The sequence below is a fragment of the Rhamphochromis sp. 'chilingali' genome, assembly GCF_963969265.1.
Source record: "Rhamphochromis sp. 'chilingali' genome assembly, chromosome: 18".
NCBI lineage: Eukaryota > Metazoa > Chordata > Actinopteri > Cichliformes > Cichlidae > Rhamphochromis > Rhamphochromis sp. 'chilingali'.
Genome location: NC_137945.1, coordinates 30203550 through 30275638, shown reverse-complemented (window position 1 = coordinate 30275638; position 72089 = coordinate 30203550). Strand labels below are relative to the sequence as shown.

The 72089-nt window shown below is 39.0% G+C and overlaps 2 protein-coding genes across 3 annotated transcripts in view; both read left to right on the top strand.

Moving 5' to 3' along the window:
- The window catches only part of rsu1 (Ras suppressor protein 1), a 39427-nt gene extending 21842 nt beyond the window's left edge, over nucleotides 1-17585 (top strand). Inside the window, exon 9 of the mRNA XM_080864187.1 lies at nucleotides 16250-17585. Within this exon, the coding sequence (XP_080720313.1) occupies nucleotides 16250-16352 (103 nt within the window). The 3' untranslated portion in view covers nucleotides 16353-17585. The remainder of the gene's footprint in view (nucleotides 1-16249) is intronic.
- Nucleotides 17586-30396: 12811 nt separating this feature from the next.
- Nucleotides 30397-52663, top strand: c1ql3a (complement component 1, q subcomponent-like 3a). 2 transcript variants are annotated; one of them, XM_080864510.1, is made up of 3 exons: nucleotides 30397-30591; nucleotides 30684-31389; nucleotides 49580-52663. In XM_080864510.1, the coding sequence occupies exons 2-3, from the start codon at nucleotides 30799-30801 to the stop codon at nucleotides 49757-49759; spliced, it is 771 nt and encodes a 256-aa protein (XP_080720636.1). In that variant the 5' UTR covers nucleotides 30397-30591; nucleotides 30684-30798; the 3' UTR covers nucleotides 49760-52663. The 2 variants fall into 2 exon arrangements, with proteins under 2 accessions (XP_080720636.1, XP_080720635.1); XM_080864509.1 differs by having other exon boundaries at nucleotides 30397-31389.
- Nucleotides 52664-72089: the final 19426 nt, after the last annotated feature.

Below are 72089 nucleotides of genomic sequence, written 5' to 3'. Positions count from 1 at the left end.
GAATACATGCCCCAAAATGTATTTTGTAACGTATTCCGTTACGTTACTCAATGGGAGTAAAGTACTCTGAATACTTTGGATTACTTAATATATTATCATGCTGTTTACAACTACATGAATGTGATTTATTACTATTACTTAAGGTCCTCTGGCTAATACGTTGGGTTCCATGTCGGGCTCGTAGCCGAAAAATAGCTTTACTTTGTTCTCTGGGTCAAGTTTGCTAGCGAGAGACAGAGAGAGGCGTTGAAAGGTTGCTCCAACGGAACTTATTGTTTCGGAGGAAAACAAAAACACAGTGTACAGTCGAGTCTTAATAGCGTACTTACAACTGGGCTCGTCAGGCACTCTTCTTGGCTGCAGTGGTTATTATTATATTTACATGCTTCCAGCTCCTGTTTCTGCTCGATGACAACTCGTACTTTTCCACTCTCCTTTTTCTCCCTCCTCGCGCTCACAGACACATAACGGGTATGGCGGTCCATTCTCCCTGCAGCACGGACTACACTGCCCATGATGCTACATTCTTTAGAGCTATGCCTGTAGCATTCTGCCTATTAGCTTAGCACAACAACAAAACGGCGCTCTCTCACCCAGGAAACACACAGTCGCAGAGAGAGCGCGCATCACCCTGTAAGCATGGCAACCATAACGCTGCCGCTTGGAACAACAGAACATAGCTGTCAAACAAAACCCAAACAGTCCTGACCCGCGACAATATGAAACAGAAAAATACCGCCGTGTAATCCATTTATTTCAACAAAGTAACTGTATTCTAAATACCACCTTTTTAAATGGTAACTGTAACGGAATACAGTTACTCATATTTTGTATTTTAAATACATAACGGCGGTACGTGTTTTCCGTTACTCCCCAACACTGCTCATAGGGTATTGTTTGATTGTTTGTGAAGGTCTGCAGTGTAAATTGGGCCTTATAAAAAAGATATGTCCATCAAGCCAACTTTTAAAAACATCTCAAGCATTAATAACAGAGCACAGCTTGCGGTTCAATACAGCAACAAAATATTCATACATTTCAGTTTTTTAAAATATCCACCATAAAACATTTGTGGTGGATTGCATTGTTGCAATTTTTCCTGGACTATAACTAAAATGTGTGCCGTTATAATTCAGCTCTGCCAGCCAAGAACGCTCGGGTTGTATTTTAGGATAAACAGTTGCACATCATGATTATTTGTATCGGTCAGGGTGGATGATGGAGCATTTACCTGCACTATATAGTCGACTCCAACTCTGTCTATGCAATCAATCACTGTCACTGCTGAAGTCAGCATTCATAAAAGCATAATCACTCCCATCTGTACACCTGCAGACAAACCAAAAGCTTATCCACAACAAAAAATTTCTTCTTTAAAAAAGCTTAAGCAAGGAACTGGGAGCCTTGCATAAGGCGTGCAAGTTGTGCCTTGTAATTAATCCAGACCAACGCAATTCGGCTTGAGTTGTGTCCCTTTCAATTGAAGTCAAGGTGAAAAAATACGTCAATTAGACGGCTTTATGTTTGTGAAGATGTTTCACCTCTCGTGATTTATCCCAAGTGAAAAATCACATTTTTGATACTCTGTAACAGATCCAGTTGGCATCACAGAGTTGCAACTACTGGCGCATGTATAGGACTTGCAGAAAGTGATTTTAAAAAAGCCATCTTCACTGAAAATGGTTCTTAGATACATAATATGATGACCTTTAATAGGAGGGGGGAAAATAGACAAATTTAATTAATGTAAGGATTTTTAATTTTATTGGATCATTTTCATAATTTTTTGATCACTTTTAATACAGCAAATATTGCACTAACACTACAGCCACACTAAGGAAAACAGTGGTTCGATGTCACAGTACAGTCAACATTTTTGCAACCTTTTGCTATAAATCTTTGTCTTTGAAATGGTTGCTTGACTAACAGGGATCATTTCTTTGACAACTTGCAGTCAGTTGCTTTTCTTCAAAGAGATTTCGTTACCTAAAGACCGTGAAATAACTGACAGTCATTCTGCTGTAAGTTTGACGTCAGTTAAACAGAAATTCATAAGAACTACTTACATTTGAGTTCAGCTATCACCTCAAAGATTTGAAACAGAATTTCTTTCACAGACCACTTTGCTTTTGTATATGAATAAAAGCAATATACAATTAGTCCCTTATTGCAAAAACACAAAGTATGTATTGTCGTTATTGTCGTGAGTCGTTCAACATCCTAACCACATGCTGCTGGAAGCAGATAAAGTATGCATGAAAACTGTGAGGAAAAAAAAAGATAAAACTTCAAAGATCAAAAACTACAGTATAAAAAAACACAGACTGTTGCTGCAGTAGAAACCTTTTGTTGTTTTTAATGGTCTTTTGTTATAACTTCAATCTTATGTGTGGTTGGCTGGCGGATATACAGCAAAGCAAGAGTGACCCACAGACCAGTTATACCATATACTTTGTACAGTGACAATAAATTCTGCTCAAGCCGTAACTTATGTTAGTTTTGGTAAGTGGTGTTTATGTCAGAGGTCATTGTGTTAACATAAGGATTTTATGAGCGTGATTGTTAACTAATCCTTCCATTGGTCTGATAGCAAAAACAGAGAAAAATGTATGAAAATAGATTTATTGGGGATTAAAATATAATAAAAAATGCTGAACATTTAGCTCATTTCATATAACATGCTGATCCAGTATCCACATTCAGAGGCTAAGTGACTAAACTTTGAAAAAATACCACATTATGGATAACTGTTTATTTTCATTTAAGTCTTCAGTTACTCCTTATGTGATGAACAAGGTTTACGCTGGTCTCAGCATCTGGACAAGCTTAACTCCACTCATGGCTGGTTTTCAGTTTGCTGTCCCAAACTGTGAAAGACACAATATGAATAGACTGTGAAAATAAGTAAATAAGAAATATGTATTACTGTAAAACAGCACAACAGGGAAAGAGAAGGACACACATACACACACATTCACATCTAGCAGCAGTCTTTCTTTTGACAGGTGTTAATTTCTTCACAGCTTTATTTACACCTGACTAAATGTCCTTCCTCTTCAAATCGTGTCAACACACTCACACATACACACACACGCACGCACACACGCACACATACACACACATCTGTCCACACCCCCAGTTTCTGTCTAATGAAAATAGAATGAATATCTGGCTGTTATCATCTTATTGCTGTGGTGGGAAAAAGTCATTTTAAATATTTTTCAGAATATCTTTCTTTCTGTCATTCTCAAAAATAATGTTTTCTTGAAAGTTGAATCTCTGAAATATTTTTAAAAATGCAGACTATACATAGATTAATTTAAATAAAGTACAGTTGTGGTCAAAAGTTTACATACACTTGTAAAGAATATAATATGGCTCTCTTGAGTGTCTCGTTATTTCTACAACTCTGATTTTTCTCTGATAGAGTGATTTGGAAAAGACTCAAAGTTTGGTTCTTTTATGACTTTTGACCACAACTCTATATGTATACCTGTTTAGATGTATTCTCTTCTTCTGTGTCAGATGCGTTTGTCCTACTCCACATGTAGTAGCTGGCTTAGCAGAAATTGGGACCTAAGCTTTAGTATCATTAGTAACAAATTAAATTCCCATTAGGGTTGTTACCGTGTCCAAACAGACCTCATTCTATGCTCTCTTACGCTGTTATTTCATCCCTCAATAGATGCATTTAACCACAACAGTCTAAACAGTTTTCAGTCCTTTGTCTCATATTTGTTCTGGAAACTGGTTGATCCATAAAAGTCACCCTGTACAGCCGCCTATGTCTGCTTATCCATCAAGCTCCCAAAGGCATATTGAAATGACCAATGCAGTCATATTCCATCTGGCCGAAGATGTGTATCGAATGGCTTCAGGAAAATGGTAAACATATTCAACAAAAGATATGTTATTGCCTAGTGCAATCAATTTTACCTAAAGTTCCAAAAATTGCACTTCTGGACTTGAGCTCTTTGAATAAACACTGGTCCTTCGTTGTTACGTTAAACAGATTAATTTTAAATATATATATATGTAAAGATTGTTTTACATAATTGTAGCACAGAGTAAAGTAGTACAATGTTGATTTCATTTTTGTGTTAAGTTTTGGTACATTTTTGAATTTTTTTCTAAGAGAGCCACTGAATTTGGGTGAATAAAGATGAGCAGTTTTATTTTGATGCAAATATTTGAACTCTAATGTGGTACAATGATAGGATGCCACTTTGCAACAAGTCCAGTCCTGAAATCAGTCAGAGCTTCAAAACTTCAAAGTGAAAGAAATTTAAAAGCAGCAGAAATAAAGGTTATACCCATTGCTTTCTGTAGAACAGAACACTTACAGAGTAGTCACAGTATGTCTGTAGCAGAAGTAGTATAGGTGAATGTAAAGTCAGTACTGTCACCAAACACTTTTTCATGGAAAAAGAAGTTGCTGAACAAGTTTCTAAGTTTGTCGGATTAAAGAAAACCGACATATTTGTAATAAATGCTGCTAAGAGTGAAGGGGTGAGCTCATATATATTTTTCATTTTAGAAAAAGATGTATTCAAATATCCAAATTAACCTGCAAAATGTATAAATATGAATAGATGCACATTTTTATGTAGTTCTATTTCATTTCATTCCTAATTTTGTAAATTCCACATTTTGTACATGTGAGGAATTTAGTAGAAATGGGCCCATGCCCAATCTGGTTAAAAACTGATGAGTGTAGGGTAGCAGAAGATATCCACTATGATTGTGTAACGAAGGTAAAAGATTTGTTACTTATTTAATTTATGGTTATTAAAGTAGTACTCACATGCACTACATATCTGTCAGAAGACTGGTGGGTCAGCAGGAAATGTAACTAATGATAAAGGCAAAGAACTTTTCCACCATTGGCTAAAAACCTTAGTTGTTTCTCATGAATCTTAGTTAGGAACTTTCTACTCCTTTCCTCTGCCTTTAGTCCCTCTCTGCATTTCCCTTTTCTTATTTTCACTGCAGCTCCTCCTTTCTACAAACATTACTTGACTGTAAATGATACTACGTAATTGCTCGGCAACTCTGTTGAAGATGAGGAGGCTGCAAGAGGAACGCCTCCATCAGATCAATGGCCTTTGGCCTTCATGCACATTTATCATACACGCATATATTCACATAGATATTTTTAACTTTTTAACACACACACACGTACGAAAAAGAAAATCAAATACCAACTTTTATTCTCTTTGCACACGCAGACACACATACAGAACTTTGCTGTGATTAATTAAGCCGTGTGGAATAGCAGAACTCTATAAAGACATCATCAGGAAACTGAATCCATTCGCCTCTTTTCTTCTGATTTTAATTGGCCCTAACAGTTCATCACTGGAGCTATACATGAAAACACACGCACGCACACACAGAAATACACACACTTAAAATAAATAGGAAATCTTTATCTTGACCTCTAGCTAGAACTGTTTTGCTCTTGATTGCTTGCATTGGTCATGTGCCTTTACAACTGGTTTAATATCTGGTTCCAGCCTGCTCAGCACAAGAGCAAGAGAGATAGGAAAGGAATAGGTGGGAGCTGAGACTACATGTCTGCCGCTTGTATTTACATGTCATAGATTTTAATATTTAAAAAAAAAAAAAACAACGGGAAGAAGTTCTTGTAACTCTGCAAATATCAGATGGCATAGTAATAAGAATGATATAGGGGTAACAATCTAAAACGACAAGCAAATGAATGTAGGGGCATGGGACACAACATGTGTATCCATTGTGCAAACACTGTCCCCAAGACATTATAGGTTGCACAGTGTCGCAAAAAAATTGAAAGAATGAATCCATCCATTTTCTTCGCTTATGGCAGGGATAGCTCAGTAGGTAGCGCTGTGGCCCCATGATCGGAAGGTCAGGGGTTTGAATCCACTGAACGGCTACCCTCAGGTACCCCTGAGCAAGGTACCGTTCCTACATACTGCTCCCCAGGCGCCCAGTGGCTGCCCACTGCTTCACTGAGTGAATGGTTAAATGCAGAGAGGGATTTCCCCACAGAGATCAATAAAGTAGACATTATTTACATTATTATTATTTATTTACCCTGATCCGGGTTGCGGGGCCAGCAGCATAAGCAGAGAAGCCAAGAAATCCCCTCTTCCCAGCCATCTCCTCTAGCCTTTCCAGAGGAACACCAAGGAGTTCGTAGGCCAGCGGAGAGATTTAATCTCTCCAGTGTGTGCTGGGTCTGCCCCCGTACTCATCCCTGATCTGGAGTGGGCACGCCACCCTTTTCCGGCTGAGGACCATGGCCTCAGATTTGGAGGTGCTGATTCTCATTCCCACCACTTTACACTCAGCTGCGAATGCCTCCAGTGCGAACTGTAGGCCGTCACCTGATGAAGCCAACAGAGCCACATCATCTGTGAAAAGCAGAGATGAGATTCTCAGACCACCCAAGTGGAAGCCTTCCACCACTTGGCTACACCTAGAAATTCTCTCCATGAAAATTATGAACAGAATCGCTGACAAAATTCCTTTTAATGGAATTGAACTACAGTGGTCCCTCGTTGTTACGTTCTAAAAATAACCCGCGATAGGTGAAATCCGTAAAGTAGCCAACTACAAACTTTATACACTTTTCTCAGACAGGCATGAATGTTTTCACATTTTTCTCTCTTGTTTAAACGCTTTCAAAGTTCAAACCTTCGTAGAAAAATAAGTCCAGTATTATAGATTGAAACCAAAGGCACCCGCAGTTGCCTTTGATGGTGCAAAACATTTAATCGACATTGTTGTATTTGTTGGGGAGAAAACTTACAAACATACAGTACAGCACTTCAGAGTCACACTGCTAGCGATCGAAGATTTATGTAAATTTGACAAGCTTGAACACATTCTGTACCGTACAAGACCGCAGCACGAGGTTGATTGATAATCGTCTACAGCCGATCAGGACGCAGAAAACAATGCGCTGTAGAAAACAAAAAACATGTAAAATTGCACACAAAAAATCAGCGAAACAGCGAGGCCGCGAAAGGTGAACCGCGTTATAGCGAGGGACCACTGTACTAGTTGAGCACTTTGCTCTCAGATTGCAGTCTTACTTGTGAATTTGTTTTCTTTATAAAAGTTGAATGGGAGGCAGAGCCTTCAGCTGTCATGCCCCTGTCCTGTGGAACCATGTCCCAGTTTGTTTTGATGTATGCGCAATCATCCAGGTACGGAAATCCCCCCCAAAAAGTTGATTCCCTTCATCTGAACGTAGCATTTTCAGTGGGAGAAATGTTATGCCACTCATTTCTTCAATAATTAATGAAGAAACTCACATCACAGGCTATTGATTGACAGTGGTGTTCATTTCAGTCATTGTGCAAATGTCTTCTCTATAAGGTTGGCGAAACCTGCAGTCAGCTGAGAATCAATCAGCTGACTGAAGATGCTACGTCCAGATGAACAGAATCAACTTTTTGGGGGCATGTCCCAGTTTGAATTTGTGAGACAGTCTTTCTGTCTGATTTGAAGATTAGGTATTAAACCTCACCAACATGGGTTTAGGAATGGATCAGGTGAACTTAAACCATTGTATAGTTATGCTGCAAGGTAGCGATAGCCAGCTCTGCATCCCTGTTTTTGTTTCCTCTCTCTCTCTGCCATCTGCATCACTTGCTGTTCCAGACAATAACCCACAAAGCACCCAGTTGGGTAGGATACTGTCAGTCCAATCCCAAGTCAGGGTTCAGGCTGATGTGTATTAGTTCGACGACTGTATGTGATCAGCGCGTTAGGTGCACAGTAGTTGGGGACGCTGTGCTGCTGCATACATCTGTATGTGCTGCTATCTTGTTTCCATCAAGATTGCAGCAATAAATGCTTAATTTACTGCTGGGCTGCATATGAGAGAATTTACTTTTAAAAACCGTTAAAATGTGAAAGTTGTCTTTGAGCTTCCTGGGAGTTTCCAGGTTCAGGACAGAGAAAATAAAAGGGCCAAAACATAAAAGAGATTACGCCCATGGCCTTCATCCCACACTAAAACACGATCTGAAAGAACTGTGATGACAGGGAATAAATGCACAAAATTAAATTACACATGCAGAATGCAGAATTAATTTTGACCATTTTTTTGTAATAAAACAAATATCGCATCACTCCACACAGGATGAACAGCAGCATTGTCAAATGCAAATTAGCAAATGACTTGTACTAGTTGCTGTTGTCTGCTGTGTTTCAGGTATCATACACACACCACAGCATGTATGCTACACTATGTGGAGAATTTTAACTGTGATCTCACCATTTTGTGAGGACTGCAGTTCCCCTCAGTGTGATTGTCACTTCAGATGTCTGCTAGTCTGTGTGATCCTTAGACATGTAGAGAAGTCATGACCCCTGCAGGTCCACATGGATATGGAGGTAGAACTGAAGAAGGTTCTGCAACCTCCACGTGGTGGAGATGTTATTTAGTATCTGTGATAGTGACAGTAAAAGTTAAAGCTGTTCTGAGTTTGTGCTACACTCTGCATAGCATAAAATGTAGTAAAAATAAATAAATAAAAAAGTGTTGCTATATTTAGCAAAGGCAAACTGCATATCAAAAAAGATAATCAGAACAGATTATCTAGCATGTTAATTTTGGTTGGTGTAGTTAGATATTTGGTTTCTGATTGTCAAGTATTGTTAATAAAATTATAGACCATTTAAACACTCTTCATTTTAGAACAAGCACAGATTACCTTTATATAGGTTTTTTTTCCTATAGGTTAAATCTTCATTAATAAATCCTACACATTTTTGTATTATCATGCTAATTGGTGTGCCTTAATAGTAAGTTTTTATTCCAGTTGCAGAAAACGCAGATCAGTCTTTGTGGCTGTTTTCTGTCGTTTTTGGTTTTGTTTTTATATGTAGATTTTAGATCATTTTCTGGCTGCTACAGGATATTCAGCAGTAGCAGCATGCTTGATGCTGACAACCTCAAGACATGCGATGGACTTTTTTTGTTATTATTTTTGCATGATTCAAAACAATACAGTAAAGTGATTTGCATTTGAAATTGTATTTTATTTAATGGCATGGATAATGCTTTTCAGATATGCATCAGAGGGAAGCATTATTAAAGTAATTAGCGTTAATTAATTGCATTTAATACTGTCAGGGTGGGTGTGCCAGTAGCGCCATGAAAATTAGATTAACTGTTTGTTCTAATATGACAGCATATTTGGAGCAATGCACATTTTTATTTGAGGTGGTATCTCATTGGCAGTATTGTCACTACAGCCGCTCACACTACTTCTATTTAACTTAACATAGGTGTGACTTAAAATTGAAATTAAAAAGCATTAATGAACTGGATCCTAGCATCAATAAGGCTGCATTATTATTCTGTCTTAACACTCATTTAATTTTTCCTTTATGACATACTGATCATTTCTCTCTACTCCCGCTCCCCCTCTTCCATTTTATCCATGAGCCTCTCATCCATCAATGCTTGGTACCCATAATTATGCGAATACTGCTTGTTTTGACAACACCAAGTGTGCTGCATTGGCTGTCCACATATTGACTTAATGAATAATCACTTTTGTTGAAAGGAGCATATTCAATCAGTTACCACAGTCCTGAGCTCTTTCAAGCAGCTCTATTGTGTTCATTACAATAGCTGTTTCCACTTTCTTTTTTCACATACTGACAAAATTGTAATCATCTTTGTAAAGGATTTAGATCTTTTTAAAACATTATACAATTTAATTTTATGAAATAGATACACACCTTTTTTTACATTAAGACATAAAAGCACAAAACTTAAAATCAGTTTAGAAGAGACATCTATTTGAGATAACACAACTAGGTGTGAATGTGCGAGTGAGTGTGAATGGTTGTCTGTCCCTATGTGTTAGCCCTGCGACAGACTGGCGACCTGTCCAGGGTGTACCCCGCCTTTCACCCTATGACAGCTGGGATAGGCTCCAGCGCCCCCCGCGACCCTGAAAAGGATAAGCGGAAGCGAATGGATGGATGGATGGACAAAAATATTCACGTTTTCTTAATTGTTATGAAATATTCATAGTTCTTCTGATCTCCTGACTTATTAACATTATTGCAATGCTTAAGAGCAAAGGAGGCCTATTAACAGCACCTTTCCACACCAGTTAGAGGTCGTCCTATGTTGGGGGTATGGGCAAATCAATTACTCAAAGAGCCTTACAAAACAACATTACAAAAGACAACCAAGATATTCGTCCCAGTGATGAGTGAAATGAAAGTGTATTTGATGGACCGGCAACCTGTCCGGCTTGCACCTAGCCTCTTACCCAGTCTCTCCCTGACCCTGATGGGTGGGGGGTGGGGGTACCATCAGATGCAGATGGGCAGCTAAAGAATTGCCTGAATTACTACACTATTTTAAAATAGTAGCCTTTGTACTTCATTTTCCTTTTTGGCCATAACGATAAACTCTGTCAACAACCACGTCAAAGTGTACCATACCTTTCTCCAACTAAGAGCTTGGATAGCCTAAAGCCGCCCACATCGAACAAGTGGTTAAGAGGATTGATGGACAGACAAAGTAGCAATTAGAGTGGTTAACAAGGAAATTTTGTTGATGTTACTATAAAACGTCTTCTTTTTTAATGATGTCCAATTGATTTCACATTGCCAGTGTAAACCCGAGGTATTTTGGTATACTTTTATTCTGCGCTCCTAAGTAGTATCTGTAACCTGCATCAACACCTATCACCAGTTTAGAATCAGTAGTTAACCAAAGCATGCTATCGAACTATGGAAGGAAGCCAGGGCACACATTGGAAACACAGATCAGAGATTTACATCCGGAACCTTCTTTCTGTGATGCAGCAGCACTAAGTATTATCCCATAGTTCACCTTGTTTCCACTGAAAGGTAGAACTATGTCCACAATTCCATGAATTCTGTTAAAGCAACAAAATCGTTATTGCTTTAATCCCCATGCTTTTGACTTGATGACCTTGACCTTTTGAGCTGTTGGTCACAACATATATTTGTTTTTTGTTTTTTTGCCATATAAATGAAGAGTCATGAAACTTTGAGATCACGCCTCATATTTGGTCATAATCCAGAGAGTATACACAATATATAGCTGTGTTTACAGACTAGATTACAATTATTAAAGGATCATAGAGGGATTAGAATTCATCCTGAGGTTAACATGAGTGGACCATGTTTAACAGTAATCCATCCTGTTGATGTTGACATAATTCAGCCTGGACAAAACTGAGGACCAATAGTGAGACAGTACCATCCCTAGAGCTCTGTTTACATGGTAAAAACTGTCAACTGCCCCTATGCCTGGCTGATTCCAGACACTCCCAGGAGGTTCCTGGCACCTGCCCCTGCCCCATTGTCTCCTCTGGGATGGCCCTAGTGGGCAAAAGCTCTGCAAAGCACAAGGATCCTACTTTGTCTCAACTTGTCTCTCTGTCTGATATGTATCCCTGCAGACCCTAAATGGTGATGTGGTTTCTCCAAACAGACAGGCTTTTTAAAGCAGGGAAATGTTAAATAGGTATCTCTTTAGCCTTACACCGCACTTTATTGATCAAAAATACTCGCACTCACAACTGTGTGCGTCTGAGATACTTAAGGGTAAATATACTGACCTTCCAATTAGTGAGCAACTCACTCCTTTTGAGCTGTTGCTGCACATGGCTAAAACCCAGCTGATTTTGTAATACTACATCTAGCTAGAGAGTTGCTGTTGTACTGTTTCCAAACGTAAATGGGTTTTGCGTGAGTTAAGGCAAAATGCCCATGGAAAGCAAACACTGATGTTAAAATGAAAAAGAGTTGCCTACTGCTATTCCTCCACTGGGTGTATCTCTGTCTGTCCCACTCCTCTCTGTTCTGGCCTGTGTGTCTCTCTGCCCTGGGCTACAGTTGCTTTGATGGGCAGCATGGGAGGGGGTTGGCATATTTAATTCCCAGATGAGAGGTTTGACATGGGATGGAGGCAGGGTGAAGAAAACGAGACACTTCAATCATAGACTGACAGTTTTCACTATTGTGGATTTGTGTACGCACATTCTTAGGGTGTGTATGTGTGTGCGTGTGCATGTGCAGCATTAGCTGTAGAAATTCAGTGACATGCTTAAGCTTTTCTAGTATCTTCAGTGTCTTGTTTTGAAAGCGATGTTTTGAAGTATGTATTTTAGTTTTCTGCGTGCATTGTCTTTTTAGGGCCATAAATAACAGCTATCTGTTCTAGCAATCTGTTCTTAAAAAATATAATAATAATAATAATTATAATAATGATGGGGCCCTTGCACCCCAGGGTTCAGGGCTTTATGTACCCATTCACATGGGTGTCAATTAGAAAATGTATGCGTGACACCTAATTTAAAATTTTATGATTTGAATTTTTAAAGTTTGCTGTGGTGCACTACAACAAAAGCTACACAATTTAGCATGGCTGAGGTCTGTAGTTCAGCCTGACCAAATTTAAAGTTGAACCCTTTAAAGTTGAACTTTAAAGGGTTCACCACTAGATCACTTCACTAGATCAGTAGATTGCAGCCTAGTGAGAGGAAAAACAGTGTAATCAACATTGTACCACTGTGCCCCACAATGGCTGCAGCCACCAGGTTTCCATTACTGTTTGGATCCTCCTGGAGTTTTTCCCCTATCCGTAGAAAGCTGTTTACTCACTGTTTACCTCAGCTATCAATGCCGGGTGAGAAGCACCAAGTTCTGTTTAGGCTATAAGACTTCTGACCGATGACAGCAATATTGCGATATCAATACAATGATAGAAAATTGCTCCCAGCATGACCTGGAAACACCTTCAAACACACCATTCCTGTTCTTCAAATTAAGTCTTGCCACAAGAACTCTGTATTGCTTGGTAGACCACAATAAATTGCTTGTTGGCACAATACCAGCCTTAATTTAGCTGAAATTCTGAATGTTATCTAATAACCAAATAAAAATGGTGAAATTTAGCTTTGATGACTTCCTAGTCCCAGTCTTGTTACATTCTTGCGTGCAGGTATTCCCCCATGCTCCATTTCTATGTAATCTGATTTTAGAAACATTAACTTTGTGGTTAATTTACAAGTTTTGTATCAGGACTTATGGTGAGGCCATATTACAGAAGACCATGGGTGGGCCCTTAATGTCTATTGACATGGTCCCTGGGATGATTAACGGACAAAAACAGTGGATAGCGGTGCCTAGCCCATTAAGCTTGATCTTAAATCATTCACAGAGAACTTTGGCTAAAAGAGGATTACAAATGTCCGTTATTTAACTATGATTATTCTAGGTAATTTCTTGTGGTGTGAGTTTTTAATTAGTATTCAGGGATTTGTATTTAAAATGACTTGCATTTATACGTATAGAAGGAAATCATGGGTGGCTCCTTTTAAATGTTCAGGTCATCTGCTTTCATAACCGCATCTCAGTGTATGCAAGCAAACACTTCAGCATTGACCCTCCAGTTTATGAAGTTTGAATGCCTACAGTCACCCCGTCCACGGACCACTCAAGAGAAAAGCCTGACAGTTGCATAGACTCATCTCATTCAAACCAAACTAACAAATGAAGGGATCTCTGTATGTCTGTCTGACATCTGTCTAGCCTATCTGTGTAGCCTATCACTACAACCGTTCATTCAATTCTATTCAGACTTCAAAGGTGTGTTACTAAAGACGAAAGAAGTGTGTGGATATTGCGCTCCTCTGTGACCTCATTAAAATCTCAGCAGTTTGGAAGTTTTTATATAAACCTCAGATGACGGTGACATCTCCCTTTGTCGATGCCAACAAAGGACAGTGTAAATAATGGCTATTGCAGAAACTGTTGGGAAATGCGATCTGATAGTGAGACAAGCTCTTATAGATACACAATTTATGTTTCTGCTGTCTAAAAATGGCATTTGGCCATATTTGTAACACATTATTGTTTTATTACGCTTTTTCTGGTATATCCATGCATGATAGAAATTGTTCACTTTTGGAAACACATTATTGTTAAAATATATTTTGTACTAAATGTACTAATTCAATTTAGAGATACAAAACAGTTTAAAAGAAACCAGATTTATGTGCACTACACTGTACATCGCTTTAATTGTTTATCCAAAATAACAACAGCTAAGGAAAGAAACTGTTGTCTTGATATCAATCGCAGAGAGAACAGACACACTGTGACTTTGGTGGCACTTTGACCTGGTGCATCTAGAAATTCCATTACATCCCATAAGTCACTCCAGGTCCTCTTAACTAAAGCTATTCATCTATTTGGCAGTGTTGAAATGCACATGTGTGCAAGGTTGCCTTGGGTCAGGAGATACAAGTAGAAGAGCATTAGATACCAGTTGGCTGGAAAAGGGAGAAATTTACTGAGGCATCGTAACAGCTACAGCTGGAATAAAACAACTGACACCAGATAAAGGAAAATAGAAATAGTTGATATTTAGCATAGGACAGTTACTAGTTGGAATACTAACGCATTTTTAAGAAGTCCTTTGCATAATTCATTTTTCCACAAAGGGATATACTCATTATGTACACCCTTCACCCCAATTTCCATGCCCCATACCCGATTCAATTGTACATGGTTCCCTAATCTAAGCATTGTCTAATCATAGAAGAGGATAAAGGGTGAATTCCTTGTCTCATTTCAGAAGGAATGAGGCAATGAACAGTTTATACTCTTACCTGAAACAATGTCTAAACACAGATAATTGAATAATTACAACATTTTTGTTTGGCTGTAGCTTTATAGCCATTGCTGGCCTGTGTGCACATGATTATCTCTGCTGTTGAAGGCAGAATTTCAACCCTGGATTCCTTTTCCTACTTGTACTGTTATTTACAATAAAATATAACCATGGTTGCCACAGAGCCAAGCTCATCTGTAACCGGAAGGTTGCCGGTTCGATTCCCCTGCTCTCTGTCCTGGTTGTTGTGTCCTTGGGCTAGACACTTTACCCTACCCCCTACTGGTGTTGGCAGCGATATGGCAGCCTCTATCATTATTATTATATTTTGAATACTATTTAAAATGTTAAGCCTAGAAGAGAGAAAAACAACACGTTTATCTGTGGAAACATCCTGCAGTGAGGAGCAGAGAACTCTTTTCCAGTCCGATGAGCTCTCTTGCTTCTGTGCAAAGATGAGACCCATGGGACGGCAAAGGTGGCAGTGGGGTGAGAGGAGCATGTATGTGGTGGTGTGTGTAACTTACACTAAAAGGTATACTGTAATAATATGGACAATCAATACTGAACACAACAACTGTGTGTTCACTGTTGATGATTTTCTTGATTTTCGTGTTACACTTAAATTGTCGGGCTGGGTGTGGTTCAGATCTACCACTCAGGCAATTTGTTGTTTGACCCCTGACCCCTCCTCTTTATGTATCAAAGTATCCTTAGGCAAGATACTGAACCCTGAGTTTCCCTGATCCATCTGTCAGAGTATGAGAGATGAGATGAGATGGCCTTTATTTGTCAGTTGCAGGTCTTTTGCAGGTCCTAACCCTAGAGTATGTTTGAATGTTAGATAAAAAGGCTTAAAAGGTACAGATAAATGCACCACCTGAATGTTTGTATGATTGGGTGAATCTCAAATTCAGTAGAAAGGCAGTATATCAGTACGAGTTTTCATACCTTTTCTTTTGTGCATACCCCTCTCGTGTTTGTAAGCAAAGACTTTAAAACACACAGGTTATTAGGGTTCTTGGCAGAGAGAGTACTCGTATCTCATGTGAATTAGTTAAAATTAATTCAGTTCACCATATCACTGGATATTTCCACTGATCCACTCATAGCTTGTTTTTGGCCTTGCTAAAAAGGGTGTAACGGCCGTACATCTATTTTAGTTTGCTTCATCATTTCCCCTTTTTTATAAGTAAACATCCACCTGTGTCTGGAGACTTGTTTTACACCATGTAGCATTTTGAGAAGTCATTTTCACAGAGCTTTCATAGTACAGATGTCTTTGAGTTATTGCTCAGCTTAGTCAAATTATCTCTAATTGTATTTGTAGGAAGACAAGGCTACTTTTTAATGGAAGTTAATTCACAAGTCCTAGTGATGCATAAAAAATTTCCTTGTACCTGTAATTTATTCTGACTCATGTGTAACAGAGCACTATCCGGGGCCAGTAAAATTCAAATTTTTTGGTTGAGTTTTACATGATCTTTTCTGAAAAACATTTGTGCAGTTTTTTGTATGTAATCATAAACATGTACGTTGATATTGAATGTGTCTTCCTTCCTCTTTTCCTCTCCTCAGTCTTTATGGCAGACACATGCAGGCCAACCCAGAACCACCCAAAAAGAACAACGATAAGAGTAAGAAAATCAGCCGCAAACCACTGGCTGCCAAAAACAAGTGAAGAAGAAATAAGAGGATGGAAAATCAACACTTATTTAGCAGCCAGATTCACTGCATGTGCCTTTTGTGCTCCTTTTTTGTTAAAACCCTGTATTGCAGTTAAATATATGAAGAGTGTTTCTGCCTACAATGTGTCATTTGGGCTTGTTAACTCTCAGTCTCTGTATTTATGATTTGTTACTTACAGGAACTTGACATGTTACAATTGATAAAGATTGCAAAAAAGCGCAAATTGATTTAAGTACAAAACAAATTACTGTAATGTTATCTTTTAGGAAAAAAGGATTTTCTATATACCAAAGGAAAAAACTGAATTAGGATGATTCTACTTTTGTGTGAAAAGAGCTTTTAGGTATTTCAGAAACATTGTTAGGAGAGTTCAGATACACATGTTCTGTTACTTTCAAACTTTCCTATTTAATTATTATAATCTAGCGTAATATTATGGTGCATATAAAAAAATGCATTAACAGCTTATTTAGATGTTGTCATACATTTCGATACATTTGTTTTTATTCGTGCCTAAACTACGGAAACCGGTTAAGCCATTGTCAGTATATCTATCATGTTGCCTGTTGTTTACCAATGCCTTGTAATGAAGCATCAATTTTTTTTCTGTAGCCATCTTAATCTTTGGAAAAATTACACAACCTGCAAAGGAGATCTAACTATGAAACTGAGAGACACTGCAATCATGCATGCCAGCCCAAAATCACCCCCTGATTTATCATGCTTTTTACAGTATTAGGGACCATAATGTACAAAATTAACACCATGTTATAAGACTTGAAATTAACAATTATTAGTGTTAAAGGAAATGTTGGCTGAGGATATCTATCAAGTGATCAGAATGATCATGTTTATGATCTGGCTGCAATCTGAGGACCTGATGTCCATTAGAAGGAATACAGATTTAAGGTATACACTAGCTTTAGCCTTGGAATTATCGTCCGTCCACCTATGGTGAAATCTGCCATTAACTGTATTCATTCCACTAATGAGAAGAATTTCAAATGAACATGAAATATTATGTTTGAATCCCTCTGTGCTTTCCGTTTCACGTTTTCTCTCACATTCTGTTTTTCAATGCCAAATATTTCACGATCTTTCTGAATGTGTGAATGTAATCCATGTTAAGCTTTTATGCCAGTTCAAAACATGCTGGTCATTAATTGTACTCACTGCATTTCAGCATTTGCAAATAAAAAAGGGTACTTTTGTATTTTTCATTTTAGATTTGAGTACTCTACTTCCTACAAAATACAGTGGAGGTGCAGATTTCTTTGCATGTATTTCTTTCTAGAAACAGCAACGGCAATTGAGATAAAGGAAACCAGCTGAAAAAGAATCAGTGTTTTTGATGCAAAAGTAAAATCTTTTTGCCTGTCTTCTGAATGTGATCTTTTGAATTGTTTTCATTTAATTTCATTTATTTATATAGCGCCAAATCACAACAGCAGTTGCCTCAAAATGCTTTATATTGAAAGGTAAAGACCCTACTATAATAGAGAGCTACAGAGCTACAGTCTAGGAGCTACAGTGGGAAGTAAAAACACCCTTTTAACAGGAAGAATTCTGTTAAAAACTTTGGGACTCCAGCAAATCAGGCCGAGACCTGAAATCTCGCCGGCTACTCCGGCTTCCTCCCACACTCCAAAGACATGCGGTTTAGTGGGGAAAGGTTAATTGGAAACTCTAAATTGCCCATAGGTGTGAATGTGAGTGCAAATGGTTATCTGTTTCTATATGTTAGCCCTGCGACAGACTGGCAACCTGTCCAAGGTGTACCCTGCCTCTAAAGTAAAGGTAAGTAAAGAAGAAATGCTGGGTGGGAATCCCCCAGCAGCCTAGGCTTATTGCAGCCTAAGGGTTCAGCATCATCATATCCAGCCCTAACTTAAGGAAATTTTCAGCCTAATCTAAAGGTAGAAATAGTGTCTGTCTCCCAAATCCAAACAGCGACCTGGTTCCACAGAAAAGGGCCTTGAAAGCTGAAGGTTCTGCTTCTCATTCTACTTTTAAATACTGTAGGAACCTCAAGTAATCCTGCAGTCTGAGAGTGAAATGCTCTATTGAGGTGATATGGTAACTTGAGGCCTTTAAGGTAAAGTGGTGCCTAATTACTGAAGACTTTGTATGTGAGGAGATTTTAAATTTGATTCTGGAATGAACAGAAATCCAATAAAAAGAAGCCAGTATGAGACAAATGTGCCATTTCTTTACTCTTGTTGCAGAATTTTGGATCAACTGAAGGCTTTTCATGGAGTTTTTAGAACAACCTGATAACAATAATAATGAATTACACTAGTCATGCCAAGAGGTAATAACTGCATGAAGTAGTTTTTTAGCATGACTCTGAGACAGAAGTTTGTAAATTTAGACATCTTGCAGCTGGTCATGGAAGTCACCTAGGCATGAAGACAGCTTCTACAAACATTTGTCAAAAAATGGCTCACTCTGAGGAGCTCAGGGAGTTCGAACTTGGTACTTTGATAGGATGCCACTTGTGCAAGAAGTCCAGTCGTGAAGTTTCCTCACTATTATAGATTCTACAGTCACCTGTTAGTAATAAAACAAAGTGGAAGCAATGTTGCCTTAAGATAAGCTCAGCAACAGCTTCCAAGGCGAAGTAGTTGCATCCAAGCCTTACTTCACCGAGTGCAATTCAAAGCATCAGATGCAGTGCTGTAGAGCACACTGTGTCTGAACGTTAAAGCAGTGGAGATGTGTTCTCCAGAGTTACACTCTTCTGTCCAGCAATCTGATGAGCTAGTCTGGGTTTAGAGGTTGCAGTAACTGCAAGCATGTTAGACAGCTTTAAATTGGTAAATTGGAAATTGGTATAGGTGCAAACCCCTATGTATTAAGAATGGGGACTGCAAGATTCTTCACACTGTTACTGGAGGGGAAGGTAATGCCATCCACACTAAGTATCTAAATAGACAACATGTTTCTAACTACAATAACCCAAAAATTTTTTTATCTAACTTTAGAAGCATGGAAATTAGAGGTAATCCAAGCATTAAGGCATTCATTATTGACGTGTCACCTGATTTTCATGGGTATCATCTGCACAATAATGAAAATGCATACTACGGCTTATAATAATACCGCCTAAGGAAGCATGTATATATATGTATATATGTATGTGTGTATGTATGTAAATAGAATTGGCCCTAGCATGGAAGCCAGTGGAATTTTATAGGTCAGTGTAAAAGTTTTTATGTTTCAGTGGGTAGCTTTAAATTACAGAAGCTAGAATTTAGGGGTTCCTCCTGAATCTGTCCTTGGTTCACTACTCTTTAACTTTAAATGCTCTTCCTGGGTGGGATAATAAAATTACCGTTTTGTTCTCACAGCCTTACAATTAATAAGTGTGCATTCATGATCATTTGTGTTTTACCTTTTTTTGTTTTCATTCTAAACCTACACAGGTTGTTTCTGTTTTTATCTTGTCTTTGAAGTACAATGAAATGTGCTATATAAAAACCGCGGGGACTGTCCAAAAATCTGATGACTCAGGTGGGCCCAAGGACTCAACCTAAGAAGGGAAGTATTGTCATAAAGTACTTTGTCAGTACAAGAGAAAGTTTGCATGTGTGTCCTCACTAGAATAGGGATTTGTGCTGGTGCGTGTAACTGTAGCCTATGATTTAAATTTGTTAACTGGTAATTATTTGACAATGCATTTCAGGTCAGTTTATGAAGTAAAGAAAAAGTAATGTATTGAATGGTCTAATGCAGCGGTCCCCAAACCCCGGGCCTCGGACCGTTACCGGTCCGTGAGTCGTTTGGTACCGGGCTGCGAGAGTTGAGGTTCAGGTGTGAAATGTGTGGTTTTCAGGGTTTTTATCGGTTTTTAGCGTTATTTTGTTATCGTTTTTATCGTTAACTCTGCAGAGTTAACGATAAAAACGTTTTCCTGGGCCTTTCCACGTGTGTTATGAATAAATCTTCTTTTTTTCGGTACCGGTACTAGTTTTATTTTGTTCTATTTATCCGCGACACCTTAAAGGCCGGTCCGTGAAAATATTGTCGGGCATAAACCGGTCCGTGGCGCAAAAAAGTTTGGGGACCGCTCTAATGATCTACTTTCTACAGGAAGTTTGGGGACCGAAGTAATTTAGTATTACTTTGAAAGTAATGTATTTCTTTTGTTGATTAATGACCACAACACTGTACATGTATGACATCCAGCTGTATGAGTAGGAATGAGCAATGTGATTTACATATATATAACACCCAGCACGCCCCTGCAGGCGGTTTATCCTTCAAGCTCGGGTCCTCTACCAGAGGCCTGGGAGCTTGAGGGTCCTGCGCAGTATCTTAGCTGTTCCCAGGACTGCGCTCTTCTGGACAGAGATCTCCGATGTTGTTCCCGGGATCTGCTGGAGCCACTCGCCTAGCTTGGGAGTCACCGCACCTAGTGCTCCGATTACTACGGGGACCACCGTTACCTTCACCCTCCACATCCTCTCGAGCTCTTCTCTGAGCCCTTGGTATTTCTCCAGCTTCTCGTGTTCCTTCTTCCTGATATTGCTGTCATTCGGAACCGCTACATCGATCACTAGTCATATATATATATATATATATATATATATATATATATATATAAATAATTTGTAAAACTGAAGATTTGTTACTAAGGATGTGTTACAAACATATATCCTTAAGCCCACTCTATTTACAGTCATTTCTCCTGCATCTCATTTGGTGGATGTTGTACCAGTTTTGCCCTTACTTCATCTCAATTCATCTCACACTTCCAAGGATACAATAGTCCCAGGCTTACTAAAGCCCATTGATTTTCACAAGGTGATTTATAGGTGGCGTGCACGTTAGGGCAGACTTGATTGTATAAGGGAGGCTGCAGAGTGCCACTTTAATGAGGATGGTGACACAGGGTTGAGAAGTAAGCACCCAGCTTACCACAGGATGAACCACGATTATATAGCTGCTGTTTTTCTTTAGCTTAACAACCAAAGGTACAAAGCATGTTCTAACACAGTTAGGTTCATAAATATTTGGACAGTGACACACTTTTTGCATTGCTTCCTCTGTACATCATCGCAGCGCACAAAAAAAAAAAAAAATCGAACCTAAATTAAAATTAAAATGAATACTTCAACAATTCTGTTTTGCAGTGTTAGTCAGTAAGTGACTGGCTGCTCCCGTATGGGATTAGAACAATGCCACCTTATCCCATGGTCCAGCCAGTGATGCGATTCACATTCGTATATACGTCCTTATTCGTCCTTATGTGCCGACACCAGTGTTTTAGCTAGCAAAGCGGCGTGACTGATGTGGAGTGAAGCCACGTTAATGACAACGTGTACAACCATTAATAGCAGGAGCAGGACAGACGGAACAATTGACGGAAAAAGTGTGGACTTTACACCAGTTTTTAAATTGTGTTGATCGGCCACGTGAAACCAGAGTTATGATAAAAATATCTGCAATGTTTGGTTTTCTTCCAGAATACTGACGTTGTTTATATTTAAACAGTAAAAACGGTGTTTTATAAGGAAAGTGCTCGACAGCACTCTCCACCTGTGAGCAAAAACAAAACCAAAAAATACCCCACCCTTTCCTATTGGTCGAAAAATGTAACATGTCACCAATCAAAAAATGATATGGCAAAATGGCATTTAGTTGTTTAGGAAGGGGGAGGTTTTAGGAGTGACGGTGGTGTTTTGAGATGTGAGAGATTTGCGACGTTTAGCGCAAATCTTGTGTAGTTGTGCCACAAATAATTTGTGTGACATCAGATTTGATGCAGAACACCTGATTGTTCTGTAAATAGTTTGAAATGTTTATTTTTTAAAAATGGCTTGGATGCATTTTTAGGTAAACAGCTGCAAAAAACTTTGTCGTTTGCAAAACTCGGTTTCTTTTTTGAAGAAGTAACTATATAATTAATTGCCCAACATTGGTCATTATATACTGTATTTTGCAAACAGAGAGTTACAGGACTCTCTCCCAGACCACAGACTCATAATACAAGTCAGAGCTTTATACAAAAAAAGAAAAGAAAAGAAATTTGTGTTTTCAAAATTGGAGTTCAAGTTATTTTTTACTTCCAGTAGTGTTAACATACTACACAGGTCATGAACAAGATTTTTTAAAATTGTCATTGTAAGTGGGCTAAAGCAGTTAATTAAAAGTAGTCTAACATAAATGCTGTAATTTGATTATTTTAATAAACCATGTAACTTGGATGATTCGATGCTGGCGTGACCACAGTGCACACGTCTGATGTCGCTCACAGTGGTCCAAGGGACGCTCAGGGAGTTTGTGTGTTCGCTCAGACACATGAAAAATTAGAGGTGTGACAAAGGGGATGAGCAGTTGCAATACTCTCCATTTGTCCCATATGTGTTGACCTTTTTTTTGCACATTATGCACATTATTCTGTTTCTATTTATTTGCTATGATTTGCTATTTGTCAAGTAACATTGCTGCACTCACTATCCCGGGTTTGTTTGTGTAAGCGTTCTGTTGCCGGCAAATCAAACATTCTGCAAATTAAGGCAAATACTCAGGTAGATGTTTCTTTATATTTTATTATGTTACAGATTAAGTCATTTGTTCATACTTACTTTGTTCTGTCTTTTCATTTTTCATGAGGGTCAGGTGTGGGGAAACGCCTGCCTAGCATTTCCTCCTTTTAAAGTCCTGATCATGTCACACATGACATCATCAGGTCAAACCAAGTGGAGGGGTTTCTTTGTCAATAGAAACGCTTCCTTTTGTTTGTGTTAAGGTTTAAAGGGATTTGTTGAATGTTTTTCTTTTCATTAATACTGCTATTTAGTTGTGTAAATGTGCATATTAAAAGTGTGAAGAGATTTTGTGTCTTTTTAATCATCTTTGTAGAGCTTTAGATCCCTCAGTTTGAGAGAGTGGTACTGGCTGGGCTAAGTGAAGGGAAATTGATGGCCCTATTTAAAGCCAGTCTCTACCAGATTCAAGAGAGAGGAGAGGTGAGCTGTGTTACCAGAGCCATGGTCTGTTGAGTTTTGTTAACTGAGTTAATTTGGGGGAAGTTTTGTTAAGTTACACATTAAATTAAGTTCACTGTAAATAAATTGCTCACCTCTTGAAACCTGAAATGTTTGCGTAGTCTGCTTCCCTACCACCTTCCTTGACGTTCGAATCTGACTACTTCACAAGAGGGAACACTGATCAAGACGTGATTGAATTGCAGACTTAATGAGCTTTAACAAAAGGATTGCAATTGTTTTGAAATTACAGACATTTTCTGAATTATATGGTCCCCAGTTTATAGGGAGTGAAAAATAATTGGACAATTGACTAAGAAGACATATCATGGCCAGGTGAGGTGTTTCACCTTGCTATGCCATTCCACATTAAACAGATAAAAGACTTAGAACTGTCCCTTTGCTCACTGGAACTTTCAATATAAGATCCAAAACGAATGTCATTATAAAGCAAAAAAACCTATCAAAGAAAAACGAAAAATTATAATGGTCAAATCAACAACCTGGTGGATTTTTAAAAAGGAAAAATACACTGACCAGTGTAACCAAGTGGTTACAGTAAAGATTCCTGAAAAGTTAATTCAATTTTTTTATTACCCCCCCCCCTTAAATTAAAGCTGAAACTTGGGACTTCAATTAAATTTTCATTATACCAATGTTTACATGTCAGCAATTTGCCATATTAAAGAAGACTTGGAACTCTCAACTAATGATCATTAGGTCATTTATTCTTAATGTAGGAGCCATATGAGTGGTTCCCGTCTGACTAAGTGGGTTGGTTTAAATGGACTCACTATATTGGTGCATGGGTGTTGGGCGTGTCTCATGGGTGTGGTAGATAATAAATGTGGTTGCACTCACCTGTTCACTTCACCTGATGTTGATGAGCAGAAAGGTAGGGTGAGCAGGAGGCAAAACTTTCTGTTGATCGCAGCTTGAGCGCAGCTTGAATGATTTGATGTATTTTAACTGTAACTTGATGGTTTTGTATATTTGTGCACTAATTGATACCATAGACCAAGTTGTAATTTGATTTAGTAGTTAGTGCAGTTATTATTGAGTTGCAGTTATTTGTTTGTGCAGTCTGTGCATTTGTTAATCCCATGTCCTCGATTTGTATAGTGGACAGTTGCATGTGGAATAAAAGGAGCAAATGATACAGAAGTGTATTTTATGCGTTTATTGTTGCGCGTCATCTGTGTCCTCATGTTTAGCCTGCCGCGGCCATTGGTTGGTTGAGCCGCAACACTTAAGACACTTCAACTTAATTCAATTCAACAATCATATTCACAAACTTGGACATGTCCATTTTATAAAATATTAGCTCATTTTGAATTTGATACCAGCAACATTTCTCCAAAAGTTGGGATAGAGGCAACAAGCCTGAAAAAGTAAGTGATACTTAAAAGAAACAGCTGGAGGAACATTTGGCAACTAATCAGGCTAACTGAAAACTGGTCGGCATAACTGGTATAAAAAGAGCATCTTAGGGAGACTGTGTTTCTTAGAAATAAATTTGAGTAGAGATTCGTTAATTTGCAAAAAGCTGTCTACAGATTGTGGAACAATTTAAAATGAACGTTCAGCATAAGATTGTATCGTCAAAAGATTTTGAGAATCTGCTGAAATCTGTGTTCAAGGGACAAGGCAGAAAATCGGTGTTGGATGGCTGTCATCTTCAGGCCCTTAAAAACAGGCATGACTCTGTCAAAGAAATCACTGCAAGGGCCCAGGAGCACTGTCTGAAAACAGTTTGTCAACTCAAGTGATGACCTGTAACAGTCACAGCCATCAGGTAATGAGACAATGGTATAATGAGTTGCCTGGAAAATTATTCCTGACAGCTCTTTGGAACCAACAGCTGGGTGTTTTCTTCCCCATTGGAAGTGTCACAACTCAATTGAAAAATTCTGTCCCACTCATTGCAAAATACCATTTGGCCATCATCTCAATGTCAACATTTGCTTGAGGGCAAACTCCAGTGAAAAATTTCTCGTCTGTTTCCACGGGCCTCACGTACCTTGAGCCTTGCATCCATGGGAAGAGGAGCCAGTTAAATATTGCCTTCAGTGTGCTGCTAGCCTGAGGCTGCAATAGGTCCTGCTGCCTCAAGTCCGCCACTGCCTGCTTCTGATGCATAGCTGCCAGATCTTCCATCATTTAAACCAAGGTTGGCACCAGCTGTACAGGCTGTGGGTCTGACAGCCTTGTGGGAGGCATTTAGCACCAGTGTAGCAAGTTACGATGCCATCTCTAAAACTTTGGGACTTCAGCAAACCAGGCCGAGACCTATTATCTACAAATAGAGGAAACCTGAAACTGTGGAGAACCTTTTCAGGAGTGGTACCAAATCTTATTCAGAGTGCATTAACAACTCGTTCAGGACGTCACAAAAGAACCCAGAACAACATTTACACAACTACTGGCCTCACTTTTTTTCTGTTTAGGTCAATGTTCAACATTCAACAGTAAGAAAGACACTGGGCAAAAAGGGCATCCATGGAAAAGTTCTAAGGCAAAAACCACTGGTGACCAAAATAACACAAAGGTTTTTCCCATATTCGCAAGTGAATGATGAATCACAATTTCAATCACTATCAGAATACTTCATTAATCCCTAAGTTAATTATTATGCTCTCTACCAAAAAATCCTGAATGTTCTGGCTCTGAAGCTCAAGTGCACTTCAGTTATGCAGGAAGACAATGGTCAGAAACATACCAGCAAATCCATCTTTGTATGTTTCTGTCAACAGATGTATTCTAAACTAAGAAATAAGATCTAATAATGTGGTAATTTAAATATATTTATATAATGTACAAGTTATTAGAACTCAATTACCAAAGTAATAACTTATCAATATCAAAGTAATATCATATTAACAAAAAAGAAAAAAGTTGGCAGTTGACGCCCAACTTCTCCTTTGTCTTTATCCAGGAATAGAAATAGAAATTGCAGAATCCCAGTAGGTAGTAGTCTGCCACCTATCTATTATAACAGAGGCTAACAGCTGAAAATTGAGCCTATCCTATTTGAAACTTCACATTGTTTTCTGTGGTACTTTCTCAACACATCTCCATCACACAAAAGGACAGTAAGTTATGCCCTTACTCCAGTATCCCAAGATTCTTGTTTATATGTTGGCCAGAAATAACTCTTCTTTTTGCTTAAGGAATGGTGTCCACAAATGCAAGCCCTTAACTCGGTTAAACTTTCTGCCTTGAAGGCTTCATATCTAGTAGCTAATACTATTACCAAGGGGTGGAAATGCCATTAGATATTGGAGAGAAATAAAGGACATATGCCTGGAAGCTGCAGCTGCTAAAGCTGGGCAAGGTGCAAACTGATAAGGCAGCTGAAAATGTTTTTACTAGGTCCATCCTTATGATATACAATTTATGTTTATGTGTTCACAGATGCGGAAATTAGGCTTCCTTGTCTATGTGTAGTGCATCAAGATGACTTGCAAGAAGATTTATTGTTTGCCTTAACATCACTATAGGGAAAATATTTAAAGCAACTGAAATTATGAACTAAAGCTTTGAATTTGGTTTTTGTGCTTAGACCAATGGCCTTCTGCAGTGAGAAGCCACTTATCTGGCTTGACTGCAGAGAAGCTGAACACAATACTGTGAGGCCACCACTTTTACATTCCTCATAAAATGGTGGCCAGTAAAAAAACAATCACTGGAACAAATTAAGGTTATTTTGAAGTTATTAAAGCAATAATTAATTTTAATACCCAAATCTGTCTCAAGGTGGAGAATGAAATCCTGGACTTGAAACAGAGCTTAGTCAAAGATTTGGTCTTGATGTGGTCATATCTTTGAACCACATTACCTGGACAGTTTTGTGGGCTGTGGAAATAAGCCAGGGATTTGAAACCAGTATCTTAATTATTGTGCCACTGTGCTGGCACACATACTGAGTGACCACTCTTCTGTACCAAGGACAGTGCTTGTGTTAACCACTGTTCATAATAGTATTATTTTTATCCATTCCAGATTGCCAATCTTGGTAGCTGAGGATTGGTCTGCCAGGAACTCCTCCTGCAGGAGGATGGGCCCATGTCACCTTTTCGGGCTGTGCCCGACCGGGCCCCATGGACAAAGGCCTAGCCACCAGACGCTTGCCCTTGGGCTCAGGCCTAGCTCCAGGGCGACTCAGACGCCAGCAAGGTGGAGGTGGAGTACTGGTTTGGGCTGGTATCATCAAAGATGAGCTTGTGGGGCCTTTTCGGGTTGAGGATGGAGTCAAGCTCAACTCCCAGTCCTACTGCCAGTTTCTGGAAGACACCTTCTTCAAGCAGTGGTACAGGAAGAAGTCTGCATCCTTCAAGAAAAACATGATTTTCATGCAGGACAATGCTCCATCACACGCGTCCAAGTACTCCACAGCGTGGCTGGCAAGAAAGGGTATAAAAGAAGAAAAACTAATGACATGGCCTCCTTGTTCACCTGATCTGAACCCCATTGAGAACCTGTGGTCCATCATCAAATGTGAGATTTACAAGGAGGGGAAACAGTACACCTCCCTGAACAGTGTCTGGGAGGCTGTGGTTGCTGCTGCACGCAATGTTGATGGTGAACAGATCAAAACACTGACAGAATCCATGGATGGCAGGCTTTTGAGTGTCCTTGCAAGGAAAGGTGGCTATATTGGTCGCTGATTTGTTTTTGTTTTGTTTTTGAATGTCAGAAATGTATATTTGTGAATGTGGAGATGTTATATTGGTTTCACTGGTAAAAATAAATAATTGAAATGGGTATATATTTGTTTTTTGTTAAGTTGCCTAATAATTATGCACAGTAATAGTCACCTGCACACACAGATATCCCCCTAAAATAGCTAAAACTAAAAACAAACTAAAAACTACTTCCAAAAACATTCAGCTTTGATATTAATGAGTTTTTTGGGTTCATTGAGAACATGGTTGTTGTTCAATAATAAAATTATTCCTCAAAAATACAACTTGCCTAATAATTCTGCACTCCCTGTACATTTGGGTGTGAATAGTAGAAACGTGTGAAGAGGCTGAAGCTTCTGAGTTGCTGCTGCAAATATCTGTAGATCTCTTGGCTGCACAGTTCTGTAATCAAGGGGAAGTTGAAAAGCTCAGTGGGCAAGACTGTTCAGAAGGAGGAATTGAGCAACAGAATCATTGGGGAAGGCAGTCCAGAAGTGAAAAAGAATTGAGAGGTGTGAGAAATGGCTAAAACTATGTGGAAGCAGAATTTACAGGAGGCAGGGCAGAGTGGCAAGGCAGTTCTGTAGGATTCACAAGCTGGCCTACAGACACTCAAAGCAACAGGCACAAATGGTGCAAATCATGGAAAACATCATTAGATTGTTTAATCATTTTACAATCAGTCCAGTTTCACTATTAATTTTTAAATGCCATTGCACATATTTATTTAATCTAACATTGCACTGCAGCAGATAACATACAGTGGTGTGAAAAAATATTTGCCCCCATCCTGATTTCTTATTTTTTGTATGTTTGTCACACCTTAAATGTTTTAAATCATCAAATAAATGCAAATATTCGGCAACGATAACACAGGTGAACACAAAGCGCAGTTTCTTTAATGAAGGTGTTCAGTATCTGGAGTTGACTCTGGACAGGTTGCCAGTCTGACGCAGCTAGAATCGCCATCTACCCAGAGGTAATTGGAGAGAGCATGATTTGAACCCAGGATCTCCTTGTGCTGTACCACTATGTTGGCTATAATCTACAAACCATGTTTTGCATTTTAGACTTTGATTGGAATGCTCACCAAGGCTAGTGCTTATTTACTCCAAATTTTGACCCTAGCGTCTAAATGTGGGACCAGCTTAATTAATGTGGTTTGTTGAGCCTGTCCAAATTGAAGTTCACTGTTCTTAGATGACTGAAGTGGCACCTAGTGTGGACTTTTATGACTCATCTGCTTAAAGGTTTGATGTGTTATGCATTCACAGATGCTTTTCTACATACCTTGGTTGTAACAAGTCATTATTTCAGTAACTTTTGCCTTCCCATCAGCTTGATGCAGTCTGTCCATTCTCCTCTGACCTCTTGCACCAACAAGGCATTTTCGCTCAGACTGCAGCCTGCTGGATATTTTCTCTTTTTCAGACCATTTTCTGTAAACCCTACAGATGACTGTGCGGGAAAATCCCAGTAGATCAACAATTTGTGAAATACTCAGCCCTCTGGCACCAACAACCATGCCATGTTCAAAGTCACTTAAATCCCCTTTCTTCCTCATTTTGATGCTCAGTTTGCACTTCAGCAGGTTGTCTCTAAATGCACTGAGTTGCTGCCATGTGATAGGCTGATTAGTTATTTGTGTTAACAAGCAGGTAAACAGACGTGGCTTGTGAGTGTATGTGATACACTTGATTCTGTATGTGACAACATGAGTGTAGAAAAAAAAATTCTACTGAATTATTGTTATAATAAATGTATCAATGCAATTATCAGTTTTACTTAAGAAGTTAATTTGTTTAAATTGCTTACATGTTTAAATGATTACATTATAGTTGACTACTAAATATCATAAACGTAAACGTATAAAAATATGAAAATGTACAAAATATTCACATGATATAAATCTGCTATAAGGTAGGTTAAATAAGTCTACAAAATAACTTCTTTTGATTTTAAATCATGATGAAATGTTTCTGACATTAAGATCTCCCCAAACTTCGATTTATTACATTCTGTTATCCATATGAAGGAATTTATATGAATTTTGTGTTCAGCAGCTTAAATTAAATGTTTATTAAGATGGCAAATATAGACTATTTCTTCTCAAGCTTGTACAGCTGCTGTTTCATTCTCTGGGTTATGGAGGACGATTAATGACTTGATAAAATTCATGAAATTTTCAGAGCAGACTAAACAGAAGGCAAATGACAAATCTCTGGATTACATTTGATCTAGAAAGAAAAAAAACGGACATTTCTTTTCTTTAAACAACCTTCCCTATTCCTATTGGATAACAGAACATCTCCCCCCCTCCCCGGCGCTTCTGCGTGGACTCTTGGAGCACCCTGCAGACGCTTTAACTGATCCTGATTCACCTTCAGTTTGAGGTCTGTGGATCAAAAAGGAGCAGACCGCGTATCTCTCTTGGACAGCGTGTCGGAGATGCTAAATCAAACGGTTTGGGAAATCGCAGACTTCTAAACGGACCAACTTTCTGAGAGACTTGAATAATCAGTGCATCAGCAGGAAAAGTGTGGAGAGGGGAGAGGTGAGGATACAGAGGGGAGGGGGGCTGTACTTTAAAAGTTAATTAACATTAGCAAAAAAGTGTAGCTGTGCTACATTTTTTTTCTTTATAAGGGTCTGCTACCTAGCCAGCAAAATTTCACCTAAAAGCAGACAACAGGATCGTCCTGCGCTGACGCGGCTGGTCGGCAGGAAGCGGCTGGTGGCGGCGGGGGTCCTGGGGGTCGTTATGGTACTGGTTTTGGTCATTCTCATCCCTGTTCTAGTCAGCTCAGCGGGGACAGCTGCACACTACGAGATGCTCGGTACTTGTAGGATGGTGTGTGACCCATACGGCACCAAATCTCCAACCAGCACTGCCACAGCCGATACCGTGCGCGACAACAGCTTAATGCAGTCTTTACCCACTTTTATCCAAGGTCCGAAAGGAGAACCGGGCCGTCCGGGTAAGGTAGGGCCAAAGGGATTGCCAGGTGAACAGGGACCACCCGGTCCAGCCGGCCCACCTGGTGAAAGAGGTGAACCCGGCAGACCCGGTTTACCGGGACCTCCGGGACCGAGCGGTGCTGCCAGTGCTATTAGCGCGGCCACCTACAGCACCGTACCCAAGATTGCGTTTTACGCAGGGCTGAAAAAACAGCACGAGGGTTACGAAGTACTCAAGTTTGACGACGTGGTGACCAACCTGGGAAACCACTATGACCCGACCACCGGAAAGTTCACGTGTTCCATCCCTGGGATTTATTTCTTCGCTTACCACGTCCTGATGCGCGGAGGGGACGGCACAAGCATGTGGGCTGATCTGTGCAAAAACAATCAGGTAAAACAAACGGCACGTAGAAGCAAAGATTTAAAGCAAACTCTGCAGTTCCACGAGGTTTCCATTGTTAGGCGTGCGTGTCCACAGTATCTGACTTTAATTTAACACGTCACATTTTGTTAGGTACATTTGATACATCTCTGGACTATCTACAAGTTAGCAGCCATATATATCCTAATATAAAAACATTTAAAAGTTCTCGACAGCAACTGAACTAATGTAAAAGCCTATTGATAGACCTGCAGTATGCAAATAAGAGGTGAACAAGCGTGCTGTCAGCCAATCTAACAGAGAAACAGTGGAACTAAACGAAGTGGAGTCTGTGGTTTTTGGTGAAACCGCAAGGCAGTGATGCTTAGACTGAGCAATGCATTTCTACGAGAGGCAAAATACAGTGTTGGCCACCTAATAGGACAGAAGAGAAGATGACACTAAGTAATATTTATACTAAGTGCAATGGTTAGAGAAACAATAAAGAATCCGACAGGATCTTTGTACAGCTTCTCTTTGAAATGCTTTTTGACTGATTAAATGAGAACAAGAGTGTTTTTTATCATCCAGTAGCCACATATATTTAGGAGTACAAACAAACCCACACAACTTTACCAGTGTACTTTATAATGATATTTAGACAAGTCTAATCTTCAAACTGGCTAGTGAGTTCTATTCCAAACAATAGAGTGCCATGGTATTTGTGCATTTGATTAATTTTAGCTGTTTAGGTAGTAAGATATGTAACCGTAGTTTGTTTAAACCTCTACATGTTAGCAAAATAAATCACTAAAGAATATACATAACAATAGATTTTGCACTCACTGTCCAACATCTCAAGTAATATGGATTCCAAATCCACGGCCTGAATAAAGGAAATAAGAAAGAAAAATGAAATATACGACAATAATTTACCCCAAAAGTACATCACATAAAGGTATTTTATGATACAACAACAATAATAATAAAAGTAAAAAACTAATAATGACGATAACAATAATAATAATTACAGACCGAGTGAACTACAGAAGCCATTTACTGCCTCTGTTTCATCTGGTATGTGTTTGTTCCATCACGGTGTCCTGCTCTCTGTGCGTCTCTGTAGTGATCAGGCTGTCAGCGATAGATCTAATCTGTGGGGCAAACCAGTGTTGCAGCACCGCTCCACCAAGCACATCTCTTCTGCCTGTCAGCCGACTACTGTAATACTGCTGCAAAGCACAAGGAATACAGCAAACATCTTTGGGATTAATGCAGTAGAACTGCACACCATGACAAATCAGATGCTGAAATACATATTTCAATTAGGGTTACTGGTATTGGGATTTTTGACCATATATTCAGAGTGTCATGGAGGAAAATAAGCAAGACCTGCTGAAGTGATTGTTACGATTATTCCTAAAATGTTGTCAAAAACAAATATACTTGTGAAAAAATTTAAATCAGCCTTATCAAGTAATTTTGTCTTTGGAAGGTACTACAACTCTTTGAGACATATTTTAGATTGAAAAGGAAATTCTGAGGAGACTGTTCAAAAACTCAAACATGATTTATCTTCAAAATGTAAAGTGGCCTTACATCTTACATATGTGTGTTAAATGTGGACTGCATAGTGTGACTGTCAAGTAAAGGTGAAGCTCTCCGGTTCTTGATTTTCTCAGATTCTGCAAAGAAAGATGCATCCGTCTTTGCCTCTTCCTCCATATGCAGGCTCTATCAGGCTATGAAAAAAATTCTTAGATATCATTTGCTAAATACTGATGAAACCACTCCATATTTTAAGCCAACTTATTAAAAAAAAAGATAGAGTTAAGATTTATCATATCCTAAGTTCTGTGGCATTCTGTGCACTAATCCTGGTCTGAGTTTCAAGTTTGTTCTTTTACATTTATGTTTTGAGACAATTTAAGTTCACTGCATATGTGTCATCCCACTAAGTCAGTTAATTTAGAAGAAAAGTAAGTAAGCACAGTTTATTTATATAGTACTTTTCACAGACATATGTCACAAAGTGCTTCACAAGAAAGGTAAAAAAACACAATACACAATACAATACAGTCATAAATACATCATAAAAACCCTGGTCTAATTAAATGCTTTTTGAAATAAAATTTCTTTAGCTGCTTTTTGAAGGTCTCCACCGAGTCCACCGTAGAAATAGTCCACAGTCTGGGTGCAACAGTATGAGAAGCAGAATTAAACTGTGAGTGCATTTCATTGTTGACTCTGTAAGATTAAATTATTATTTTTAAATTTTCTGTTGTTGCCTTTTCTCAATATGACTTTTATATGACCGAATAATAAAACAAGCTTTAAAAATGTAAATTGACACCTAACAGTAACCACAAATAAACAAGATGTTACAGTGATAGTCGTAAACCAATTATAAATATTTATGTACTTTTCTTTAATTCCATGCTGTTTTATAGTACATTAGGTATTCCATACAATAATAATCAGGCTCATCTTATCATAAAGACCTCATACGTATCACCCCAAAAGAACCCGCTTTCAGACTGCTGGTTTAATTGTGGTTCATAAGGTATTTAAAAGTAGGATGGGAGGCATCGAGCTTCCAGCTCTCAGACACCTTCTTTATTAGATTAGGCTTAAAACTTTCCTTTTTGCTAAAGCATATAGTTAGGGCCTGAATCCCCCCTTAGTTACACTGCAATAAGTCTATCCTACTGGGGGCTTCTCGTGAGGTACTGAGTGTTTCCTCTTCACTGAACTTTATCACTCACTATGTTTTTGTACACCTCTCTGCATTTAATCATAAGTTATTATTAATCTCTGGCTCTCTTCCACAGCATGTCTGTCCTGTCTCCCATCACCCCCAACTGGTTGTGGCAGATGGCCGCCCCTCCCTGAGCCTGGTTTTGCTGGAGGTTTCTTCCTGTTAAAAGGGAGTTTTTCTTCCCACTGTCACCAAAGTGCTTGCTCAAAGGGAGTCATATGATTGTTGGGTTCTTCTCTGTATGTATTATTGTAGGATCTTTACCTTATCCAATATAAAGCACCTTGAGGTGACTATTGTGTGATTTGGTACACAGATAAAATTGAACAGAATTATTCTATATTACAGATCTATCCATGTGTTTGGACTGTGTGAGAAAGGTGGAGTACCCAGAAAGAACATTTCGATCCCACAACCTTCGCAGTGCTAACCACTGTATCGCCTTCTGAGTTTAGATAGATATTTTAAATGTTCTAAACTTTTTACTTTATATGAACGCTCAAAGGGATTTTTTAAAAGTAATATTCAGACACACACCTTCAAACAGTTCTGTACTCTATGCATTTAAGGGATTAATTATTATGCGACAGCAGTGAATCCAGTGGGAGCAATTTGGGGCCCTGTGACAAGCAGAATAAACTAGCCAGCTGTCCACCAGCTTAGAATACAGGACCGTTTTGCCATAAGGTGATAAGCAATAACCACTGTAGCATCTTGCTGCCCACACTACTTGTAACGGTAACGCTGACGTTATGCAATATATATATACAAAACCTTTTATTCTTCTCAAATAACACAAACATACTTTACCTATTGTAATGCTGAACAGCCAACAAATACAGTAAACCTGTATGGTTAAGGTAATATCAAAGGAACTAAATCCACTCATTTTATATTCATAACAATAACAATAATGATTAAAGGAAACCACGCTGACTCATAGAAGACAGGATGTCAGCATTGAGTTCATATGCATGTGGAAATAATCTCATCTTCTAGTAGTTTTCTAGACTAACGCATACAAAATAAATAAATAAATAAAAATAAATACTTCTTGCTGGAACTGCACTACGCCATGCTGCGTTGAAGTTGAAATTTTTTGCTGTTTTCAAGTACATAAAAAATATGTTTCACTGAAGGGTTTTGTGATGCGCTTTCATACTATCTTAATACTATCTAAATCTGCTCTAACCACAGCCATCTCATAGAGATTAACATTTTAATGGATTCCTCCTTTAGCCACACTCCCTCGGTTTTCAAAGTTATGCAAAACAATAAAATTTCGATGTACACTCTACAACGACTCCACTAGTGTGGCCTTTTGCCCTTCACCATCCCGGTCTTTTGAAACTGTGACATATTTATTCAAATGAGAGATGTGAAGTCAGTAAGTTAATGCTAACAGGAGATAGCTGTGTTATTAAGGTGCATTCATTAATCTCTATGCAATTAATTAAAAATCTAGTCAAAGTTAGTGAAGAACATTTTGCATCTTGTAGTATAACTGCAGGCTAAACAAGCAGAGGTTTGACTAGCTGGTGGACTCTGCATTCATACTGTAATGAGTTGTCACTCACAAAGTTGCCTAAAGCACAATTTAATTGTAGTATTTTAATTTGATTGGAACCATAATTTACAAATTGTACTTTATTTTGTATTATTTTGTATTCAACAACAGATACTTCTTAATCAGGAATTTATCCACTTACCTCATTTTCTCTCAGATGCAATCAGAATTTTATTTTGAAATGAGAGGCGCGTTCCTCTGGGTATTCAAATGGACACAGCTTTTAATCACTCTCTGGTGGCTCCATGCATATGTTACATACTGCACACTCCAGCGGGACACGTTTGTTTGTCCAAAAATATGTCTAAAAGTAAGAGCTAAGAAGAAAAAACAAACTGGCCTAATATTGGTGACCACAACATATAAAGAGGATGCAAACAATTTGCAGAAAACACACCTCTGTCGTACTTCAGAAGTACTGTTTTAATATTAACTATTCACAAAACATTTGTGACTATTTGTTATGCTGAACCTCCACCACAGCTGAAAAAGCTTTAAGGAATGATTAAAGCAATATTGTTGGCATACTTGGACAAAATGTTAACTTTTGATCATTACTGTAGAATTTATCTCTAATGTGATTGCAATTCAAAGTAAGAGTCCAGTGAATTCAGCTGAAAAGCTGAGCTCCATGTTTTCAGCAAAAGGAACTTCTAATTGTGCATGTGGAGCCTCGAGAAATATTTAAATGTGACCTGCTCTATTCTGGATGGAAATAGCTGGACTATCTGCAAAATAGAATCAGCATGGACTAGACTAACTGTGTATATTAAAATTAGGGCTGTAAAGTTGTGGAATATTATTTTGGAACAATTAAAGTATATGCAGTGCATACAGACTTATATACATTTATTTACTGCTTTTTCTAGTATTACAATGTACACTGCACAGGTAACCCAGCATATTTGTAAAGCAGTAAGAGTGTTTAAGTGTCTAGTCACACATTTAAATATCACTTTATTTGGCAGCACTTTATAATAATGGCACACTATTAAGTAGGGATGGGTACCAGTATCCGGTGCCATGATGGCACCGGTTCTGACATAAACGGTAGTAACCAGACCGAAAAGCAGCGCACATTTCGGTGCTTTATTTCGGTGCTTTTTTTTCCTGAGCTGTGATACACTTTAGATTCTAGCCAATCATTTTACGTTTCCGAGGATAGTAGGCGGGCCAGGTACGTACGTTCTTTTAGAGCAGAGCTACAGATTAAAAATGCCCAAGGCGAAGCGGTCAAAGTCTGGCTGTACTTCAGAGCAAAATATGCAAACTCAGCAGCCTGCAACAAGTGCTTTAAGCTGATACTGTGATACTGTCAAAGGAGGTAACACCTCAAAATCCGATGAAACACCTGGCGACTCATAGCGTTTTTTTTTAAAGCCGAGAAATGCACTGTATTTGATAGCTTGCTGCGAGACCTCACACCGTGCACATCTACTGCGGGTGTGGTGCCTGTTATCGGACCCGGAGTTAGCAACATCCCCCAAAAACCCGAAGAGGAGAGTCCTGGCCCCTAGCCCTGCCAGTGTAGCAGAAATGATGAGGATGATGATGCAGCAGCAGCCGTTCTTCTCTGCGTGAGTAGCTTAATGTTGTTCGTGTGTAATTTACGTTGAGTAGGCTAACCACGTTATTAAATTAATGCATGTAAGGTGAACTAGCAAACATCATCGTAGCTACATGCAGCTGTCTTCTTGTTTGATGGCAGATACTCCCTTCACCCTGGCCAAAAAGGCTAAAATGACCAAAGAAAAAGTGGAAAACAGTTAAACATGAGAGATTTTTGGACAAAGTTTGTGTTTTTTCCATTGATTAAGCACTGCTTCCAGCCAAGAGTGATACCATATATGCTCTATAGCTGCAGAAAAGGCTAACATTGTTATCTTTTTACAAAAAAAACAGCTGAACATGAGAGGTTTTTGGACAAAGTTGGTGTTCTCCATTCTTTAAGCACCGGTTTGAGCACCGTTTAAGCACCGGCACCGGCACCGGTATCGGATAAAACCTAAACGATACCCATCCCTACTATTAAGTATTATTCAGGTATTAGCAAGTGCTTACTTCATTTATATAGCATTACTCCTCTGTAGTATGCCATTTATAAATACAGTTATATGAAATCTAACTATGATCATGTAGACGTGATGTAGTAGCAGTTATAGCAGTGGTTAAGAGTAACATATGTCTGTTTTTATAAATGACATACAGTGGGGCAAAAAAGTATTTAGTCAGCCACCGATTGTGCAAGTTCCCCCACTTAAAATGATGACAGAGGTCAGTAATTTGCACCAGAGGTACACTTCAACTGTGAGAGACAGAATGTGAAAAAAAAATCCATGAATCCACATGGTAGGATTTGTAAAGAATTTATTCGTAAATCAGGGTGGAAAATAAGTATTTGGTCAATAACAAAAATACAACTCAATACTTTGTAATATAACCTTTGTTGGCAATAACAGATGTCAAACGTTTACTATAGGTCTTTACCAGGTTTGCACACACAGTAGCTGGTATTTTGGCCCATTCCTCCATGCAGATCTTCTCGAGAGCAGTGATGTTTTGGGGCTGTCGCCGAGCAACACGGACTTTCAACTCCCGCCACAGCTTTTCTATGGGGTTGAGGTCTGGAGACTGGCTAGGCCACTCCAGGACTTTCAAATGCTTCTTACGGAGCCACTCCTTTGTTGCCCGGGCGGTGTGTTTTGGATCATTGTCATGTTGGAAGACCCAGCCTCGTTTCATCTTCAAAGTTCTCACTGATGGAAGGAGGTTTTGGCTCAAAATCTCACGATACATGGCCCCATTCATTCTGTCCTTAACACGGATCAGTCGTCCTGTCCCCTTGGCAGAAAAACAGCCCCATAGCATGATGTTTCCACCCCCATGCTTCACAGTAGGTATGGTGTTCTTGGGATGCAACTCAGTATTCTTCTTCCTCCAAACACGACGAGTTGAGTTTATACCAAAAAGTTCTACTTTGGTTTCATCTGACCACATGACATTCTCCCAATCCTCTGCTGTATCATCCATGTGCTCTCTGGCAAACTTCAGACGGGCCTGGACATGCACTGGCTTCAGCAGCGGAACACGTCTGGCACTGCGGGATTTGATTCCCTGCCGTTGTAGTGTGTTACTGATGGTGACCTTTGTTACTTTGGTCCCAGCTCTCTGCAGGTCATTCACCAGGTCCCCCCGTGTGGTTCTGGGATCTTTGCTCACCGTTCTCATGATCATTTTGACCCCACGGGATGAGATCTTGCGTGGAGCCCCAGATCGAGGGAGATTATCAGTGGTCTTGTATGTCTTCCATTTTCTGATGATTGCTTCCACAGTTGATTTTTTCACACCAAGCTGCTTGCCTATTGTAGATTCACTCTTCCCAGTCTGGTGCAGGTCTACAATACTTTTCCTGGTGTCCTTCGAAAGCTCTTTGGTCTTGGCCATGGCGGAGTTTGGAGTCTGACTGTTTGAGGCTGTGGACAGGTGTCTTTTATACAGATGATGAGTTCAAACAGGTGCCATTCATACAGGTAACGAGTGGGGGACAGAAAAGCTTCTTACAGAAGACGTTACAGGTCTGTGAGAGCCAGAGATTTTCCATGTTTGAGGTGACCAAATACTTATTTTCCACCCTGATTTACGAATAAATTCTTTACAAATCCTACCATGTGAATTCATGGATTTTATTTTTCACATTCTGTCTCTCACAGTTGAAGTGTACCTCTGGTGCAAATTACTGACCTCTGTCATCATTTTAAGTGGGGGAACTTGCACAATCGGTGGCTGACTAAATACTTTTTTGCCCCACTGTACTAGGGAGAAGAAATGATATATATAATTGATTGAGTACTTGCTAATATCTTACTAATGCTTAATAGTGTGACAATATTATATAATGTTATGTTATATAAAGTGTTACCCTTTATTCTACGCCCTTATATACTTTACTTTTCACTCTATAGCCATACAATATAACAACATCCACCACACACCATGAACGTCTGTTCTGTCATATCCTTCTCTGTTTTGTGCCATTGCTCACATTTTGGACTAAGAAGACAGGATCTTATATTGCGCTTTTCTACACTGAGGACTCAAAGCGGTTTTATACAACTTGCCTTAGTTGCCCATTGACACAAGCACTTCTTTTTTCTATGCTCTTTCTATGTAAGTGCTTTCTGTGTAACATTCACACACATTCTGATGGATTCATTGGAGAGGAACTTGGGTTAGCATCTTACCCAAGGATATTTGGCATGCAGACTGGAGGGATCAAACCAGAGAGGAGCAAAGGAGGCTATCTATGTCCACTGTGTATGACCATTGTTGAAGTGAGGTCATGGTTTACAGCACCAGCTGTCAGTCACCAACAATTGAATCCCGAGATCCCTTCCCAGGAATCTCAACTCTCACTTACTAGTAGCCTCAGGTGACCTCAATAGCTCAAACAATGGTGGGGTGGGGTAATGTCTCACAGAATATTAACCTGTTGGCTCAGGTGATGGGAATGACATCTTTTTTTCACACATGCCTCATGTGAGGACATGGTCAAGTTGTAGGTTACCAAGTAAATGGTTAACAACCCTCAGGAATACCTCGAATGGGACAGTCCAGACAAGTGGTTTACTACCTGGCGCTCTCCACCAGTTCTTCTATAACCAAAGAAGCTTCATGGAGAGGTGAGAGAGGTAGAAAGTGTTCAAAAAACCTAAAGAAAACCAGCTGCCTTCTTTTCAAGTTCTCAGGACTACCATGACCCAGATAACCAAGAACCACACAGACACAGAGAAAAGGAGTTTAACTAGAGTTACTCCTCTGTTTTTTGCTTCTCTATCAGTAAATCTTCTTGTACTGTCTTTGTGGATACCTATTTGAACAAGAGTAGTCAGTGACGATGGAGTTATGAATGGACAAAATTTATTTTGATTAAAAAATGCAGGCTAAAGGATCGAAATGAGCTTAGACACGAGCTGTGGCACAGGCAAATGTTCTATTATGCCATCTATTACCCACTGACTTAACTGCTTGTCCACAGGACAACACACCGGACAGGAGACTGCCAGACTAAAACAGGAAAAACACACTAAAGGGCAGACTGAATAAATACAGGGAACAGAGGGAAGAAACAGAGAGGACTAGAGAGCTAGGGATGAAGAGAGCAAGAGAGTGAGGGACAGAGAGGGTGAGAGAGTGAGGGACAGAGAGGGTGAGAGAGTGAGGGACGGAGAGGGTGACAGGCACACATTTCATAACAGTATGTCTTTCAGAAAGTGCTATAATTACTAATCAATTACTTACTGAGAAGACTTTCTCTTACTCTTGGTGGTCTGCGGATGGCCTGGAACTCCTAGATCCAGGATCCAGATCCACATAGACTGCGGCTTCCTATCCTCATTTTCAAGTACATTTTGTGACAAAGTCACATACACATATATTTATTTCAGAAACTCTTAAAAGAACAGTTTTCAAAAAGTTAACTAATCCAAGGAGCTTGGAAAGAAAAGCGACTTGACTTATTTAAGTTTCTTGAAAACGTTTCACCTCTCATTTCAGAAGCTTCAGTTCTAAGACCAAATCGGGGATTCCCAGATATTTAAGCCCTAGTGGGAGTTGTCCCTTAAGAGGGTTGTTGATCATGTGCCTCATCAGATAAGCCAAGGTGTGAAAAAGCTTCTCGGACAAGAGGTAGTCTTCGAGAAACTTAAATCTTAAATCTTTCGAAGCTCCTTAGATTACAATGACCTGGCTGACTGAGAACCTACACAGTTACCGTATTGTTTATCGGATTATAAGGATTATAATAACCGGATTATAAGGTACATTGTCGATAAACCGATCTGTTTTCATACATAAGGCGCACCAGATTATAAGGTGTATTAAGCGAAACAAAACAGTCAGATAAGTCAAACTTTGCTCAACTCATTCTTTTTGCTTCCTCCACTTCTGTACCATTGATTCAGTAATGTTGAATAGAGCTACTCTATTCCCATGTTCCCATTAATGACTAACCTCGTATTGTGGATGGATTATCTCAGTTGTTCTCCTGACTGAAGTTTGTTCCCTTTAAAGCATCCTGCCACGCGATTGCATTTGTCCCTAACCATCAGGAACCATCACGTTAACTTTCATCGAGTGGAAAAAAGTTAGCGTTCATCCTCCAGCTTCACTGTGTTTATATTATGCTAACATAGCTGTGTCGCTAGCAGTCACGTAGCACATTATTATAAACCAGCTAACCCAACTTCAGTAACCCTACAAAAGTCACTGTTGTTTAGTTTTCTGTCTTCATTTATGTTGGAAGTGATAGCAGAGCTGTGCGTTTTAATTTTTTCAGAAATTTCTCAGTCAGAACATGCTATATGATGTTTAGGTGGAAACTAGCACGCTAACTTCCTGCTAACTTCTAACTCTATTAAATGTAATAAATTCTGATTTCATGGATGCCTGGATGTTAAACGTAATTGTTACACCTGGTAAAGCAGCAACATTGATCATTTTATTAAAGATGAAAGAATTTAGACAGTTTTTAACTCTCAGTGATGCTGCAGTGTTCGTTTGACTTTGGGACCTGAAGCGGAGTTTGGACCCAGATTACTCCACAAGACTCCTGACTACGGTAGCCGTAATGCTCCAACAATCCATCAAGTGCTGCGGCTTCATAGCTTACTAAAGTAGTACTAAAACATTTTTTGACAGATATTTGAGCGCTGTGTACCACATAAAATCGGTTCAAGGTTGGTAAGCACAACCAGAATTTATACATGATACGGATTTTAAGGGGCACTGTCGATTTTTGAGAAAATTAAAGGATTTTAAGTCCGAAAAATACGGTTACTAATTAATTTGTTAGGATCCTGTGTTTTGGACCCAGTGCTTTGTGTTTGTAATTCCTTCACCTTGTCTGTCTGGTCTCTCTGTTTTGTCTCCGTGTCTATCACGCTGTCAGGTTTGCATGTCCTAGTTGCAGTATTGGCATTAATTTATTTGTGTTGAGTCTAACTTCCCTTGTCTTGTTATTCTTGATTTTCTCCTGGCATGTTTTCCATTTGTTTCCCCTTTCCGTAATCACCCTACTGTGTATATGTTGTCCCAGTCTCTCCTTGTCCTTCATAATGTTCAGTTACCTAGTGTTACTCTGCTTTCTGGTCTTTGTGCCCACTAGTTACCTAGAGAGTTTATAGTTTGCATTGTTTTTTTTGGTTTAATTTGGTACTTTGCCCTATGTGTTTTTCTTTCACAGTTCTTCTGTTAAAATGTCTGACTAACATTGGAATCAAGGACACAGCACTTTGACACAATTAATATCAGTTAGCATATCATCAATAATCACCCTGTTTTATATGTTCTGTATGTTTTATATTTTTATTTTCCCCATCTTTTAATTAGAGTTTGCACGATACCACTTTTTTATGTCCTTATATTTTACATAAGATTAAAACTTTGGGTGTAAGATTCAGATAATTATTTATTAAAAGCTAGACATTTTAAATGAGAATAAAAAAGAAAAGTATGTCTTTGTGCCCCCTTTTCCCTGTTCATGCCCTATCGGCCCCCCTGGCTAAACTTTGCTAGATCCGCCCCTGCACAGTTACCAGCCGTCAGCTACGTAGAAAAAGATCCTGGTGTAGAAAGTAATATTAAATAAATTCTAACAACAGCTTATCAAGCTTAAAAGTGCTGCTGTTGTTCAGCCGCTGGTGTCCTCTTTCTGGCTCGAAGTAGGGTAAAAACAAACAAGAGAGACAGACTTGCGACAGAAAAGCCGATCAGCTGATCATTGATCAGTTTCACGATTGAAGTAGCAGCAAGAAGAGGCACTGGCTCCATATATCGGTTGTTAAGCTTAATGTGGGAATGCTTTACAAACATTCAGAGATGAACTTACACACTTGCTTTACTTCTCTCTGGGATAACTTCCTCGGAGATGAAATGCTGGTTTGCTAGAGGCTACAAAAACTCAAGAGGAACTTCTATCCCCAAGCCATCCGAGCCCTAAACACACACACCCGCCCTCTCACATCATCTATAATTGACTGAGACAGGACTCTCTTCCAAACACTCTAAACCCAGGCACAATGTACATTCCAAATTCCTTTAATTTTAAATATGTTTATATTGTCTATTCTGTAAAATAGTCAGATGTCTATTCATATTAATGTACAGAATTCACCTGCTTGCTGCTACTACTGCACATTCACCCAATGTATATACTACATATATATATATATGTATATATATATATATATATATATATATATATATATATATATATATATATATATATATATATATATATGTATATATATATATATATATATATATATATATATATATATATATATATATATAATGTTCTTCCTCTACCCCCCCCCCCCCCCCCCACCCCACATTTTTGCACTTGTCGAGGTGCGTGTCAGGCTACATTTCACTGTGTGTTATACTTGTATAACTATGCATGTGACAAATAAAGAACCTTGAACCTTGAAATACACAAAGCCGCTCTATCACGTGAGCACACTGCTCCGACGAGCCGAGTTACGCCGTGTCGCAAGTTTTGTGAGGTGCTTTTTTGATATTTAATGGATCGGATTACATTTTTTATTTCTCTCCGATATCCGATCCAGTAATTTAGGTCAGTATCGGACCGATCCGTCCATCTCTACTTTTAATATTGTTCGTGTTGCTTTTTGTTATAAGGTGATGCCTTATAACGGCATCACCTAAAGCTCCAACAAATAAAATGTATGCTACGTCTACTAATAATAATAATGAACTAAATTTAGCACAAAAGGTAAGGAAATTGGTGTTTGATTAAATATTTCTTTATTGTAACAATGCTTCTTGGCAACAAATCTAGGAAAGCCTTTGTTTTCTGTAACTAAAATGCATTTCTGGGTTGAGCATGAGTTGAGTTGAGCATGGGTGGGTTGTACCCATGGAAAACTTGCCAGTTCTTCTTTGCCAATGCCAAACAAACAGCTTGTTCCCCTATTGACTCTCGTTGGGTATCATTTATTAGGCTGAATGACTAAAGTCTGAAGAAACACTGGCAGTTTACAATTTCTGAGCTGGGGGTTCAGTTTATGGCTGAAATCAGATTTTTTACTCCTTCTCTTCCTCTCAGAAGATTGGACAGGAAAAAAAAGTAAACCCAGCTCACACGAGACAAAAGACTAACAAAATAAAACAAATAACAAAAACAACACAAAGCATAAGAAGAACTCAGAACCGAGAGGCTGACACCATGCATGTATTACTTCTAGCCTGGATTATTGTAATTCATTAATATCAGACTGCTTAAAATGCTCCCTGAAAAGTCTTCAGTTGAAAAGTTGATCCAGAATCCTGCAGCAAGAGTAACAACTAGGACTAGAACAGGAGCCCATATTTCCCCATAACTCCTGAGTCCCGTTCATTGTCTCCCTGTTGAGTTCAGAACTGAATTCAACTTCCTTCTCCTTACATACAAATCTTGAATAATAAAAACATGTCAAAGCCTAAAGATCTAACTGGACTCTGTTATCTTAACAGAGCATTTAGCTCCTAGACTGGGGACCTGTGGGTAGCATCGGTGTTATGCAGGGGCCTATGGGGTCCAGGCCCACCCAGTAAATCTACGGATATATTTCAACTAGAAGTTTCACTAATTTATAAAACTTAGTGATGGTAAACTTAAACACCCATATTGATGATAAGTTATTATAGCGCAAGCTCAATTTCACGACTTATTTCATTGCTGCCAACCCTATTTAGAAAAAAATATAATTGGAGGAGGAGCCTTCACCTGGTGGAACTAACAGTTTGGGTTTAAGATACAGGGACCTCTCTTCTTTTAAGGTTTGACTTGAAACACTTGGGGCTGAGCATAGCCCTGAAAGCATTAACAGCACCTCTTCTAAAGTTATTCACGATATTTTTGAGCAAAATTAAAATAAAATATCAAACACTGTAAGTATTAGGCTGTCTCTTGCAGAATTCTACTGAAATAATACAATCAGTGCGATTTAAATTCTTCAGCATTGTTTGCCAACTTTACCAGAGCTTCTGCTTCTATGGTGTCATAATGGGACCTTTTAAATGTGGCCATCTCTGTCTTGTCTTTTGAATGTTTATCTTTTCTTCACCTTTCCTGCTCTTTTGGTATCAATCTGCTGCAATTTTAATCTTCACTGCTCTCTTATCCCCTTCTCTCTCCTTTCCTGGGTATAAAAACAATGCAGTAGTCATGTGCCAATTAATTATATGTGATGTGATGATGAGATATTTAACGACATCTGCCTTCACAGCCACATCGCTGTTGTAGAAAAATAATTTGAGCATTGAAACCCAACTGATTTTCTGAGATTTATTGAAAGAAAGTTAAAACCTTTGCAATGGGATCAATACAGCATGAACAGTGTTCGTACCAGCATTGACAAAAAGGCAAAATTGTAACAGCTTCTGTCGTGTCGATGCAATCTTTGTCTATTCGCTATTCGACAGTGAGTGAAGTGCTCACTGTCATGTCGGCACCAGCTTGGTAACGAAGTGTGTCATGGCCTTGAGCAAAGCTTAGAGTCTTCATACAAAAGACAATTTGTACAAAATATACATTAGGTAAAATAAATTTTCCATGACAATCACCTCTGTTTTTGTAAATTTATATTTTCCTTTTCACTTTTCAGTATACTGTTTTGGAGTAATTATTCTTCTTCCACTGTTATTGTGACTACATTTTAATATTTAATATTTAGTGTGTGAATGGGTGGATGACTGAATGTAGTGTAAAGCGCTTTGGGGTCCTTAGGGACTAAGTAAAGTGCTATACAAATACAGGCCATTTACCATTTAATTTATTTCACACAAAGAATTCTATGTATTGTCTTTAAATGTCCACTGGAGTTCATTAATCCACAGTCAGTGTTGGGTTTAAGGCCTTCCAAAGTAATGTGTTACTACATTTTTCAGTTATACAGGGACTAAACCCAGTAATTACATTAAAGGTACAATTATATCATTACCTGCGTTTCAAAGGCTCTTTAGTTACAAGCACACATGGTGGATAGGAAGGGGAAAAAAGAACTCAAACTGACTCTTGTTTTTTTCTTTCTGCCTGGTTGGGCTACAATCAGCTAATGTCAGTTCACGTGCCAAGAAGAGGAAAATAGCAGAACAGTTTTTGATTGGATATTGTAGTTTTATTTCAAAGGTTGTATTGTGGAATGCAAAGTGTGTATAGGACAATAGGAACTGCATAATACTGCTAACACAACTCGAACTCTTTGGAAGCATGTGTACAGACAGCAAGCTCATGCAAAGGTAGTCAAGAACCCAAAATGATGTTAAAGCTGAGTGAATTAGACCCCATTGCAGCAGCCAGACCATGAACTTGACTTGCAATGATGAGCAGTCAGGCTTGCAGCATTTTGGCCTCAGGGCACCAGTCATTTAAAAGCTAAAGCTTCTCTTTTGTTGCTGATTACTTCTTTAACAGACAGAAAATTAGATATATTGTTGTTGTGTATTTAAAGACAAAAATCAGGGTGTGTGTGTGGGTGAAAGAGAGAGAGAGATAGGGGAAAGTGTGTGTATAGGGGGAGGAGGGAGAGGGTGAGACATGGCTCGTGTTATTTTGAGGAAATTAAGAGAAATTACATTTCAGTAGCAAGATGTGCTTTTTTAAATTTTTCTTCTGAATTTTCCTGGTAATGAACTTTTTTTTGTTCATGATCAGCTTCCGTTAGAAATAAATTCAAATCCTCAATGTAATCTGCATTACGTTTGTGGTGAATTTCACTTGATATCCGTTGAATGTTCCTGGAAAATATTATAAACGATTATTTCAATTTATTTCAATTCTAATTGTACTGAACAAAGTGAATTAACCTCCTGAGACCCGAACTCTTCCAGGGCATGCATTTTTAGTTTCTCTGTGATATTTGGGCATAGAATGACTTTTTTTTTTAACCTAATTTTGTTTTCTAAGAAAAATGAGAGCCACATATGAGGATATTCGTTTAAAATTTCAATAGAACAGTGGCAGTATAATGTCCTCGTAAGTGGATATCAGGTCCTTGTAGAGCAAAATTGAGTAATTTGGTCTAAATAACCCAAAATGTGATGTCCACATATGTGGATGCCAGGTCCAGGAGGTTAAATAAGACTAGACTAAAAAAAATCATCCTTGATAGTTGACATGAAATTCTCACATTCCTATACACTGTGTGCTGAGTTTCATCTCAAGCTTCTGCACTTTTCGTTGAGGTAAAACGGACAATTCCGCTCAAACTGAACAAAGTTAATGAAGTATAATAACACCCATATCAAAAATAAAAAATTTATTACGAATCATCCTTGATAGTTAACATGAGATTCTGCCCAGATTCCTCTTCTGACTCTGCTCTACATGTGTACAGTTTAATCTCAAACCACTGCAAAATCTCCCAGAAAATGCAGACACCAGATTTCAGAAATTCATAAAAGATCATCCCTGATGATTCCTCATTTTATCCAAAATGCCATCCAAAAACTTCTCGGTCAGCAGTGGTTTTCCCCTTGGAACCTGTCCTGACCTTAATGTAGACCATACCTTCATACAATTCAGATGTTGTTCTGGGTTCTTTTGTGATCTGAATTAGTTGTTGATATGTTCTTGGAGTAATCTTGGTAGGCTGCCACTCCCGAGAAAGTTAACTACTGTTCCCGGTTTTCTCCATTGTGTATAAGCTATAACATGCCATCAGTCAGATTTGGATTTCTGTTTTGATTTTAAAACCATCAGTTGAAAACAAGATCTAAAAAGTGCAGGCCTTACAGTTAGGGTTACTAACTGTAAGGCCTGCACTTTTTTCAGTTAGGGTTAGTGGTCGTGATTATACCACAAAATTGGGGGAAAAAATTCATAGGAGAGGTTCTACTGATCTTTTTGATGAGCAGAGCCTGTTTCAGTTTAAGTGTTGTTTTCAATAAATTGCATGCTCAAAAAATGTTTTGTCTCACTCCCATTTCTTCCTCTTCCATGTCGAAGCTCTACTTGGAAGCTTGTTAAGATCCAACCATGCAAAATATGGGGTTTTTTTGGCCATTTTTTAAGTGGTCTTAAACTTTTGATCATAATTGTATTTACTGGTCTAACTGCTAACTGTTAGAGCAAAGTGGATATCTAATGAGGTGTTGTGGGTCCAGGTAAGATCGGCAGGGATAACCGTGCCCAGAAACCTGGAGGTGTAGACAGATTCCATATATAATAAGAGGGGAGTGGGAGTGTCTCCTGAAGTCCATTATGAGTTCTTTTCTTTTATGGATGCTCAGCGTCAGGTTATTTTCTGAGCACCAGTGGGACAAGTTCTCTACCTCCGCCCTGTACTGAGGCGGCTGTTGTTGTGATTTGGCACTATATAAATAAAATTGAATTGAACTGAATTGAATTGAATAGATGAGCCCAGCTGTATGCCATACTATATGTACTATATTACACTATTTTATAATGACATGATTTCTTGGAATAGCTAGGGCTTATCCTCAAATTATCCACAGGTACCACAACACATGGGGTTGACTGTTCTATTGTTTTAAAGCCAGTAGCTCCCCTCTAATTCTTTTGAGCTTTTATGCTCACTTAATATGTATGCTTCTCTATTTTTTCTTTTTCTTATTACTCATGTTGTTGACATACATCTTTTTACACAATCACATTACAGGGGACCTGCATCCCTTTTGGGGCCAAACTAAAATTCCTCTTAATGCAAATCATTACATTTACACATTACATTTTGAAATAAGACTTGATTAAAATCAGGGGTAGACAAATAGCAGTAAGTCTCTATGAAATATAATGTAAGTCCTTTTAATGTCCTCATGATGAAACACAACTCTGTCTGTTTGTGTGTGTATCTGCATTTCACGTATTTCTGTAGGTACGTGCCAGTGCCATAGCCCAGGATGCAGACCAGAACTACGACTATGCCAGTAACAGTGCTGTTCTGCATCTAGAGCCAGGAGATGAGGTCTACATTAAACTAGATGGAGGAAAAGCTCACGGAGGCAACAACAACAAGTACAGCACATTCTCTGGATTCATTATCTACGCTGATTAAACTATAATTACTACATTTTGGCTTTCAATTATTGGCCTTCTGGCTCAGCGCTTCCACAAATCATCTTCTTCAAATGTCATTTTTTTGAAACTTTTGTGGAGAAACCAAGAGAAAGCTGCATAATGTATTTCCTATGTTTTGCTATTCTCATGATACTTGTTGAAAGTATCTCTCGACAGGAAAATTAATTGTTTAACTTTTTTTGTAAACATTTCCTGTCTGTATACTATCATGTCATAATTAACACTGACATGCTTGTTCCAATAGTAGAACTTGTGGGGTAATGGTGGTTAGCTCGGGGGTGGAGGGCGTTTCAGGGGTTGGAGGTTTGAAGACAATTCTGTCATGAATCTGACATCATCACAGGCAGCATGTCAACAAATCCAGCAAACATTTAAATCAACAAAGTAAATGTGGAAAAGAGGAAATCAAATATAAACATGACATTAAGAAAGTTGTTTGTGAAAACAACAACTAAGGCCAGTTAAGTCTGCTGATGCAAAAATTTTTGATTTGATTGTTAGTGTTTTTGGTTTTACAAGTTGGAACCATTTAATTGTTTATATCTAAAAAAACTAAAGCAATTTAATGGAAAAATGAAATGGTATATACAGCACAATCAGAACAAATATGAATGCAAATGTTTTTGCTCCATATACAGAAGAATAGTAGTTTGTGTTTCACTCCTAGTCACCTTAAAACTCATGTTTGTCATGTTATTTCCCATTTTTGGACCCAATATAATGCAACACTCAGTTAAATATATACTATCTGATATACCTGGCGATGGGAATGTTGATGTATAAATGTAGGATTGCATTTACTGGAAGACGTTTGACTCAAAACTTCATGTCATGTCCCAGTCTCTCCAGTCTAATGAGGAGGTCAGTTTGATGTCTCTGCATCTAGCATAGATCAGTTCTGTCCTTACAGTCTATACACAAGCTAAAAGCCAGTGGAAATTGTTTTTTGTTTTTTGTAATTTTAACAGCAGTTTGTATGGCTTCTATTGCTTGTCTGGTGTAGGTGCAGTGACTATGCACAAACTCTGAAAGGTTTTGCAATTTCTGAACAGTTTTAACAGTGTACAACTGATTAGTCTACAAATGAAGATGACCGAGACAGCGCAGACAAATGTTCACAATTTTATGTTTATGCATTTTGTCTTTTTCAAAGAGATGCTGGTACTGATTAGTCAAATAACAGATGGTAAAATGTTATACATGATCTCGATACACCATATTTCACAGTATAAGTCACTTTAAAAAGCATGTAGACTACAACATATTTTAATGGGTTGTTGGCTGACATATGGACTTGTGTTTGTACCAGCAGAAATAATTGCTTGACAACCGTAATCTTATCAAAGAATTGTATTAAAAACTGGCGATATTAGAGGTTCTTTACATTGAATAAAGTTTAAATTAAAGGTGTAATCATGAATATGTATAAAATCGTTTTGTAAATTGCTTTAATATCCTTTCACACTACATTACTGGCATGATAGCCTTAATGAAATTATGGAATAGACCTTCTCACCAAGGTCTTCTCACCAAGACCTTCTCACCTAATTCACACAGAAGGTTCTCTGCATATTAAGCATATGCAGAGAACTTTAGGGGACCTAGAATAATTGTTATTCTGTGTATCAATTTCTTTTTCTTTTTTGGTTTGGCTTTTTTTTGCACCAAGGTTTTTTTTTAAAACACAGTGAAAGTAAATTTAAAAATAAAATCACAAACTGTAGGTTTGCAGGTAAATGTATGCTGGCATACTTGACCCATCAATGTTCAGCCTGCAAGCAGGGAGTTTTCGGGTGGTTGCGAATCTCCCTGGAACTTCCTCTTTTGGCTTTAGAGGAAACGTAGGGTGCCCTGGTAACCATGTTTGCTAAGTCTTAGGCAGTCAGTTCTCATTCCCAAGGGCGTCAGGCAGCTGTGATACAACTGCACCTGTGAAGGACCCTGTTGCATTACATTTCAATAAAGAGAGAATTTGGAAGAAAAGATTAAACATGAAAAACTGTGACTGGTCAATCAAGAGTCTAATTTTTTTTTTATGAACTGCCCTGAGATGAGGTGGAACTGGAAAGGAAGAAGATGCATGGTACATTATCTAAACGGCAGCATAAACAGATCAAAATGAAATTCAGAAACAGTGAATAAGGAGTTGCTAAAGACAAACAAACGTGTAATTTGAAGATGTCGGCAATCTAACAAAACAGTATCTGACACCCTGGAATAGAAATGCATCGGTGCTTGTCGTATCATAGCCTCACTAAAGCTGCATCTTTCTCAATCAAATTAAGATTTTCTGGTCTACCAACTAATATCATAGCCATAAGTGCTGAACACAACTTATCATGGCCTATTTTCTAACAAAACCTTTGTATTTATATAGCATGTAAACAAGTGTCATACATACCTACAAATATTAATATGGTGTTATCAGCATCAGTGGTATCCAAGTATTTAAAAACTGTCATTTCCTGTGCCTTTGTCCAAGATCACTTTTCTTTCTAGTGCAGTTTTTACAGTCCCTGAAGTTAGTACAAATGTGAGTGCATACTGCTCATATGGTATATTTGAACTGCAATGTGAACTGGAACTACTATGCAGACATAACAAAATGACAACAATACGGTGTCATGCAAGGACTGTCTGAAAATGTTGCTCATACTGGAATCTTCTGTAAATGCTGTATTGATATAATATGTTCTTTGTTTTCTGGAAGAGTGTAGATGAAATGAGATGCTTAGTTAATCCTCTTATTAATTCAATAATTACTTGTTGTAAAGTCATAGCCTGACCATTGTATGTGTGGTAGATAAAGTGTGTGCAATATTATGAAAACTTTGCACACTCCTCCTGTCTTACAACAGTCCCCTGTGTAGTATTACTTCAAAAATATCTCAATAAAATGGATAGAAATAACACTGTGTCTGTGTGTGAATTTCAAAGTATTTGAGATATCACTATTATATGTTTGCAACATAACTGTCTTTATAGGTCAAATCCTATTCTTCATCAAAAGCCAAGGCCATGCATTTAGTGAGAGTCCCCAGGCTCTGCCACCTATGCTACCCCATGCTGACTTTACCCAGCTTAACAAGGTCCACATCAGCTGTTGAGAGAACACATCTTGAGAACATACTGAATGAAAGTGGGCTACTGGAACAAGGTACACATGGACAAGGACTGACAATATGAAATGGATGGAGCGTTACTTGAACTTCCATTTTCCAAACATAATGGAGTGGCTCTACCTGCAGCAAAAAAAAACTTCTTAAATAGCAACTGGGCTGCCAGTTGCTATTTAAGAAGGTTTTTATACCCATCTGCCACATCCTCCTCATAATCTGCCATGGGTGTTCCCACACTCTACCAACAAGACCATTCGCCATTTTATATATTACATTTTATAGTTAAATCTATCTATAACACTTTTTTTTTAACATATAAAACAAATAACCCTACAAATCCCAAATAACACCTAGGAAAACCCCAAGCATTTCCCTCACTCAACTACAAGAACCTTCAAACAGTATTCAGACCTGCAGGGACACATTAGCTTGAACACTCTGAGAGGACAGAAAGGAACGAGAAGGAGAAAAGAGGTGAGTGGTTGCTACACTATAAATCATCATCCACAATTCACAATTGCACAAATACAGTCACACTTATGTAAACCACAACAATCAATCACATTTGCAGCTAATATTATTATTTCCTACAGCATCTGTTCCACCATACACCCGAGTACCTGCTCAAGCACCCGGAAGAGAGAATTACAAATCATTACAATTTTCACTAAATGATTGATAAATATTTGAGTTCAAGGAGGTTGGTTGTCCAATATGATGTTTGTTGGTTAATTTGGATGTCATGGTTGAATAGAAATTACAACAAGATTGAGGCTCTAGAAATGGCCAATCACAGGCTCACAACTCTGGTCACTTGGCTGTAGTGATATATGAGAAAAGTGCAAGATAATAAATGCACTGCTCTTCAAAGGTCCACCCAGGTTGTACTCTCTGCTAAAAGGGAACAATGATACAACAGCAGCCCCACCCAGATCTAAAACTGGGCAATACTAGAAAAAACCTCTGTGAAAAAAAATGCGAGGTGGCTGACTTAAGAGCAGACCACAACTTCCCAGAAGAAGAACCAGTCACACGCGTAGGCAGACATACAGTGAGTCTCTAGAATGAAGAGATGGAGAGCACCAGGACCTGATATGATCCATGCCTACTGTCTGAAGAAGCTTATGGATGCCTGGCAGCACAAATAAGGGTGGTGTTAACAGCAGGTGCTGATCCAGACTGGCTATCACAGGGCAAAACAATTCTGATTATCAAAGATCCCAGTGAGGGTACAACACCATCAAACTACTGGCTGAGTCTCCAAAACATGGAAACTCCTCTCAGACATTGTAGCAACCAAGCCAACACCCTGTCATTAAATGAGAATTTGCTAAAAATGTGAGTTGATTTTATTTGACACCAAAAAACATGAAAGAATATTTGCAATCTAATAGGGTTCAAAGTATTTATAACGAGGTTTAAATGGATTTTTCTTGAACATATATCAGAAATAAATTTGTCATTTGAAAATAAAAAAACATAAAATAATGAGGGTTGGACCTGGAGGCCCTGCAGAGGCCCTGGATGAAGGAGGGCAGCCATCAGTTTCAATCATTTGTGCTGACTGGAAAGTGAAGAGAGAAAAAAAGAATTTTGAACATTTCAGGCAGAAACATAAATCCATTTTTACACAACTTATTGAGATTCAGACTCCAATGACACTGATCTCATTCTTTATGGTCCAGGCAACTTACCATAGCACCTTTTCTAAAGCGCAGCCAGCGGTGAAGGGCGATGAAGGAGACTGTTGATATCCATGTTCACACCTCTGCTAGTTATCCAGATGGAGGCCTGGGGTCTGACTGACAGCACAGCAGCACAAAAGCCAGCAAACACCAATCACAGGTTTATAGGGAAGAATGGGTTAAGATTAGCCTGTGGGTAAGCTGAAACAATTTCACCTTAAATTTAGTTATTTTCCTTTTTCATTAAGTTGTGTTGTTGCCTGTCAAACCTTTTTCTGGCATCACACATGTTGTTAATTTCACATCAAAAGCTGTTTATCTCAGTAAAGTTTTATCATGTATTTTGATCAAGTAAAACCAAACTGCACATAGACTCTGTTATATCTTGGTGTACCATATAAAGAAAAAAAAATCATTAGTTGACCTCGTTGTGTTTAGAGATTTTCACTTTAGTCAGTGGGTTTATTTAAATGCAAAAGATGTGCAATTTTAAAAACTGAGCTAAAAGGAAAAGTTGTAAGAAGAGTTAATAAATAAAGTGAAGTAATTATACCATAATGTATAAATAACACGAGTTTAGTGGCAGAACCAGTCAGATCACACACACCTGAGGTTATCACCATTTGGCCAGAGGTGTGCCACTTCCCTTTAATATTTGATCTAAAAAGATTTCAAATGCAGCACCACAACATGCTGTCAATTAGAATAAATAAAATATTCTGCAACAGTAGATTCTATCATGTCAGCCTAAGAAAGCAGTCTGTGTTGATGCCCGATTGTTTCATTCAACTTTTCTGAGGAGGTCTCATCTGTAATGTGTCACCTCAGGGTGGCTGTGCCTCAGGAGAGGACTGTCTACCAGTCAGAAGGTCACCAGATGCTCAGTGGTGCTGTATCTGCATGTACATGCAAGTACACCAAATACTCAGTTGCTGTAATTAGAGTGCGAGTAATAATATGATGTTAGATAAAAGCCAAAGCCATAAGAAAAATCATGTCCCTGTAGGAATATATGTTTAGGTGAATTAGGCTCATAGGAATGTTCAAATAGTATAGGATAGGATCAAAAAAGCATCAGCCATTTACCCTCATGTACCATCATCTTTACAAATCTCTAGACAGAGAAGGAGACAGAGAAGGAGACAGAGAAGGAGACAAACAGACTTCTGGACTTTGGGAATTCATACATATGTAAAAAAAAATGACTCTGTAAAGCATTTTACAGCAACCTATTTTTGCAGCTTTTAGCGTTAACACTAATCACTTTATGTTACCCAGTGGCTTCCTCATTAGCTGCAATGCCAATGATGTAACAATGTAACATTTCCTCACAGATGCCCTGCATATCTAGGCTTTGTAGCAGTAGGTCACAAGTAACAGACCTGCTTTCTTGCTGCACTTCAAGAAATTGAAACATGACTTTGCAGATTTCATCTTTGTACAGACTGGTCATGTGATTGTCACTCAGTAGTAATATTTGTCAGATGTTTCTTGTGAGGCTCTTGTCAGTCGTGATGTACCCTTAGTTAGCAACTGGGTTTTATTAAACCTTAAAGCCAGGGGCTTTGTTTGCAATTTGCACAGTCCTACAACTGTTAGCTAATAACTTCACCCTTTCATCGTGCTATGGCTGTGTGTGGATTTTATTGTAGTCTTTCTGACATACTGAGAAAACCACCAGTGTGACTTTTCAAAAATTAATTTGAAATGGGTTTAAAGAATAGGTTTGGACTGAGCAAGATTTTGGAACAACTTTCTAGAAAACATCTCAAGATTTTGTATTCAGCTGGGACACTGTGACATGTGACATGTGACATATCTTCCTGAAAAAGGGATCTGGAGAACAATGGCCAGAAAGCAAAAGCACAAAATATGTAACTGGATGCAGAAGGCTAACTAGCTTTTCTTGAAATCACAAGAACTGTTAGTAAAACACATTTTCACAGCATGAAAACGGGAAACACTGTAGATGAATATGGTCGTAGAAAAGTTTCAGTTATAGCAAATATTTTTAACATAAATTTTGCTTATTTATATAAGCATATATTTGAAATCTGTAACCCCTCCTGTGTTGCATCTTTTTAAAAGGTTGTCCTGTCTCCTCCTTATCGTGGTGGAGGGGTTTGTGTGTCCCAGGGATCCCAGGGGCTATGTTGTCTGGGGGCTTTTGGCCCCTGGTAGGGTGTCCCATGGCAAATTGGTCCTGGGTGAGAGACCAGACAAAGAGTGATTCAGAAGACCCTTATGAAAAGAACATCGAGGGAACAATTTACCCTGCCCGGGATAGGGTTACCGGGGCCCCGCCCTGGAGCCAGGCCCGGGGAGGGTGCCCGAGGGCGAGTGTCTGGTGGCCAGGCCTTAGTCCATGGGGCCCGGCCGGGCACAGCCCGAAGAGGAGACATGGGCCCATCCTCCCGCAGGCCCACCACCCGCAGGAGGCGCCATAGGGGTCGGGTGCATTGTGTCCCGGGTGGCGGCCAGGAGCGGAGGCCCTGGTGGACTGACCCCCGGCTGCCAAGACTGGCAATAGGGACATGGAATGTCACCTCTCTGGTGGGGAAGGAGCCTGAGTTAGTGCGTGAGGTTGAGATGTACCGGCTAGATATAGTCGGGCTCACCTCTACGCATGGCTTGGGCTCAGGAACCAGTCTCCTGGAGAGGGGCTGGACTCTGTCTCAGTCTGGAGTTTCCCCTGGTGAGAGGCGGCGGGCTGGGGTGGGTATTCTAATATCCCCTCGGCTTGCTGCCGGTACGTTGGGGTTTATCCCGGTGGACGAGAGGGTTTGTTCCCTGCGCCTTAGGGTCGGGGAACGGGTCCTCATTGTCATCTGCGCTTATGTGCCGAGTGGCAGTTCAGAGTACCCAGCCTTCTTAGAGTCCCTGGGTGGGGTGCTGGAAGGTGCTCCACCTGGAGACTTTGTTTTCCTGCTGGGAGACTTCAATGCTCACGTGGGTAACGACAGCGAGACCTGGAGGGGCGTGATTGGGAGGAACGGCCTCCCTGATCTGAACCTGAGCGGTGCTTTGTTATTGGACTTCTGTGATAATCACAGTTTGGCCATAACGAACACCTTGTTCGAACATAAGAGTGTCCATAAGTGCACGTGGCACCAGGACGCTCTAGGCCGTAGGTCGATGATCGATTTTGTAATCGTATCACCAGACCTGCGACCATATGTTCTGGACACTCGGGTAAAGAGAGGGGCTGAGCTGTCAACTGATCACCACCTGGTGGTGAGTTGGATCAGGTGGCGGGGGAGGACGCTGGACAGACCTGGTGCACCTAAACGTGTAGTGAGGGTGTGCTGGGAACGTCTAGCAGAGGCCCCAGTCCGTAAGATCTTCAACGCACACCTCCGGCAGCGCTTCAACAGCATTCCGAGGAAGACTGGGGACATTGAGTCCGAATGGACTATGTTCAGCATCTCCATTGCCGAAGCTGCTGCATTGAGCTGCGGCCGCAAGGTGGTTGGTGCCTGCCGTGGTGGTAATCCCCGAACCAAATGGTGGACACCAGAGGTGAAGGGAGCCACCAGGCTGAAGAAGGAGTCCTATCGGGCTTGGTTAGTCTGTGGGACTCCGGAGGCAGCCGACAGGTATCGATGAGAGCGGTGCTCTACCTGCACTGTGTATAGTGCTGGCGGAGCGCTGCTGATGTCGACTGAGAAAATTGTCAGGCGGTGGAAGGAATACTTCGAGGACCTCCTTAATCCCACTGACACGTCTTCCGAGGAGGAAGCAGAGTCTGGGGATGAGGGGAATGACCCGCCAATTTCCGGGGGCGAGGTCACTGAGGCAGTTAAACAACTCCTTGGTGGCAGAGGTCTGCCACCAAGTTGATGAGGTCTGCCCCGAGTTTCTGAAGGCTCTGGACGTTGTAGGGCTGTCCTGGTTGACACGCCTCTGCAATGTTGCGTGGAGACCAAGGGCAGTACCTGTGGACTGGCAGACCGGGGTGGTGGTCCCCATCTTTAAGAAGGGGGACCGGAGGGTGTGTTCCAACTACAGGGGGATCACACTCCTCAGCCTCCCTGGGAAAGTCTATGCCAGGGTGCTGGAAAGGAGAGTTCGTCCGTTAGTCGAACCTCGGATACAGGAGGAACAATGCGGTTTTCGTCCTGGTCGTGGAACACTGGACCAGCTCTTTATCCTCTCGAGGATACTTGAGGGTGCATGGGAGTTTGCCCAACCAGTCTACATGTGTTTTGTGGACTTGGAGAAGGCATTCGACCGTGTCCCTCGGGGTGTCCTGTGGGAGGTGTTGCGGGAGTATGGGGTGTCTGGCCCATTGCTACGGGCCATTCGATCCCTATACAACCGTTGCAAGAGCTTGGTTCGCATTGCTGGCAATAAGTTGGACTCGTTCCCGGTGGGTGATGGGCTCCGCCAGGGCTGCCCTTTGTCTCCGGTTCTGTTCATAATTTTTATGGACAGGATTTCTAGGCGCAGCCAAGTGGCGGAGGGCTTTTGCTTTGGTGGCCTCAGAATCTCATCTCTGATTTTTGCGGATGATGTGGTTCTGTTGGCTTCATCGGGTGAGGGCCTCCAGCTCGCACTGGAACGGTTTGCAGCCGAGTGTGAAGCAGCGGGAATGAGGATCAGCAGGAGCAGTTTGCAGATGTAAACTTTCTTGGTACAAACAATTTATCAGTGACTGGTCTTTTAATTATTATGTTAAGCTATGTGCCCTAAGAAAAAAGCTGTATACAGCACATACCATAAACAGACAGAAAACAAAAAGCTAAATTGAAATCAGTTTTCACACCTAACAAACTCAATCAGCTAAAACTTTTTTATTTATTTGTTTATTTATTTTTAATATTGAAGGAGCTTCTGTCAATGAGAATATAAGCCTAATACTCAAGATGTGAAACTAGAGACTCAACCAACCATAGTTGATTGTCCTCTAGGGCCTAGAGCAGGTGACACTGAAGAAACTCAAAGTGCAGGCTAGGAATAAACATACATTTCATTAAATTCTTATCATCTCGGCAGTAACAACACCTGGCTGTGTCAGTAGGTTTTCAAAATTAATACTGAGTCAGTGTGTAACTTTATTAAACAAGTCGGACTCTGTAGTTGTCACTTATCCACTCCTCAGTTGGATGAGTAATGCCGTGTTTAGCCGCATGTTCTCCATTAATTGCTGTCTGTCTGTGGGGTGTCCAAAAATGATGTGGGCTTTATAGATGACTGGGAAACTCTCTGGGAAAAACCTGGTCTTGTTAGGAGAGTTGGCATCCCTCCCACTTTGGAAGCGGCAGCTCTCATTTCTAGAAATCTGGCCAAATTCATCAAAGTGAGGACCATTTATAAAGAAAACATCTATAAAAAGTCTTATTAAACTTTTCAAGAAAAGGGTTAGTTTCAACCTTCCTCTGATTTGTAGTCAGTTAGCTTTACTCAGATAAGCCAATCCAATCAGGTTCAGCTCTAAATTGCTCCTGAATTAAACAAATAAGTTAGGTTGTTTGGTGCTGTGCTTTCACACAGGTGAACTCAGGTAAATGATGAAAGAAAAGGGCATAGTCTCCTCTTCCTCTGAGCAGCTCCTCAGGATTAGAAGGTGAAAAAAAGCATGGGTCTTCTTAATTATATGGTATTTTCATGTTACCAGCCTGTATGAAACAGATGTTATTGCATTAAATCAATAAATACCAGTATTCAATGGCTATTCATTTAAAATGAACTATCAAAATACTTCTCTAACACATTAATAAATCTATACTTTAATGCAATGCCTATTTTAGTGCTGCAGTTTTCACAGAGTATCATATCTTTTTATATCTTATATATTGTGACTTTTTGAGGTTTTATTTAATCATCAGTTATGCTTGTAAAACATCAGCCATATATATTTTAACATGGATTTTATGTGCGTTTAGCTTTAAAGTGAACTCTAGTGAATAATAGCACATTATCATACATTATAGTTTACTTGGTACATCTAGCCTCATAATTTTAAGTGTGTGTGATTTTAGACATACTACAAAGTATAATAGGCACTGATGGTGCATTGCAAGGCAGCACCTGCAGCTGTACACTAACACAGAACAAAAGTAACCAGCAAAAACAAACAATTCAATTCTCTTTCAGTTTATTAAAGCAATAAAGGTTTAAAACAACCCATAATAGCACTAATTACAATGTAAAGTCAAGTTCATCTAGCAACATTAGCATCAACAGAGAAAGTGGCTACAAGGTGAGCCACTTACAGAAAACTGTGATTTTATTTAAGCTGGACCAGTGAAACTCCCTCTTCTGCCAGTGTACAGAATTTAACTACACATTTAATTAATGAGATATTTTAATATAAGAAAAGAAGCACAATTACGACAGTAAATCCCAGTTATCCTACATTATAAAGAAATGCTGTTGTAGTAAATGAAAGAAATCTGTGTACATGACTCTTTGAACTTAAATTGTAGGAAGTAAATCTGTAAATCGGGTGTCCTGTCTTGTTCTGCCATGATGGGTCATCAAAGTCTAATAGCCAAAAACATTAATTTCTCTGTCTCATTAAATCATGTTAAATCATTCCAAGTGATCTCTCCCTACTGAAATGATTTTAAGGCAATAACATATCTGTTTTATATAGGCTGGGGTTTTAAGATTCCATGAAATGCTATTTACTTTGCAATTCTTCACTGTGTAGGGGATGTTGGAGCACCCCAAACCTGATCACCTTACCCTGAGAAGCTGCTCTGAGTTTCCACTATGCCAGAGGAGGACGTCGTGTCCCTTTCCTCCATCATTCACTTGAGTAAACCTTTGTGTGCACTGAACTCATTTGTTTAATTCGGGAGCACTTAAGATCTGAACCTGAGCAGGCACCAGCTAGCTGCAAATGAGAAGAAAGCTGAACCTTAAGAGTGCACTTAAGAAATTCCAAACTACTAAACATCCCAGGGAGTTTTTCCTGTATTATCAGTTTATCCCCTGTGACAAGGGGCAGCCTAAAGTAGCTTTTAATATCGATACTTTGTGGTGTTTACACTTGTTTGTTGAGCTCAGTCAAAATTTTTCCATTGCTTTTTTTTAAATGACTTTATTCATATTGTATTTTAAATGCAGAAACTTCAATATACTGTATTTAAGTTAAAATACTTGAACCCTACTACACATTTAGACTCTGGTCTCAAGGGAGTTATAATTGCAACAAATATATTTAGAGGAAAAACAATTATTCCATTATTCCAGAACCATTATTTCCAACCAGTGCTTGTTCCACATTTTGTTATGTTACCGCCTTATTCCAAATTTTTTACTCTATACAATACCCTATACACACAATATTGCATAATGAAAAAGTAGAAAAGGTTTGCTTGAAATTCTTGCAAATTTATTGAAAATAAAAAATATATAATATATCAATAGCTCTAAAGAAAGAAATATAAAGAAACTTTATATTTACTACTTGATAGACTCCAACTGTTCCTGTAAATGGAGAGTCCTCTTTACACACTAAGACTAATTATGGAGTTCCACAGGGTTCAGTGCTAGGACCAATTTTGTTTACATTATACATGCTTCCCTAGGCAATATCACCAGAAGGCATAGGATACATTTTCACTGCTATGCAGATGACAAGTTTATCTATCCATGAAGCCAGATAACACACACGAATTAGTTAAACTGCAGGAACATCTTAAAGACATAAAGACCTGGATGGCCTTTAATTTCTGCTTCTAGAATCAGATAAAACTGAAGTTATTGTACTCGGCCCTGAAAATCTTATCCAGAGTAAGAATCTGGTTAGATACCTGATTCTTACTCTGGATAGCATTACATTGGCCTCCTGTAACACTGTGAGGAATTTTGGAGTAATTTTTGACCAGGATATGTCCTTCAGTGCACATATTAAAGAAATATTTAGGACTACTTTTTCCCATTTTTGCAATATCTCTAAAATTAAAAATATCCTGTCTCAGAGTGACACCGAAAAACTATTCATGCATTTATTACTTCTAGGCTGGACTACTGTTTTAAGATGTCCTAAAAACTCCATGAAAAGCTTCAGTTAATTGAATTCAAAATCCTGCTCCTAACATACAAGGTCTTGAATAATCAGGCCCCATCTTATCTTAATGACCTCATAGTACGATATCACCCTTTTAGAGCACTGCGCTCTCATACTGCAGGCCCACTTGTTGTTCCTAGAGTATTTAAAAGTAGAATGGGAGGCAGAGGCTTCAGTTTTCAGGCCCCTCTTCTGTGGAACCAGCTTCCAGTTTGGATTCAGGAGACAGACACTATCTCTAATTTAAGATTAGGCTTAAAATTTTCCTTTTTGCTAAAGCATATATTAGGGCTGGATCAGGTGACCCTGAATCCTCCCTTTCACCTCTCTGCATTAAATCATACTTGTTATGAATCTCTGGCTCTCTTTCACAGCATGTCTTTTGTCCTGTCGTCCTTCCCTCATCCCCAACTGGTTGCGGCAGAAGGCCGCTCATTCCTGAGCAGTGTTGGGACTAACGCGTTATTAAGTAACGCGTTACAGTAACTACGTTATTATTGTGGTAACGAGCACGGTAACTAGTTATTATGCCAAAATCAGGAACGCGTTAGTCGTTACTGGGATTTAGATAGGGTCGTTACTCGTTACTTCGTGTGGTGGCTATCGCGGAGCTTCCACAGATTCAGTAACATTAGCAAGTGGTGGAGGCCAGCAGGTGGATGAAGGAAAGGGGACGCAGAAGGAAAAGAGACCCGAGGCGGCTGCCGGTCCAAGTGTGAACTGAACTTCAGGTGAGAAGTTATGACCTGCAGTCTCTCTGGGTCAGATATGAACCAAGTTTAGGTGGAGTTTATTTTCGTTATTCTGACTTTTTCCGTACTGCGTACTAGCTAGCATGACAGAGTTTCTATACAGCTGGGTGGTGCTATGAAGTTAATGATGTTGAACTTTATTTTGTTCATAAGTTATTAGAGTTGCCAACCGTCCCGTCTGGTATTCAGAGAAAATATTACGCGTTTCTTATTGAGGTGAAAAGGAACAGTTTGTCCCGTAATTCAGCTACAATGAAAAAGACACAAAGCTGGAGTTATTATGTGTCTTTGCTGCACAGCTGCCTCTTCTTCTTTCATTCTCCCCCTCCCTCTCCCGTTTCTACTTCAATCATGAAAACTGATCAGTGATCAGCTGATCGGCTCTCTTGTTTGTTTATCGCTCACTTTGCGCCGAAAGAGGAAACCAGCGGATGTCGCGCTAAACAACAGCAGCACGTTTAAGCTTGATCAGCTGTTGTTAGAGTTTATTTAATATTAATTTCTAGTATCAGCTGATGTTTGCTGGAGCCACAGCTGTAAACCTGCTGGTCATGATATGGTTTGGTTATCTGGTGAGAGGGAAACATGAAGATGAAACCAGGAGATGTCCTTACTGGATCATCAGAGCTGAACAGGTGATGGAGAAACAGGTTTACCTTTTAGGTGACATGAATGAGTTGAAGAGAAGTTATGAACTGTTTCTGACAAATAACACCAGGATCCTTTTTTAGGTAGCTGACAGCTGGTAACTGTGCAGGTGCGGGTCTAGCAAAGTGTTGCCAGGGGGGCATGTAGGGCATTAACAGGGAAAGGGGGGCACAAAGAAATACTTTTCTTTCTTATTCTCATTTAAAATGTCTAGCTTTTAAAAAATAATTATCTGAGTCTTACAACAAACGATTGATAGATTGATGCATATATACCATCAAAACAGTGTACATCACTGTCACAGCAGTGTTTGTTTTCATTCAAAGGCTTTATGATTTTTCCTATAATGCCCGGGCCAATTTTCTGTCCCAGTCCAGCCCTGTATGCAGCTCATCTGCAGTCTGGTGTTGCCTACATCTTCCTATTCAGAAGGCAGAATTTCTGAGTTCTGAGTACAATCGAAAGCACCACGACTGCATTTTTTGTGTTGCATGTAAAAGGCGCACATGACGCTGTGACGTAGGCTAGAATCATGGCAGCAGTCAATGACGGTCCAGGCGTGGGATTTCTCTCGTGGAAATATGCATTATACATTATACATTATATTTTCCTTTCTATTGGTAGGTGGCACAGTGCACTTGTGGCAAGTAAGCAAGCTAGAAGACTGGCAAAGTTATGGAAGAAACACATTAACTAGAGAATTCTGAGTAAAACCAAAGTTACTTTCCCTAGTAACTAGTTACTTTGAAAGTAACGAGTAACTTGAAGTAACTGAGTTACTTTTGAGAGAAGTAACTAGTAATGTAACTAAGTTACTATTTTAAAGTAACTTACCCAACACTGTTCCTGAGCCTTGTTCTGCCTAAGGTTTCTTTCTGTTATAAGTGAGTTTTTCCTTCCTACTGTCACCAAAGTGCTTGCTTCTAACTGAAATTTTCTATTATTTTCATTTAAGTTGTAAGCACTTTTGCGTATTCTCAGTTGTGACACTGTAACGGAAAACTTCTACTGAATAGTCTAGAACTAGCTGAACTTATTTCGGCCTCAGTAGTTGAAGAAAACAACCCCCCTTGTTCAGGTGCTGATAATGGCAAGGGCATGAAACAGCATGCCCATTGTAGTGGAGTGTTTCGCTGGGTTTTATAGCGGGCCGTGTGTTGTATGGTATGATCAGTTTGTAATTTCTTCTACTTCCACTTCTGTCTAGGAGTCTGCTTGACGGATTTGCTGGATGCGCGCTCTCTCTTTCATACGCCCATAATAATAAAGAGTGTTGATTGCAGTTGACCATGTCTGCTGACTTTGTTAATTAAATTTCCACTACATTCTCATAGGGGGTCATATGATTGGTAAAATGGTAAATGGCCTGCATTTGTATAGCGCTTTTCTAGTCCATAGGACCCCAAAGCGCTTTACACTACATTCAGTCATTCACCCATTCACCATTGATTGTTGGGTTTTTCTTTGTATGTATTATTGTAGGGTTTACCTTACAATATAAAGCACTTTGAGGCGACTGTTGTTATGATTTGGCGCTGTATAAATAAAATTAAATTGAAATAGCCAAGGAACCGCAAGTAAGCCAGCAGTCTGAGCGCAAAGTGCTCTGTTGGGGTGATATGGTACTATAAGGTCTTTAAGATAAGATGGGGCCTGATTATACAAGACCTCGTATTTGAGGAGGATTTTAAATTGGATTCTGGATTTAACAGGGAGCCGATATGGTCTTTGCCTAGTCCCTGTCACTACTGTAGCTGCAACATTTTGGATCAACTGAAGTCTTTTCAGGGAGTGTTTATGATAATAATGAATTACAATAGTCAAGGCTAGAAGAAATAAATGCATGAATATCCTGTCTCAGAGGAGAGAGGATACTTTTTAATTTTGGAGATGTTGCAGAAATACAAGAAAGCATTCTTACTCATTTGTTTAATATTCACATTGAACGACACAGTCTGGTTATTTTGATTTGGTTTTATATAAATAAAACTGAATTAAACTTAGCTTACTCTTACTCGCTAATCTCCCTTTTTCTCCCTTCTTCTTTTTGCCTCAGCCCTGGTTTCTTCTTTCTCATTGCATCCACTTTCCCTCTTTCACTTCATCTTCTCTATTGTTACATTCCCCCCTTCCTACTTTCCAACTTTGGACCCCTGTGTTGCCTTTCTATCATCTACCATTTACTCTCTTTTTGCATCCTGCATTACTGTTCTTCACCTTGCCCAAACCAACCACTGTCTACTCCTCAGTTACTGGATAATTTTGCTTTCTCCAAGGCATCTCTGTGCTAATTAAATGTGGTGTACACTGTCAGGAGAATGTCACAATTGATTTTTCTTTTGACAAGAAAGCGATAAGCCATTTAATTTTGAGAAACCCACCACCATCTTGTCCCCTCCCAATCAAATGCACACAAATTTAAAGACACACACATACCAATCTACTTTTGTCCTAGGAGACACTCTGTTTAACAAAGCCTAACTCTGACTACTTACCCTGTTGACATCATGACAAGCAAGTAAAGACTGTTCCCATAAAACAAGAGTGGACCTTGTCTCCTTTTCCTAAAGCCTACGCAATACACAATACACATGTTATTGTGATTTGACTGACCCTGGATGTTTCAAGACCCATTTTTACTTGGATAAACAGCAAATACACATCATCCTGAATAACTGGGACACTGTGTCTAGAAATAAACATCTTTGAGGAGTGAGACATCACTATGTCCTATATAACACTGCAATGTTTCTAAGTGTTTGCTCTCAAACATATATATATTTTTGAGCTCTAGATAGCTCACAGTAGAAACAGTGGAATGCATTGATTTCACTGTCACTAAAGAAACATCCATCACGTCCAAACCATCAACTGAAAGGACAGAGCCCCAACTAAAGCATGATGAACAACTTTGCCAGCCCTTTACCTCATATTTGTTTTATTCACCTCAGTGCTCTGCTGAATATTTTCTTACATCAGACTAAGACTTAAGCATTATCCACATTTAAAAGACAAATAAATTATTATTATTGTTGTTGTTATTAATAATATTATTATTATTACAAAACATGTATCCTTTTACATCAACTCTCTTACATGCATTAAACATCTTCTGTTATAATGTTTCCTTTTATGTAATATTTGTGAAAATACCATATATAAGGGGTAGATGTCAGGTGATAATGGAAAAGGTTAAACCCAGGTGGATCCACCACTGGAATTTTGGCATGCCAAAAAGTTCCCAGCTCATAATTAAAATTTCTATCATGTATTACATGCGCTGCAGTGACTGCCTCGAGTCCACACTCCATGGACATCATGGGCATCAGTGTATTGTTTTTTTTTTTCTTTTATCATTCTTTGTCAAGCTACTGCAGCTGTGTGTTGTTTGTTCATTGTGCTTTCTACCTTTACTTTTAAGGAAGAGAAATGCATACTAAATAAGTGTTGTCACAGTGAAATCAGCACTGTCAGTCAGATACAGATGTAATACGATGACAAACTCGTAAATATTTAAATAACTTGCATGTACTGCATCAGATTAATGACTGAGTTCAAATTCAAATTCAAATTTTATTTGTCACATACACAGTCATACACAGTACGATATGCAGTGAAATGCTTACACAACTGCTCGTGACCTAAAGAAAAATGAAAAGGCTATGAATAAGATAGGAAATAAATATAAGATAAGATAAGATAAGATAAGATAACTCTTTATTGTCATTGCACAGTCATACATAGTACAGTAGTACAATGAAATTGGAAAAACTGTCCTACGTCGGCACTACATATAACACAACACGACACGATATGACACATCACAACGTAACAAACAACACAACACAGTATATTAACTTAGTATAAAAAAGAAGAATAAGTGTATGTGTATTGCACACTGTTATTATTGCACATTAATTATTATTGATTATAAATATGAAAATTAAAAAGGGTAAATTTAACTAGGAAGGAATAAAATAAAATAAAATATAAAAATTAAAGTTAAAAATGAAATAACTGTACAGCACAAATTAGAATGAAGGGTAAATGCAAGAGTTGAATGCAATATGGTGAAATGTGGTTTTTTTTCTGAAGTACATATATAATCTTAATTCTTATGCATGGTAGAAGGCGTGTCTTAAAAAAAAGGACAAATTATCTTAAAACGTTCAATAAAACATTATGTAGAATTTTGGAATAAACAAAAACAAAAACAACAACACTAAAAAAGTAGGATAAAAAAGGGGAAAAGCTGAGATAGAGGTGGAGAGACAAAGACTGTGACAGATTGTGTGCTTTTGCTATCAGGCTAACCAAAATGAGTCTTTTTACACTCTGTCAACAAACTGAGATATCACAGTTATTAAAACAGACAAGGATCCCTTTAACCTACTTGGCACAATTTGCTTGGAGTTAATAGTCTGTTGTTGGAGATTTGATCAGCAGTGAGCCAAGTGGATCACATCCAGTCCAAACAGTCCATAGTAGCTGTCAGTTCTCATCACATCCTTGCAGCAGGCTAATTCAGAGAGAGGAAAACTGCTGCTAAAGGAGTGGTGTGAGAGTCTGTGTCTGTGTGTTTGGGTATGAATGCAGTCTTCTGTCTGCTTAAGTCACAGCAACAAACATTTGGTTTTATGCACAGTCTAAAATACACCTTTATATTAACTATTAAATATTAAACAAAGGCAATCCAAGGGAGATTACGTGTTTTAAACTTGTGATAAGAGCATCTTCATTTATGATAGTGTGCTATTACTCAAACTAAGCATTCTCTGAAACCCTTCTTCATATCTCTGCTCTACTGAGATCACTGGATGTATGATATTAGTTATTATCATTTTGTATTAATGTTTGTATGCATCTTGTCTTTCATAGTTTCAAGCAAAAAGATTCACATACACAGAAAGGAGGTAAATGCTTGCAATGCTTGAATATATTTTCCACATGTATGGGTAGAAGCAACCCTGTTTACAACCAGACTCACAGCACAGAACAAGAGGACCACACAAAATGAACTTACAGATGACAAAGGCTGTACAATTCCAGTGTTACATTGTCTCTAGTGCAATGACACCTTTCGCATACATGTTAACATGAGGATCAAAATAGATGTTATCTGGACTTGTAAAATCATTGTAAGGTTGCAGAGAAGTGCGACCTTACACTGTGCCTTTGATAATGTTGCCTTAGCAACAGACGGACAACCCCCCCAAAATGACACAACCAGTCATCCAAATAACATAACACTGCATTTGGATACCCAGAAATACACCCAACAAGTTTAAAATAGGTTAGATAAACAGTTGTCAAAATAGGTGAAGAACAGAGGTACATGCAGCAAATCCACATTTATTAGTGAGATTTATCTCTGGTATCAAGTTGTTTACATAAGATGTTAAAGATTGGCATCAAATAATAATTCTACGTGTTTGAAGGTGATACATTGTGACAGCTCTGTCATACTTCCTGCAGGGCCTGAACAGAACCTGACCTTATCTCCTACTCAGTGCAGTTATGTACAGCTGTTTTAAATTCACAATATATCTTCTGGAGTAACTTAAATCTGTACCTGCAAATTGATTTGACATCCCTTCTGTATTAGTGCTAATGCTCAAGGGCAGTGTATTCTGTTGACATCATTTATGACTAATTTTAGTAATTCAGATCAAAACTTAAACTTCTAGAGGGAGCCGATTAAAAAAATGCATTTTCTTTTTTTTCAAACTCAGAGCCATGCAGGAAGTAATTTAAGAAGGGTGGCATCTACTCTTTTAGTCAGTGCCTCAAAATCATGTATGGATTCATTGTGGTTGTTGAAATTATGGCAGTAGTAAACATTATTATAAAGCCACACAATTTGTGAAGGAACACTGCTGGGTGAGAAAAAACATTATGTTTTATTTGTTATCAAAAGTCAGCTTTTTAAAAAACACATTTGGTATATGATCCATGGTTAACAGCTCTTTAGCTACCACATCTTCAATTATTGTGTATCCTAAATCCAAAAGCAATATGTTTGAAGCCTCCATTGCAGAGACAATAGAAGCCTATGTCAAAAGGTTATTTGTGCCTGTTGTGGTGGCAAGCTACCAATGTGGACACAAGCAGTGAGGCAGGCCTTAAAGTTAAAGAAAGATAAGATAATTTAAGAAAAGATCAAATCAGATCAGAAATACTGGAATATGTTTAAATTAAACAATACTAAATTAGTACTGTGTTTTGTTTACATTTAATTATTTATTCTGAGCATTTTATGGCTCATGGAGTTTTTGGAAAACTGTAAATCATGACCTGTAACTCAGTGCTACTTGCACTGAATGGCTGAGAGCCTCCGTGTGGTGACTAGGTGCCCTGTGCTGCCCCATCCTCCAAAGTTGCTGAGTCCCCTTAACAGCCCCAGCTGTTGAGGGCACTCACAGGGGCATAGGGCTTGCTGTTGACTGCAAGTCCTATGCCCCTGTGCAGCCCCAGCCTGTGCAACCTGAGAATCCTATGCAACCTGAGAGACAATGGGCCCCAACCAGAGACTGCTACTGCACCTGCATCTGCTGACGTCAGGTCCCCTCTACCTGCCTTGACCCAGAATCTGCAAGGTCTCCAGAGCCAGCTAAACTTGAATCCAGCGATGCCCTGTTGAGCATCCCCAGTTGCCAGAGTCTTCAGTGGATCCAAGAGTCCAGAGTAAAAAAAGATCTGGGCCCAAGGCTCCATATCTGACTGCACCTGAAACTGAGATTAAGACCCTCTGGAGGGTTTCCATCACTGATGCAGGCCTCTGGAGACCTTTGCCCATTGCCAAGTCTCCTGAGGTGTCCCATCACCTCTACCAACATAGGTCTCCAGGCAAGCCTGCAGTGGTGCAGATTCGAGTCCACCAGAGTGGCTTTGGCCACTGGGTTCTTCGTCACTGATGTTGGCTTCCCTGGTGGCCCCCTGAATCGTGTTCCCTCCTCTGCTAATTGCTGCATTCCATTTAAATCATGACACAATTTCAGAATCAATCAGCTGACTGAACTGAACAGCCACTCAAACCACAATTATTCCTCCCTCTAACTTCTGTTTTCTCTCCATCAGGACTGTGAAACCAATCATCCAGTTAAACTCTGCTGAATCTCCCTTTTTGCAAATTCCACTAGTGAACTATTGTGTCAATGGAGACTGTAAAGTGCAAAACCATTAAAAAAGGAGGATGCAGCTAACACCTGTTAAATTTAAGAAAGGTATATCAGTGAGTAGCATAGTTTGTAACTGAGTTTTGGACTATAGTCATTAAGTTAATGAAGAAAAACTCCCTGTAATGCCTGGAAATCTCACTTTGCCTCAAGCTTGATTTAGACTTCAGTTCAGTTCAACTCAATTTTATATACATAGTGCCAAATCACAGCAACATTTGCCTCAAGGTACTTTATCTTGTAAGGTAAAGACCCTACAATAATACAAAGAAAACAAACCAACAGACTAACTGATAGTGCTGTGCGATACTGCAAATTTTAGTATACCAAGTAAATTAAGAGAAGTATTGTCGATACCAATACTGATACAAAATAAGCAAATAACCAGTAAAGGGAGCTTATGTAAGGGAGAGCAGTGTGTAATGATTTATGAGCTGAATCATTGTAGATATTTTAATGAACACTAACAAAACAGCGTTGTGATTTTAGGTACCCACAATAACTAGTTAACACAGTTTGCCTATATAGTGTTTTTCATCTTTAGAGGACTTTGGGTCAGCTTCTGTTGTTTAAATCTGCTATGGGCTATAAAGAATTGACATGACGATATTGTTCATTTTTTCATTAAAAAAAAAAGATTAAAACATTTAGTATTTAACACACTTCAGTGGGATACAGTGGGGTTAGGTTAACTGGTGATTCTAATTTGCCCATAGGTTTGAATGTGAGTGTGAATGAGTGGCTGTCTCTCTGTCTTAGCATGGATTTCAGACTACAGTTTCATATTTAAGAAGTATTTGCTTTTTGTTACTTTAATTATAATAAAAGTAAACTAAAAATAGTGCACATAATGAGGGATGAAAGGTCTTTTACATTACTTCAGCGACCATTGATGCTTCCATGTAGCC

What these genes read in the sequence shown, in the direction of transcription:
- c1ql3a (XM_080864510.1), top strand. Translation starts at nt 30,799, where the DNA reads ATGGTACTGGTTTTGGTCATTCTCATCCCTGTTCTAGTCAGCTCAGCG. An exon ending in ATCTGTGCAAAAACAATCAG is followed by an intron (nt 31,390 to 49,579) that starts GTAAAACAAACG and finishes GTATTTCTGTAG; the next exon opens with GTACGTGCCAGTGCCATAGC.